Here is a 70,755-nt window from a genome sequence, read left to right on the forward strand (position 1 = left end):
TCTATGTCTTTGTTTTCAGATAATTTTAGAAGCTAAATTTATATGTGTTTATTTACCTTCATAAACCAATCAGAACAGAGCTCCTTTAATAAACTTTATAATTTAATTTATTAGTACCATCCAGATGTAAGACATCTCATACTCACAAAATGAGAGGTAAAGTCCTTTGGAAATAACAGACACATAGACACACAGGCATATGGAGAGTTTATGGCTTTGATTTTACAATTTCAGCCATGGGTCAAGAGTAAATATAGAAACGTAAAACATAAAAATTCACTAGTCTAGATATCAAAGAGTTATTCTTCCCAGTAGACACAGAATTCTTGAACTGAAAATAGACAAATAGAAAAACAAACAAAACCAACAAACCAGATTCTCTGTTGTCTCTCACCCAACAGAAAATAGATCTCTAGGGCTTCCCTGGTGGCGCAGTGGTTGAGAATCTGCCTGCCAATGCAGGGGACACGGGTTCGAGCCCTGGTCTGGGAAGATCCCACATGCCGCGGAGTGACTAGGCCCGTGAGCCACAATTACTGAGCCTGCGCGTCTGGAGCCTGTGCTCCGCAACAAGAGAGGCCGCAATAGTGAGAGGCCCGCGCACCGCGATGAAGAGTGGCCCCCACTTGCCGCAACTAGAGAAAGCCCTTGCACAGAAACGAAGACCCAACACAGCCATAAATAAATAAATAAAAATTAAAAAAAAAAAAAAAAGAAAATAGATCTCTATAAATCATTAGTCCTTTTACAGAGTCCACCAATGGTCAGACCATACAACCAAATTCCTGATCCTTGCTGCCATGAAGGGGAAATAATTTATTGGCCACATATAAGCCCCCAAAAATTAGTGGAGGAGAAAATTTACGTGAGGAAAACAAAGACCTAAAGAATTCTATTGTGCTTCAGATTCACCTCTGGGAGCAAGAAAAGAAGTACCTGGATTTAGCAATCCATGAGGTGTACTTCTCTGGTGGTGAAGTTCAACTGTTTGTCAGATGAATACATTGGGCATCTCAGTGGGAACTGCAAAACTGTTATAGGATGATTCTCAAAAAACAAAGTAAAATCATACTGTTACCCACCAGGGTTTTGGGCCTCCCTAATCAATAGAAATTGATAAGAGGCCAGACAAGAAATTCAAGGCAAGGCTTTATTGGGGCTCCTGCTGCAGCACGAGGGAAAAACAAGCAAAACAAGCAAAAACAAGTAACAGGTTCCCTTGCTTGTTCCCTGAGTAGGGGGGCAAGCTGGTTCCTTATACAGGGTAAGGGTAGGGGTGGGTCCAGGGCTCGGGCCAGAGGGGTGGCTTAGGTGGTCTGTCCACCCCCTTAGTGGTGGACAATCATTTGTCCACCATCAATATTTGCAGTGCTTTTGCAGTCATTCATGGACATGTGCAGAGTGGCAAAAAATTTGGTTGCCTAACGTGCATGTTCCCAGGAGAGGTCTAGGGAAGCAAAGTGCTGCCTTCTTGTTTCAGCTCTCACATCATAAACAAGTGTCCTCTTCACGGTCTATTTAGTGCCACACTTTTCACATTTTTGTGCCTTTTTTCTTAGAGATTTTCTTGTTTAAAATGGCCCCCAGGTAATTCCCTGGTGGTACAGTAGTTAGGACTCCACATTTTCACTGCCAGGGCCTGGGTTCAATCCCTGGTTCAGGAACTAAGATCCCACAGCTGTGGGGTGCAGCCAAGAAAATGAAATGAAATGAAATAAAATAAAAGAAATAAAATAAAATATTTTTTAAATGGCCCCCAAAGGTAGTGCTGAAATGCGGTCTATTGTTCCTAGAGTCCTTGATGTGCCTTATGGAGAAAATACATGCGTTATATATGCTTCACTCAGGTATGAATTAGTGCTATTGGTCATGAATTCAATGTTACTGAATCAAAAATATATAGTAAATAAAGTGTCTTTAAACAAACACATATAGAACAAGGTTATGTATTGATTCAGTGACTAAAATGTTACCAGTGGCTTGGGGGAACCTAACTGTATTTACCTTAGGAGCAATGGTTCAGTAGTTATTAATTCAGTGTTGGCAGTAACTTTGAGACAGGCTGGGACCTGGGACACTTTGCTGCCGTGCTTGCACCTGGACAAACATCTCCTTGAGCAACAAAATACAAAGAAACTCTAAAGGACTAATAATAACTGCGTGCGTGCTTGAGCAGTTGGGGCAAATTATGGACATGATACAAAAAGACCGAAAAAACCCAACCACCACTTCTGAAGAACGGGGAGCAAAAAAGGTGTACTGCACATGCATGCTGCACTCAACACCACCAAAGGGGTGGGTAAACAACCTAAGCCCCTCCAGCCCGACCACTGCACAGATTCCCACCCTCACCCCACAAAAGGAACCAGGTCACCACTGACCTTGGGGAGCAAACAAGGGAAACTGTTACTTGTTTTCGCTCCCCCTTACTGCAGCAGGGGCCCCAATAAAGCCTTGCCTGAATTCCTTATCTGGCCTCTTATCAATTTCTATTGATTGGGAGAAGGCCAAGAAACCCTGGCTGGTATCAACCTTATAGAACATAACTACCACAAATAACGGAAATCAACTATATGTATACGGAGGGAAAAAGTGTTTTTCAAATGCATCTGATTTTCTTATTAACACAAGTGAGGGGAAAAAAAAAGCCTTCCCAAGAAACCGCTCCACTACTCTCCCAAACAGCCTATAAAAGCGGTCATCAGGCTTTCCACTATTCCTTTCCCCCCTCCACTTTGTTCTTCCTCAGTTCTCTCTCTCTCTCTCTGTGTGTCTCTTGAAGGGGCTCTCCACTTAAGTAATGTTTTCCAATAATCTAGAGTCCTAAACTAAATTTGATAGCGATGGACACAGACGACACACACGTACGTTCAAAAGTGAGCTCTGCGGCCGTGTTCCCACAAAATTAATTGAAAAAAACCCGTGGTACCACAATTCTATCAGAACTCAGAGAACGGCATTTCCCCACTTTGGGCATCCACCTTTGGAAATTCCCAAGGACATTATATAAATACACTAATTTTTTTTTTTCTTTTTAACAGTAACTGCAGTGAACCCTCCCACAAGCCTTAATAAAGCTGCTCAGCTCTTAGTTTATTTCCTCTGTTTCTTTAAGACGTAAGTCGGGTGTTTTGCCCTGTTCAGAAATGGCTGCCCCTGCTTCACACGCTCTGCGCATGCTTCTTGAACAGAATTTGGCGTAGAGGCAACTCAGTAACTTACGCGGCGCAAGATGGGGACTTGGCGGCGGGCAAGACTGAACCTCCCAGCATGCTTTGCAGCCCGGCCGAGAGGCCCGACGTCTAGTGATGGGGAACCTTTGGTGCTCTACGCCGCCAAATCGGCTGTAGCGGTTGAGGTTGAGCCCGGGGCCTGGGAATTGGACGCTCGCAGAGGGGGAAAATGGAAGCGTGGCGCTGTGTGAGGAGGGGCTACGGCCGCTGTGCGGTGGGGAGAGGCAGGTCAGTAGGGCTGGGTGGCGGGAGGGAGGAGGGAGGGGCGGGCGGCCTGGGGGCGGGCGGCCAGGGTTAACCGGGGCGGGGCGGGGCGGGGTGGGGAGTGGGGGTTGGACGAGGAAGAGGGCCCGGGCCGCGGTACCGTCAGGACGGACCTCTGGAGACCCTGAGGGATAGGTAAACCCGGCGCGCAGCCGGAGGGCGCTCGGCCCACGGGGTCCGGGGTCCGGGGCCCGGGCGCGGAGCGCGTCGGCCATGGGCCGGGTTCGTGCTTTCCGGACCAGGTTGGCCTCAGAGTCCCGGCCCTTTTCCCCCAACCCAAACCTCCGAGCCAGCCTGAGCCTCCGGGTCCCCAGCCTCCTTCCCAAACCCTGCAGCCCCTTCCGGGAGCTGCCGGTCTGCAGGGAGGGGCTGGTTTGTTGCTGTGTTGGTGCCTCTCGAACTTTAGTCACTGAGATCCCAACCTTTACGATTATTACCAAATTCTCGTTCCACATCTGTATTACTTACTGGCTATTTTTCTTGAAATTGACTCACTTTTTAAAAAAGCACTCCAATAGGTGCTGCACACGTTACCGTCTCCCTAAGCAGTATCCGTGAGATCTTGGGTTTGGTATACTGATTTTTTTTCCTAATACATTTTGAAATGGATACTTAGATATAAAAAAATTTTAAGTTTAAATGTGTACCACGCGAAACCGATTGGTGTACCACACGTGGGAAACACAGCACTCTGTTAGTTTTTACATAAGTTGTGGGGATCTGGTTTTAACTCCTGTAGTCTTGGGACTTGACAGTTCAGTTCAACAGTGTTTCCTGAGTACCAGCTGTGTGTCAGGCACTGTGCTAGGCACTTGGGAAGAGACCCAGATTAAAATGAATAAGAAGGCTCTGGCAGTGAAGGAGCTCATCATTCTAAGAGGAAAAAAAAGTCTGTATAAGTAACTACAGATACAGAGAATGTTTTGTAGTACAAGTATTATATTTCAATACGGTAGCTTATTGGGATAGAAAATGTACGGGCAAGCCCCAAATCTCTATGGCTTTCAGAGTTGTCACAAAGCAGGATACACTACCCTTGTCATGCCTTTAAAGATTTACAATTACATTGAGTTTAGAGAACAGTTTGAAAATGTGTAAACTGCTCGATAAATTTATGTAACAGTTAAACATTTAAATGCTGTTAAAATGAAACAAATATATAAAAGTCAAATAACAGTTAAATACAATTTAAGCAAAATTCTTTTGGTGATAAAAGTGGACATTATTGACACTATCTTGGAAATGTACCTTTAATGAATTCTGGAGGAAAGGATAGAAGTTTTTCTCAGAATCCTAGCATTTTGCCAGAATAGTGTAGTAGAAAGAAGGTGGTGCTTGAGTTGCGTTGTTTCTTAAGAGAGCCTGAGAGCGATATATCTATTCAAAATAATAATAACACTACTTTGGAGACATTTTTCACGCTATAACCTATCATATAATTGGTATCAGATAATTGATGCTGTTGGGTTTGGAGTGTTGGTGAATTTCTAGTAAGTAATTCTCTTTCATTTCCCTCAAGGAGAAGCGTGCTTTAAATTAAAAGAAAAAAAAAGGGAGTAGCATGGGACAATAAATTATCTATCTACTGATTAGCAAGAGAGGTACTTTTAGTGATAGGCTTTTGTTTTGTTAGCTATAAAGATGTTTGGAAAATATAACCTTGGTATAAAAAACATGTTCAGAAACATGTTTTTACTCCAAACCCAGGTTGGAGAGATTCACTTTAATTGTAGTCACCTTATGTGTTCTATATTTGATTTAAGTATTATGTTTGCTGTGGATTTTATTTGTCCTTAAGAGTTTTATTAGATGCTAGAAAGCTACTCTGAATACAGTTTGGTGATTGATTCAACACAGTTGAATTGTGTGGACTTTTAGAAGTGTATCTGGTGTTTTGGGAGGTTGGTGGATTCTATGTTAAGTGTTTAGAATACCATTCATAGTTTTTTAGGGAGAGTATTGAGATATTGCCACTAGTAGTTAAGTAATGGCTGCTTTTCCCCCCATCCTTCACAGATTTAGAAGTCAGATTTCAAATATTAGACATTGCCTTCCCTTGAGGAAACATTTAGATTTTGTGCTGAACAAAAAGTGGTGCCTCAAGGAGTGTATTTATTTCTTTTAGATACCCCATGTTACCCTATCACCAGAAGAGTCTGGGCAGAGACTGGACTGCACCGTGGGAGAATCTGCAAAGGTGTTGCTGGAACAGACATATTTCTAGTTGTATGAGGTGGCCTGGACATTATTCTCGTGCTCCTTACCCATATTTCAGTAGTAGGCATTTTTCACTAAATTGGAGACCACCTTGTTTGTTTGAGTCTAGAACTCAGTTTCAGTACTGGAACTGGAGACCTGACAACCTGAGCCAGACATCTTTGATTCATCTCTCTAGTTACATCATGAACTCTGAGGGAGATGAGCCTTCATCAAAACGAAGAAAACACCAAGGTAAAGGTGACATTTATCCTGGTGCAGAAATAGACATAAGCCATAGAGTAATTGAAACTTTCATATTTAATTCTTAAGAAAACCTGCAGGTTTTAGAGGTGTTGGTGTTTATTTTTAGCCAGTAGTTTTCTGTTACGAAAAAGGAAATTCTTTTTTAAAATTAAGACTTTTAAAAAGAAATCTTCAATTAATTGTGTATTTCTGGCAGTAAAAATAGAAGTGACTCTACATATAGACTAAAGTTGGAAAACAATGGAGGACTAGATTAAAACATTAAGTTTAATTTAAGAATAATTTTCAAATTCAGTGTTTTTGAAACAAAGGTCCTTAGACTTCTTAGAAATTGGTGGATGTATGCTTGGGAGTCCACAGAGCTATTAAAAAAAAATCATGTTTTCATTTTAATGTTAGCTTTATTATATAAGACAAAAGAATTTCCTTAAATAGAAACAATCATAAATGAAAGCTATTTTCTTACAGAATCAGATTTTAGCTTATTAAATTTATATTTCTCATACTGGGGTCTGTAGACATCTCGAGAGTCTGTGGGAAGTTTTATCTTTTAACCACATCTTATTCAACTTTGAGACAATTTTTTCTAGATATCTTGATTATTTCTATTTTTCTCATATTCTTTTTACTCTAAACAATTCACTAGGCTCTCTGTGCTGCCAGCCCAGCCCTACCTCCAAAGTATACATGAGTTGTCTAAGTAAATTTGGAATTGTCTTTCTTACTGAGCTGTGGTTTTCAGTGCAGATCATTCCTCTGAAGAAATGAAAATAGGCTGTGTGAGTGTTAATGTGTAGGAAGCTGATCTAAGTTTGTCAAAGGATGGCATTCACGGTGTCTCACCTGGAAGTCAGAGCTAGATTAGTTAGTGCTCTTTCAAGTCGAACTTCTACTACACATTTAAGTAGAAATTCTAAGCACTCAAAAGTGAAAATCTATTTGTATAGCACTTAACCACCACATGTGTTTATAAACAAAGCTTTGTTTGAATGATTAAAAGGTGTATTTAGAGACATTAAAATTAGGTTCCTAAGGACAACGCATAGTTTATAAATCTAGGGCTGTATGATGACATGAGATAGCTTCTCGTTCACGCATTCATTGTTCATCAGGACGGCACACTCTTCTGTTTAGCCTTTTGTGATAAAGCAGGTGTGCTCTCAGATGGAGCGGTGGTGTAGTGACACAAGCATGGGCTTAGGAACCGCTCTCTGTTCTCATTCTGCTCCACCACTAATTGTGTGGGTTTGGACAGGTCACTGAACCTCTCTGCTCCTTGGTTTCCTAGTGTAAAATAATGCCTACTTTGAAAGCCTGTGGAGGCATGAAGTGAGATATGTCAAAGTGCCTAACACACTGTTGGCTTCATAGTAGGTACTCAGAAAATCCTGGTTGTTGTTGTTTTCCCTTTAATGGATGGGGAATTACATTGACAGACTGATAAACTTTGCAACCTGACTCTTTATATGTCCGTTCTTCCTAGGTATTGTGACTAAGGAAAATGCTCTTCGTTAAGCCATATTTGTGACTTCTGATATTTCACTAATACTACTTTTCAATCAAGAGAACAGCATTGCTAACTTGCCTATCACTTTAAAGTGGTATTTGAAGGATTTGTGTGACACAATTATGACCTTTTAATTAGGCGCCCTAAAAACCCGATCAGGCCTATTGCTTACTTTCTTTGATTCATCTGTCTTCTCTGCTGTGATCACCTTGTTGCTCCTGACATGGAAGGTATATAAGCTTTTGTAGTGTGAATTTATGTTGTGAAGTATGTGAAGGCCAAAGACTATCCACTCTCTCAGTAGTTTTCAAATTGTCTTCCAGGGAGCCCAAGCATTCAAACACATTTCTGTATGTTTATTAAAAGCAAATGTGGTCAGGATAAAATGTGTTTACCCCATCATCCCAGCACCTGTCCCAACGTACCAGGGACTGATGGTCATGACATGAAAAGTAATGCCAAAGGGTTATACAAGCTGTAGAAGTCTGAAAGCCACTGTATTAATTTGATAATCTGATGGTCTCAGTTGTTTAACAAATGGAATTGCAAAAAGGCTTGGTTACAAACTCTTAATTGCCAGGACTATACAAATCTTAATGCTTTTATATGCCTTTACATATACATATTCTACAAGAAAGTATGAATGATTTTTTTAGACTTTCATCTTTCATATTTTAATGCAGTGGTGCCATCAGGGTAGTGCTGTAAGCTTGTGATGGTAGCTTACATTTTGTTTGTATGACTAGAGCCCTTTCCATCTCGTATACATATAAAGACTTAATGATTTGTGGCTAAAACCATAGACAGACCCAAGTTTATAAATGAATTGTGTTCTAGATAATCAGTTCTTAAGAATCAGTTCTGTTTTCCTCATAGAAGCTATGTTATAAAATCTCAGGGTAGTTGTGTGGAGTCAGTATAATTTGCTTTAGTTCTGGCCTTTAGGTGTAGGATTCTCCATTTTCAGTGAAGGATAAGGAAGGGGATAGTTGCCTTCTCTTTCCTGGGCATAGGACAAGCTCTAGGCTAAATTATGTAATAGTTGAACGCTTTTGTTTAGTTTGGTTTTCTTTCCTTCCACCATTTTTTCTTAACCTTTCTCCTCAGGCTCCTAGTACCTTCATGGTATCATAATTCCAACTCCCCTGTTCCACCCAGAACTCACTATTCATAAAAATTACCTTCCTCTTCTGTCCTCTCGTCAAAATTCCTATTCCCTCAGTGCAGCAGATATCAGCATTTAGATTTTGAGGGAAGAAACCTGATTAAAGTCAATTTACCAGAGTATATTTTAAAATTTTTACTTCATTGGCATTTTTATAGAGTGTACTGACACTTTTTTTCTTCCAGTTTTATTGAGATATAATTGACATACCAGCCCTGTATAAGCTTAAGGTGTACAGCATAATGATTTGACTTACATACATCATGAAATGATTATCACAATAAGTTTTGTGAACATCTGTCATTACACAGAGACACAAAAGTAAAGAAATATTCTTCCCTGTGATGAGGACGCTTAGGATTTACTCTCTTAACAGTTTTCCTATAGAACACACTGCAGTGCTCATACATTGATTATGTTGTACATCACATCCCTAGTATTTATTCATCTTATAACTGGAGGCTTGTACCTTTTGACTGCCCTCAACCAGTTCCCCCTCCCCACTAGAGTGTGTTGATATTCTGACTGTAAATATACCGTCATTGTAGAAGATTTGGAAAAATCTACCACAGTCCTTCCTCTCAGAGACAATTACTCTTAAAAACAGGGGTATGTTTCCCTTTAGTCTTTTTTCCCCCATATATAAAATATTTTTCTTCAATTTAATTTTTAATTGGTGAAATTTTAGGGATTGTCATCCAGTGAAGTGAAAACCTTCTTGCAGGAAAAGGGAGATATTCTAGGGCTCAGATTTTTTTCATATCATCTAATCATGCTCAAAAGTCCATCTTCAAATCTTTTTGTTTCCCAAGTTCATCCCATTTCTTGTTTTCCCCTTCTTTTGAGCTTATAGATTCTCTAAAATGTTCCACATTTTTTTTTTCATGGCTTCCATGGCAGTAAGAGTATCCTCTTTAATGGTGGGGTGAGGAAGACAAGATCAAAGGGGGTGTGTGTGTGTCTCTGTATATATACATATATATAAACATATATACTTAGTGGTGTGTGTCTGTATCTATAGTGATACACATATATATATATATTTATTTTTAGTCCTCATTTCTTTTTTTTTTTTTTTTTTTTTAATTTTATTTATTTATTTATTTATGGCTGCGTTTGGTCTTCGTTTCTGTGCGAGGGCTTTCTCCAGTTGCGGCGAGCGGGGGCCACTCTTCATCGCTGTGCGCGGGCCTCTCACTGTCGCGGCCTCTCTCGTTGCGGAGCACAGGCTCCAGACGCGCAGGCTCAGTAGTTGTGGCTCACGGGACTAGTCGCTCCGTGGCATGTGGGATCTTCCCAGAACAGGGCTCGAACCCGTGTCCCCTGCATCGGCAGGCAGATTCTAAACCACTGCGCCACCAGGGAAGCCCAGTCCTCATTTCTAAGTCAAAGACTGCCTATAATTGCAAAATCTCATGCTATTTGATCCTCTTCTCGTCACTTTATCAGGGTACTTGGTGTCTTTGCAGAATATAAACTATCACACATTCCTGGTTGCTGCATGCTAAGTTTGTCAGTCAGGCATTATCATTTACTAGCATTCTGTAGCTGTGTTACATTTAACTTTTGCTTTGGTGTGCATTAAAAATATTTCTTTTGCTTATTTTGTTTGCATTCTTCCAGTAAATACTGCTTCCATTTATTGTCATTATATACCCTTCATTCATGTCTAAACCAGATTTCTCAGATGAATTGTTTCTGGAACTTAGTTAAGCATTTGATGATCTTGTCATCCTAATAGGTGATAAAATACAATGTGAAATCACCTTATTGAAAGGCCAGCTGTGACATACAAATATATTATCATGGTTATGAAGTTGCTGAGCATGTCTGTGGCAGAGCCACTTCGTAACCATGGGGAAGTGGGAAACCGTGACCCCAATATAGTCAGTTTTATTAACACACACTCTCAGCCTCCAAAATGACTTGCTAGACCCTTTTAAACTGTTTTGTACCTCTTGGTCAGTCAGTGTATCATTTTACTGCCTTTGTAATCAACTTGATGACAACTTCTAGTTATTAAGTACTACATTGCCATTGCCTAGGGGAAATCATGCTATTCATTGCCTATAGGAATGTTTAAAAGGCAAGAAAATACTTATATACAGGAAAAATATGATCCCATTTTTTATTAATTCTTTGTATTTTATCTAATATATTTTAACAGGCACAATAAAACGGCATTGGGAAGACGTATGTAACCATAACAAAGAAGAAACGAAGATCCTAGGAGACAAAAATGATGACCCCATATGTGAAGACAGTGAGAACAAGTTTGACTTTTCAGTGATGTCCTATAATATACTTTCTCAAGATTTATTGGAAGACAATTCACACCTTTATAAACACTGCCGGCGGCCAGTATTACACTGGAGTTTTAGGTTTCCCAATATTCTGAAAGAAATTAAACACTTTGATGCAGACGTAAGTACAAAATATCATCAAAATTCTTCACATAAGGAAGAGTTGGATTCATTTCTGAACTAAATGGTTTTATCCCTTTTGTTTGTAGGGTAAGAAGGGAAGACATTAAATATAGTGATGAGGGAATACCCTGGCGGTCCAGTGGTTAGGACTCTGCACTTTCACTGCCGAGCGCCTGGTCGGGGAACTAAGATCCCACAAGCCACAGCGTGGCCCAAAAATAAATAAATAAATAATAAATAAATATAGTGATGGAACAGTTTTTAACAAGGTATCATAACTTTGGAGGAATAACTTGCTAATGGTTGTTGATATAAATAATTATATAATGTTTCAAATAAGATCCAAAAAGTTTTAAGTGTCGATCAGTTTTGAGACAGGGACTGGCACCATATTAAGTATTCAGTAAATATTTCCTTTGATTCAAAATTTAAATAATTCATGCAAAAATTTATTTAGATGATAGCGTTCAAAAAATTATCTCTTAAGAAAGTCCTAGGGGCTTCCCTGGTGGCGAATCTGCCTGCCAATGGATTAAGAATCTGCCTGCCAATGCAGGAGACACGGGTTCGAGCCCTGGTCCGGGAAGATCCCACATGCCGCGGAGCAACTTAAGTCCGTGGCCACAACTACTGAGCCTGCGCTCTAGAGCCCGTGCGCCACAACTGCTGAGCCTGCGCTCTAGAGCCCGCGAGCCACAACTACTGAGACCACATGCCACAACTACTGAGCCCATGTGCCACAACTACAGAAGCCTGCACACCTAGAGCCCATGCTCCACAACAAAAGAAGCCACAGCAATAAGCCCGTGCACCACAACGAAGAGTAGCCCCTACTTGCCACAATTAGAGAGAAGCCTGCATGCAGCAATGAAGACCCAGTGCAGCCAAAAATAAATAAAATGAAATAAATTAAAAAAAAAAAAAGGACTAGAAGGATTTAGTACTAATGAACATGTAAATTCAGGAAAAATATTCCAACATATAAATTATAAATATTTCCTTTGGTAAATACCAGTTTTCGATAATAAGAGGGCTTCATGTGATTAAAGGTCAGGGTTTTGGGGACTGATCAAATTTGGAGACATTAATTTGTTAGATCTATACATTACAAGAAAAACAACTTTTTTATTTCAGCTTTCATCAGGTTTTTAGAATTTTAGAAACCTATTTTTAAAGACAAAAGCACCAGAAAATTCATATTTGCATTTTTTTGTTTTAATTCAAGCCATTTTTTTTCTTTTAAGGTACTTTGTTTGCAAGAAGTGCAAGAAGATCATTATGGAACAGAGATAAGGCCAAGTTTGGAATCATTGGGTACAGTGTAACTTTTACTTTAGCCAGATTTACTTAATGGGTTGTTAAAGTATAACTTGCTAATAACAAAGATGTGTGGTGTATTTGGACCAAAAATCTTAATTTTGAAAAAACTAAATATGCATTTCAAAAGGTCAGGAAAAGATTGAGGTATATCAAATGGGACCTTTTGTGTTAATACATAATTTTAATTTGGATGGAAAGGTATGCAAGAATCTCTTAATAGCTTCGTTTCCAGGAGTTGCTTTGCCTACTCCCAGAGCCCTAAGATTCTGAGTTCCGTGAGATCAGGGACCGTCGTGTCTAGTTCATCATCATATAATACCAGTGTCCACCGTGTGTAATGGATAGAAGCTGAAAATCTGTTTAGTGAGTGAATACCTCTAGAAACAGGTTGTCTGTTTGAGAAATGCTGCCTACTTTGCATTCATTCAAGCAGCAAATATTGATATTTTTTGAGTGCCTACTATACACCATGCACTGTTCTAGGCAGTGGGGATACAGCGGTGAGCAAAACAGGCAACAGTCTCTGCCCTTGGGGAGCATACATTCTAGTGTATATCTAGAATATCTCAAGAATAAACTGAACAAACAAGTAAATAGTGCCTTAGGTAATGGTAGTTTTCTGGAGAAAAGCAAATGGGTCAGGTTTCAGTTTTAAACAAAATGATCAGAGAAGGTAACGTTTGAGTAAAGATGAAGGAGATGAAGGAACAAGCCATGGCTAGAGCTTTCCAGGTAGTGGAGATAGCAAAGGAAAGGCTCTGAGGTTGGAGTGCCTTAAGGCAAGTAAAGCTGCTGTGTGTGGAGTGGAGCAAGCGGGGAAGAATTAGAGTCAAAAAGGTGAGAGATATGGGGTTGGGGGGTGAGGGGGCAGATTACTATAAGGCCTCACTGTCTTTGTCATGACTCTGACTTTTGTTAGGATGGAAATGAGAATGTGATAATGTACACGTATGTAACCCTGAAGTCTGCCAGTAAAAAAATCTATTTGACCCAGTCTCAGACTTTTTTGATTCTAACACTTACTAACATCCTACATTACTAATGTTTTGCAGAATACACTTTGGTAAACATTGTTCAAAAAATTAGGAGAACTATGTTTTGCCATATATATAATTTTTTGTGTGTGTGGCAAAACACAGTTCTTCTAATACTTATATATATAAAAAACCAGCCATCTTCGTTTAAAAGTTTTTTCTTTCCTCTAGGTTATCACTGTGAATACAAGATGCGGACAGGAAGGAAACCTGATGGCTGTGCCATTTGCTTCAAACATTCCAAATTTTCCCTCTTATCAGTGAACCCAGTGGAATTCTACCGCCGTGATGTTCCTCTACTGGACAGAGACAATGTTGGATTAGTGTTACTCTTGCAGCCCAAAATCCCAAGTGCTGCCTCCCCTGCGATCTGTGTGGCTAACACACATCTGTTGTATAACCCAAGGCGAGGTGATATTAAACTGACCCAGTTGGCAATGCTTCTGGCAGAGATTTCCAGTGTTGCCCATCAGAAAGATGGCAGCTTCTGCCCCATTGTTATGTGTGGTGACTTTAATTCTGTTCCTGGTTCTCCACTCTATAGTTTTATAAAGGAAGGGAAATTGAATTATGAAGGACTTGCCATAGGAAAGGTACGTGCTCGCTTCCTCATTATTAGGAGGTGGACTTAGTCTCTCTCTTCATTGTAAAGGGAGGATAGTCATCACAGGGCTGTTTGAAAACCTTGATGAGTCAGTACCCTCACTTTACCAACCTGTGATGATGATCTACAGCTACAGATAAGTAGTTACTTGATTGAATTTCACCTTTTCCATCTATTTGTGGCAACATTCTGCTTGGAGGAATTGACAGGCAGTAGAAAATTCAGAATGGGGGAGGAGAAGAAAAATAAAAGCATTGACAGACATGAGTACTGCATAAATAAGGAACTACTTACAAGGTGGCAGAATAGAATTTTGAATGCTGGATGTGGGCAATATAGTTGGCAAAACAGTAATTTAGTATTTATTTATTATATGATAAATATTTTAATTCTTTAGCTGAGTGTAATTTAGCCCATGTTTTTATTTTCATTGTACTTTCTTTTGCTTACTTTAGATCATTTCATCTTTGGTATATTTAACCAAAATAAACTCTCCACCACTGAGTTTTGAATGATAGTTTAAAATTTTGTAAGAGTTGATCGATCTCAGTATTTTATGTAACAGGAAATATATTGCAGGTAGTAAAAAAGGAGGAGCAGTATTAGTCCAAAACTATAGATCGTTTAGATTTCCAAATTAGACAAAAACATACATAGGAAAAGATTGCCATTTACATGTAAATAATAAGTGCTTTCTGAACTGTATTTGAACAAGATTTTATAAGCACAAATAATCAATGTAATGAATAAAGGGTAATATTTACCATTCTTGGATTCCCTTTTATCTAAGAAATAAACTTTTCAGTACACAAACTATCTAAAATCTATTCACCTAAGATACCTGTTGAAATTTTGTTTAGGTATCTGGCCAGGAACAATCTTCACGGGGACAAAGAATTTTATCTATTCCAATTTGGCCCCCAAACCTAGGTATCTCACAGAACTGTGTGTATGAGGTACAGCAGGTACCAAAAGTAGAAAAGACAGGTAAGTGTTTGCAATACATTTTGGCAGTCTTCTTGATAATAGTGTTCCATTTGAAGACATAGAACTAAATTTTTAAAGGGATAACATCTCAGGGATGAATATTCATATATAAAAGCATATAGTTGTTTGCTTATTCTTTTTTTTTTAAGAGCTCTAAATTTACCTTTTTAAAATTCAGCTTCCAAAATTATCTTTGCATGAATTACTTGCATGTTGCTTTGGAAATGTTTGTGTTTTATTTTTGCTAATTCTGGAGATCATCAAAACATAGATACCAGAATGAACCATTTAACTAGGCATCTATCTAAATTAGATATGTCTTAAATATTGTTCCTAGAGTAAAAGGACTATACTAAGGCAAGCTAGAACAAAACAATACATTGATAGTATTAATATATTTCTCTTTGTTCTTACAGACAGTGATCTGACACAAACACAGCTGGACAAAACAGAGGTCCTAGTAACAGCTGAAAAGTGAGTTTTGGAAAGCAACAATAGACATTTGCTGACTTTAGTTGAGTAAAGAAATCATGTCTCAAAAATCACTTGGATGAAAAATGAAGTTGATGATATTTTATGCTGGTGAAGAATGCTGGCTCTTAAGTCAAATAGACCTGAGTTCCAACCTTGACTTTGCTCCTTTTTAGCTGTGTGATTTTTGAGCAAGAAATTTAACATCTCTAAGGTTCAGTTTCTTTATCTATAATTTGGGTTGTTGTGAAGATTAGATGAGACAAAGCATGTAAAACTCAGTGTTTGACATATAGTAAGTGCTTAAGCAGTGCTGTTTATAGAAGCAGCTTGTCCATGGACCTGAACAGGCTAGTAAATTTATTATCTTTGAAATTTATTGCTATTACATATTTAAACAAAGGTCAAGATCACAGAAAAATATCTTTCAGATTTCAAGAGGACCTTTAGCCCCCTTTGACTTACTGGATCTTGAAACAAATCTATAGGAGAATTGATCCAAAAAAAGAATATGTCTGTAGAAAAGACAATTATTTATACGTAACTCTTAAACTACAGGAGAAGGTCATCAAAGGTAGCTGGGTGAAGATGCCTGGATTTCTTTTTATTAAAGAATCATGAATGTTTAGGGCTGTGGTTGAGAAACAGATGTATATTAATACAACAGGATGGAGACTTAAATCTTGTCTCTTGGGAGATTCTTGAAATGTCTTGATTGTTTCATATTGTGGCTCTTTTATAGCTTTGACTTTCGTTTAACATTTAAATTTCGGGACCACCTCTCATTCTTTTTATCTGCTTTCTCCTCAGTCTTATTTTATTTTGTATATCTTGTTTTGGGAAAATATCTCATATATAAGAATTAGTAAGAAAGCAATTTTTTTGAATTTTTGAAACAGAATATATAAAAATCTGTGATTAAAACTTTCAAAGTAAAAACTTCCCTGAGTAAGATTAATAAAAAGGCTACTCTTACTAACAAATACTTAGTTTTGAGTAATTCTAAAATCTTTTTATAACAAAATGGGGTATAAGAAAAGATATTTTTAAGTATCTATATAAATACAGTGTGTTTATACGCATAGCTTATATCTGTAAACTGAAATGTTGGTAGTAAGATAACAATTTGCAGGAGACCTATTTTACATTTAAAAATATTGTAAATGTAAGTCTTTAGACATAAAAAGTTGCTAAAACTTGGAAGTAGAGCATCTTGAAGCAATTACCTTTGCTTATTGACATATGAGCTCTTTAAAAGCAGAGCAACATCTTTATTTGTGTATTCTCAGCACATAAGATGAGATAGTGCCTGGGACTTAGTACATGCTTGGTAAATGTTTGTTGGGTGAATTAAAAAAAAAGGTTTTTTAAAACTTTGTTTTCTTTTGTGACATAAAAGATCCTTAAAATTCATGATGTGTTAATAGGAAATGATTTTTAAACATTTTACCCATAACATTATGTGTATTTGTAGTGTGGGGTAAACGTAAACCATTATAGAAGCTGTTTTAAGATACAGAATGAGGGAATTCCCTGGCGGTCCAGTGGTTAGGACTCCACGCTCTCAGAGGGCCCAGGTTCAATCCCTGGTCAGGGAACTAAGATCCCACAAGCTGTGCAGTGCAGCCAAAAAAAAAAAAACAAAACAGATGCAGTACAAAATTATCTCATATACCATACCAAGAACAGTCATGGTAAAATATAACCCCTCTGACATCAGAAGTCTGTTAGTTCTAAATAGCATTCCTAAAGGCCACTTTAATTTTCCTTCTTAAAAACAACAAAAAACTTATAAATTGTTTAAGAATATGTGTTCATTCGCAAGTGAAGGCTCTCAAATATGTTATAATTAATTTAAAAAGTCACATTAGTCGGTTAAGTATTGAGCTCCCCACTCCCACCCCACCCCATGTATCACAGCTCTGTTAATGGGTTTTGGATATCACTGCATGAATAAAGGAATGCAAAATTGTGATATGGTCTATTTAAATAAAGATTGTCCTAATGTCTGGTTTTGTCTGGAAATTAAGTGAAAAAGTGGTTTAAATAGGAGGAATTATAAAAATCATGAAGAACTTGATGGATGCGAAATACTTTTTCTTTTCAATTTAGATTATCTTCAAAGTTACAGCACCATTTCAGCTTGTCATCTGTTTATTCACATTATTTTCCTGACACTGGAGTTCCAGAAGTGACCACCTGTCATTCCCGAAGTGCCATAACTGTGGATTATATTTTCTATTCTGCTGAAAAGGAAGGCGTTGCTGGGCGGCCAGGTAAAGAATGCACGTAATCTTAAATTCTGCTTGAGAACACAGTAACTAAAACTTCAGGGCTGAAGTTGAGAAAGCTAGCTAAACATCTAGATGTTTAGATTTAGAAATTAGAAATATTTTTAAATTGGTAATATATTTGGCAGATTGGTGATATATTTGAGTAAATCAGTTTATCACCTGCAAAAGTTGGAGGCAGTGGAACACCTCAAAGCAAATTACTACCCAAGAATTACATCCTCAGCTCTACCCTCCCGTCCCAGTCAGCTTCTGAGGTAGAGCACAGATCTTTCATAGTGCCCTTTGGTTTTACTCTCCATACATTTATGTTCTTCTTGTGACAGCAACATCATACAGTTTTGTACTTAAATTTTACTGAAGTATGCTGCCTTCATTGTAGGGCCTTGCTTGTACTGCCAACAATTGACAGTTGTGTCCTGTTGAGCCTGGAATATTGGTTCTTCCTGGAAAGAGAAGTCTATAATACATGTGTTTTCAAAAAGCAAAGGTGATAACACACTCTTCTTGTATGAGTCAATGAAAACAGGATTTTAAATGCTAATCAAGGGACTTAACATGGAGAAGAAAGTGCCATTTAAAGTAACTGGAAGTCAAAAATATATTCAGAAAACTGAAAATCCTAAATGTGGGCAGCTATTTTGTTTTTCCCGATTTTCTCCTTTTTTCTTTTCCTTTTTCTTTTTTCAGTGCTACTTTTCTTTTCCCATCTCTTTGTTTGTTTTCTCCTTCACAAGGATAACCTTACTAGTAACATTCAGGAGGTGGTTTACTCCTCTCTGCTAGATCAACTCCGCAAAATAAGCTTGCTTTGAATTTGTAATAAGGTTCTGGTAGTTGTCATACTGAAGAACACTCACTAGGTGGCGGAAGTGTGCCATGAACCAGCATCGCTAATGTTAACATTAAGAGCACATCCTCTTTTACTCTACTTCCATGGGTACTGAGTCTCTGGGACCAAACTATACTAATTTATTCTGCAGTCACCTCATAAACGTCCTACTCAGATGTGGCTTGGTCTGTCTGATTTTATACAACTACAGAAAGGTTGATGGGTGAATTTCTTAGGTAGTTGTCAATCTCAAATTATTCTTAACATCTTATGTGTTGCATTGATATGTTCTTCTAAAGATTATTTGCAGAAGTTGAAATAGAAAAAAAAATCTGAAATAGAAAAAAACAAGGATCTGAAACTTCTGTTTGTTAGAGAATTATAATTAGGTTATATCGCAATAAAAATTTAACCATATTCTAAAAACTGTTTCATATTAGACTTCCAGAAGGGTGTCAAGCTATATATCGTTGTTTTAAAGGAAAAAAAATATTTGTATGATTTACAGTAACCTGTTGTTTCACTAAATATGTATATGTTTCTTTAATGTAGGAGCCGAAGTTGCTTTGGTTGGTGGCTTGAAACTTCTAGCTAGACTGTCACTTCTTACAGAACAAGACTTATGGACTGTTAATGGACTTCCAAACGAAAATAACTCTTCGGATCATCTGCCTTTATTGGCTAAATTCAGACTTGAGCTCTGACTCTTCTTTGATTACATATATACTGTGCTTTCCCATTTATGTTCTTTTTCAAAGAATGTAAAGTTGTACTTAAGAGTTTGCATGTTACTTATTTTTACGCTATGGAATTTCTGAAGAGGTTATGTTAAATGCTTGAAACAGGTAGCAGAAGAAACAAGTTTACAACAATTTTTTTTGATAATGAAAAAATATTTTCCTGACAAGTGAGATCTAAACGCTCTTTATTGTAAAAGAGTTGTAAATATTTATTCTAAATTCCAGTAAAATTGACAGTGATTTTTAAATATAGTGCAGTTTCTTTAGTCCTCTTAGTAAAGAATTTCATGTTTTTGGCAAGCTTTACAGTGGATCCAAAATATCTTTGAGTTCTTACAAACCACAACTCATTTCCCTTGCAGAGGCCCGATTTCATCATGAGGATCATGTTTGTTGAGTCCTAAGTAGTTCATCTCAGAAATCATCGGGTTCACAAGTGTCCAACCAACCCTTGTAGTTTGTTTTTGAGGGGGCTCAGTAATGCTTTTTAAAATTGTACAAATTGCTTAATCCATCTTATTACTATCCTGAGCCATGTAATATGCCTGCATTTTATTGGGGAAATATAGGTCACCATAACTAGTAGGATGAAGGGCTTTACACAAGCCCGCTTTCCATCCTGTCAGACCATTGCAGGATACCTAGGAGAGGCAGAGATTGGGGTTATGCCTTGTGTTTCCCTAGTAATTTTTTTTTTTCTATTCAGTTTCAAGAAAAGATCCCTGGATTGGGAAAGATATTTTATTTTACTTAACTAATCCTGTAGAAATTTATTTTATTAGGAAACTTATATTTGGAACAAAGTGGCAGCTATAAGGTTATTTTTATTTTGCCTTAGAAATAAGAGGAAGCCAGCAAAACTCTAGAGAGATATCAACTTGGAGACCTAATGCTTGTAAGTAGTAACTTTAACTGTTTTGTTTTGTTGTGGTTTAACTGTTGGGGTTTTGTTTCTAAAATGTTTTATCATGATGCAGCAGTGTGAGATGATGCTGATTTTTTTTTATAAAGTGGTGAAGAGCAGGCCTAAAAAATCCTGTAGTTGGCTCTGTGTGTTTGAATCAAAAATTTTTAAATGTAAGTGAAAATTTCCTCTTTTTTAGACATTGGGATCAAAGAATTATGTACATTTTTACTAAGTAGTAATTTTATATTATACTGAATTATACAAGTTTTTACAGTGGGTTTTCTTAATAGAATACTTCATCTTAAATTGGAAAGCAGCAGCTACTTTATAGTCTTGGACTTTAAATGTTTTCCTACTAAAGTATTTACTACAATTTTTAAAAAATAAACCAGATAAATACCCCCAAAAGGCATGTGGGTTACAAGGATTTGCCTAGTAAAAATTATAGCGATAAGCAAGTACTTTTAACTGTTTAATATCTCACTTTCTCTTACAGTATTAACTATAGTTCTAGGATTTTTCATTTCACAGTAACAGTTTTCAGAAAATTGTATGTTCTAATTAGCAGATATTGTCATCATTAAATAATAACAGCACATAGTATATTTATCCCCTTTTAGTATTGGGGAAAGAAAAATGAAGATTCATTGATTACTACTTTGTGTTGTGTGAATTTATTAACTAACTTTATATATAGGTATTGTTGATAAACATCCCTGAAAACCTCTATGAAAATTTAATTTTTTGTATCCTGATTAATATATTGTGATTTTAGGCCCTTTTCATGTGCTTCACTTCAATAGAGTTAATCCATAAAATTGCTTTCTACTTTAGCTTATAGAATGAAGTATTATTTTGTGTACAGGAGGCCAAAGGGTCCATGTAACATCATAGCTTTTTAAAGCTCCACTAGGGACTTCTCTGGTAGTGCAGTGGTTAAGAATCCACTTGCCAATGCAGGGGACATGGGTTCAGTCCCTGGTCCGGGAAGATCCCACATGCCGCGGAGCACCTAGGCCCATGTGCCACAACTACTGAGCGTGCGAGCCACAACTACTGAAGCCTGTGCGCCTAGAGCCCGTGCTCCTCAACGAGAAGCCACTGCAATGAGAAGCCTGCGCACTGCAACGAAGAGTAGCCCCCACTTGCTGCAACTAGAGACAGCCTGTGCGCAGCAACGAAGACCCAGTGCAGCCAAAAATAAAATAAATTTATTAAAAAAAAAAGCTCCACTAAAATTAACGTCCATTTGTCTTTACTTTTTTTGGTCAGAAGAGTTAATAACTCTGTTGGATCCTTGTATTTATCTGCCAAAATTAAATTAAATTTGGTTAACTGCTGAAACCAAATCTCCCAGTCTCAAGCGCTATGCTGTCCAGGTGTGTGTGTGTGTGTGTGTGTGTGTGGTTTTTTGTTTTTGTTTTTTTTTTTTAGTTCCCTGACCAGGGATTGAACCCTGACTAGGGATTGAACCTGGGCCATGGCAGTGAAAGCACTGAGTCCTAACCCCTGGACCTCCAGGGAATTCCCTATGCTATTTAAGTTTTAAATAGAAAGGGATATTTTGTGGAGTAATGAAATTTTGGCTTTACTGTAGCTTTTGCTATCAGTATGTGTGTTTGAAATCATCTTTTTTGGAATTTAGCAGCTGTCTGCTTTTAACCCTTTGCTTTCATAAAAAAACTAAGATCCAGAGTTCAAGGGGTTGGAGAAACATTCACGTCAAGTCATTTGCACTTTTTCCCTACGAGTTACCTAATAAATTATTGTACTAATACATCTGTGCCTGAAGATTTTGTGGTAGATGTACTAAGCTGTGTAACTGACTTGTTGCCTCTTCTAAACTGTTTCATTACCCTTTTCAGCCTTTATTACTTAGGGTGATACCAAAATATAAGTGAATTAAGATACACCAAAATAGAGTGATGTTTAACACAGAGTCTGAAAATTGTGGACGACAACAAGGGTGAGAGAGTGATAAATTAGTTTACTAGGACAAGTATGTAATAAGAGGAATAAGAAAAAAAATCACACCATTTATATTTTTAGAAGGAAAACAATCCTTGAGTTTCCAGGATGGTTTTATTAAAGTCCCATGCTGTGTATAAACATACAAGTGATGAGAAAAACATTAACTTGAAACATGCACTTATCTGGCATTCTCTAAAATACCATTATACAAGTTTTCATTTACTTAGAAAAATACCCACTAAAACAATCACAGTTTTTCTTAAAAGATTTAAAAAAAATGTGTCGGCCAGAACAAAGTCCAAAGAATAAACAAGATTCTGAATTGCATGTCAAAAAATCTGTACAAGGTTGTACATAAAACTATAGCTTACAAAAGCCTCGGGTATAGTAAGAATACTGAATTAAGATTTCCAAAGTTCTATTTACCAATATCTATTAATAAAATCCTTATGAAATAATTGACTTAGAAAAAGTGAAATGCTCATGATTTCAGAGTATATAGAAAATACTAAATATCACTTTCTGAAATAAAGTGTACTCAAAACAGCACAACATGTAGTCTAGAATCAAAATTTCTGTCATTCATTTAAACTTTGCATGTATTGCCATAATGGCTTAAGCATAAAATTTCTCTTGCATTAATAACTTTAAAAACTAGATTTCAGATCACTTCATAGTTTTGTTTTTTATCTTTTGAATTATAGCCAGTTTTAAAATCAGTTCTAGGGGGTAAATCATGTCTTTTTTTTTTTTCTTGCCTTATCAATTAAATTACTTCACTAGAATGTAGGAGTTTGGTGCCTTTCTCATATCTTTTAGAAATTAACATACTCTATAGGCAATAAAAATAGAATAACAACAACCAAGAACATTTTAATTTTCATGTTTCTGTGACTAACTCTTGCTTTGGGGAAATGAATCTTAAAATCAAGAAATGAGTGTGGAATAAATCAGGTTACTAATTGAATCATCAAGCCAGTTGGCAGTTTTAAGGCTTATACATCAGCATATTAGAAACAGGTTGTATTCCTATTCCTTTCCCCTTTTCTGTGGGAAACAAGAGGCTATGCAACTACTGGCATTCCATATTTTAGATTGGACAGTACTTAATACTTGGAAAATCCTATTCCAAGCTCTTAGAATGATTGCAATGTTATAAGTAGTCTACTTATTGGATATAATATTTTCAGATTGATAAACAGATGATGGTATTTCATCTAGAGAGAGAGCTAAGTCAGTATTGTTTTAGAATGAGAATGAAATGATTCACTGGCGACTGCAAACATCTAAATACATGTGGCCATGAGGCTGCAAATGGGTTCATCTTGTGAAGATTAAAGATAACTCATTTTAAACTCTGCTAACTGATAGTACTATTCTTGAGGAAAGTGGTTAAGTTCCGAATGTTTAACTTAGGCTGTATTTTAATCTAATTGAGATGTACACTTCAGTCAAAGAAAACCAGAGGGGGAAGCACTGAGACTGAAATAACACTTTTGTTGACTAGCAGACTTCACTTAAATATGCCTTTTGGTCTCATGAGTTGGCATGGTTGATCAAACAAATGAAACGTAAGCTGTACTCTTGATAACATAGAGACTTGGTATGCTGTTAGAGTTATTCTGTGTGGTCTGCAGCCAGAAGTTACACTGTAACTACCATATGCAGGCCGGATATTCGTACTGTGCTCTGTGGACTAAATCACACTGTAAGGTGTAACACTGTACCTGAAGACTTTTCCATTAAAAAAAAAGGTTCTGCTTCTCTAATTCATTGTATTTTCCAATACCAGTTCCTAAGCATCATGAAGTGGTACCTAAAAGCAAGGTACTGGAAAATAATCACATCGTGTTGTATTTGGTCTTAATATAAGACATCAGAACACATCTCTAACAACAGTGGGTCCTTCAGAATCGAGGCCTGACTTAGAGTTTCGAAATCAGGTGAAATGGGATCAGCAAGGTTAGCTGGTTCTCAAGACCTACTGATCTACTCCTGGCCTGTGCCTTTCTGAGTGTGTTACTGTCAGAGGTAATTGCAATACTGCTAAATTTGTGTAACAGTTCATGACCCTGTGCATGACCCTGTGTGCTTTTTGCTGGACTCTGCAAAGTTTAAATGTTAGTGACAGAACATAGACTAGCTTCTGAACGTGCTTTTCTTGTTTTGTTTTGAAAGAACAAAAACTGTTGTCAGTGAATGCTTTAAGAAAGATTTAAGAAAGAAGTAACTCCAAGGTCCTGAAAGTGGTTTCCCGTATTGCCAGAAGAATTTCAGTGCTTTTTTAGTAAAACACTTGCATATAATACCTTAAATTTCATCGCATGTGTGCACCAGGAAAAAAATTCCAAACCTTGTGGAGATCCCCATGGAAAATATTGGGGAAACAATACAAATAGAATATAAAAAAACAAAACACCATTAAATTTGCATATCTGATGTCAAGATGCTGAGGTAATATTGACTGCTTAAAAAAAAAAACACCAATCTTTGCCGCTGTTATTGCTGAAAAAGATATTAATACTGATTGAGTTACCTTACTATATCAAAAGTGGGAGAGAGGGTTTCATGAACATTTACTACTGCTGTTTAAAACAAAAGAATGTAGGTAAATGGGAAAATATAAAACTACAGTTATGGTCTTATCCTTTCTATCTGGAGTGAGGGAGACAGTCTGACCCCAGTGGGGTTTATTACTTAGCCTTTTCGTGGTTGTCCCTTCGTGAATTTTTTTAAAGTAAATTGTTACCACCCACTCAGAGTCTATTCCAAGTGAACCCTTACAAATAAAATTCACAAGTTCTTAATAAATAGTTGCAGTTCCTCCTGAAGATGCTGGGTAAAGTGCAGACAGAAGCACCATAGAAGCCCTGTTGCCGGCTGTACGGCTGGCCTAAATTCGTATTTGATAGCCCACTTCATTCAGAGTGCTGAGATCAGCCACCTTCTTTTCAGGCAGTGCAGGCCTAAGGGTAAAAGACGGTAGGCGAGAGGGGAAGGGATACAGAAAGATCATTTAGTATTGTCAGGGACCTCTACCCTTTTGGTATTTGCCCCCCCCCCTTACACACACACACCAGCCTTAGCTCCCAACTCCACCTCTTGTTTCTGAAGTCCACCTTTATAGGTTTTAAGGAACCTTTTAATAGGCTTTCAATGTAGAGTTCAAAAAAAAATTTACAGGTTGCTGAATGAGTTTGTTCAACTTTAAGCCTGAATTTGGTCACACTGTAACTTCTGAAACCTAGTTTCTGTAAACCTTGCAAGTGTCTAAAAAAGTCTGACTACAGTAGAACTGAACATCTGAACCAAATTCTCCTAGAAACCTTGGCCGCCTCGTGTTGGTGCCCTGGGGAAGCCCAGCACCTACAAAATGTCTCAGGTGACTCAGGTTCTTGTGGAGATTCTCAGTCACTATTGCAGGATTGAGGGTATAAAATCAGGATGAATCTTTTAGAATTCATCTGTAAAAGCAGGTCAATGTGGAAAATCATTCAGTGGCAAATCACCTCTCTTCCCTAAATACATTTTCTCAAGCACTTTCCAATATGACAGTACACCCAAGCATTTATAGGAAGTCGTAAGAAAGTACTTCAAGGTGGGGAAAGAAATCATTCAGTAGCACATCATCTGTCTTCATTAAAGATACTTCCTAGGTGACTTCCCAGTATAAAATCATACCTAAGTGTTCTCATGATTTATCTCACAATTTTTTCCATTTTTAAAATGAGCCTCCTCCTCACCTTCTCTGGTAAGACATAACCCAGATTGTAAACCAGTATGTCTGAGTTCTAATCGAAAAGTTTCATGTTTTTACAAGAAGATCAAAGACATTTTTAGGTTACACTTGAACCTTGTCTTAAGTGTTAAAAAAAGAAGAGACCAAAATGAAAATATAATTGTTTAAAAGTTTCTTGGTTTATACCTTTGAAAGATTTCCTAGCAGTAAATTTGTTTTTCCCCTGGCATGAATGTGGTCCAACTCATTTAGTGTTGCTAGAACGAGAAATCAACAGCTAGCTTCTACATAGGGTGCTGCTCGATACAGGACACCAGGCTTAGTTTCGGCAACAAATTCTACCACCCCTCACATTCTCATTCTCATTCTCTCTCTCCTTGGCCCTCCTTCTCCCCTCTTTCCTCCCTCTCTCCCTTCCTTTCTTGTTTTCAGAGATGTCCCATTTCTGAATAGTCATTAACAGTCTATGATCATTCCCTCTGAAACTAGATTATCCAAAGTGGTCCAGAAACCTTCCCTGACCTGCTACTTGGCACTACTAAAATAACTTGTAACCTTTCTTGTCTCCGTTGCACGGGGCTTACTTCTCAGCTGGACCACGTGCCCTGCTTTATTGGTCAGGAATCATGCCTCTCATTCCTTTGTGTATCTTCTCATGGTGCCCAGGATACACAGATGATGCTGATAAATATGGTCGACTGTGGGTAGAAATCCCAATACTTCCTTGCCCTACACCCCTCATTGTATCAAAGAGCCTAAGGCTTCTGACCTTCAGGGCAATGGTGTCCTCCAGCGCATACATGCCCTAGAGATTAGCCATTCCCTATAAACAGAGCCACTGCCTCAGGCCTGGTAGAGTGGCTCCCACGGACCACTGCAAGAGCCATTCTTGAGTTGACGGCTAAAGGGAGCACGCTTTTGCTTGAGGATTCAAACTTAAACTTATATTTCTGCCCTAGTCCTTGGCCAACTAACGTGGGGAGAACTAGGGTTTTTGCAGACAAGCCAGGTTCACAGTCCGTATGTATCAATATCTTGTTCATTTTGTCATAAAGCCTGAAAGAAGTTTGTTTTGTCTCCTTGCCTGGCGTGGTGCTGTCTTTACAAATAGCTAATATGGGACTTTCTCCCTCAAGTGGACTCCCCTTAAGTTAGCATCAGCCTAAGGCAAATGTCCTTAGAAAGGTAAATTACTCCCCCCTCCGCAGTGTGCCCCACTTTTAGAAAATTCAGTAGTCAGAAATCCACTGGCCGGGCTTCCCTGCTGGCGCAGTGGTTAAGAATCCGCCTGCGAATGCGGGGGACCACGGGTTCGAGCCCTGGTCCGGGAAGATCCCGTATGCTGCGGAGCAGCTAAGCCCATGCGCCACAACTGCTGAGTCTGCGCTCTAGAGCCCACGAGCCACAACTACTGAGCCCACGTGCTGCAACTACTGAAGCCCACACGCCTAGAGCCCATGCTCCGCAACAAGAGAAGCCAGTGCAGTGAGAAGCCTGCGCACTGCAATGAAGAGTAGCCCCCGCTCGCCGCAACTAGAGAAAAGTCCACGCGCAGCAACAAAGACCCAATGCAGCCAAAAATAAATAAAATAAATTTAAAAAAAAAAATCCACTGGCCAAAGGATAAGCTTGAAGTACCCATGTGCATTCCTTGCTTTAGAAAAGGATTCAGTAGGGATCATTTCCTATAGCAATTGAAATAATTTTCCACCATGGCAGCTCTTTAGACCTCCCATTGCCTCTGAAAGTTTAGCAATCCCTTGTGCTTAACAAGAGAATCCCTTGCTCCATGGTCCTTGCAGCACCTACCAATTAGCTCACCCCAGTTTCCGAACCTTTCTCGCACATGCTTTCTTCCTGGCCTGGCATCTTCCTCAACAGTAAGTCACACCTCTCCTCCTTCTAAGATTCTAAAGGTGCTGCCCTTCATATATGAGAATGATGCTAGTAAGACCCTAGCTTCGTATCATTTCTCAGGTGTTGGGATAAATCTGCACTGACCTATTTTCTCTCCCTCGGTCCTCTGACCAACAGCATCTGCTAGAAAGTCAGTGGCAGGACAGGTGACAGGGTAGGTCAAGGAGAGAACAAACCCCACCCACTCAGCCCTGTAACGAGGGATTCCCTGGGGTCACTGCAGCGACAGGCCACAGGCACAAACCACACGCTTGCCACCTCCTCAGAAGCCACTTTTTGGCCACTCTCCTGGCTTCCTCGTTTTGGAGCCCCTCAGCCCTGAGGAACAGAATTTTCATATTTTTTGAACTTTCTGTGCCCTGAAAATTTCTCCCTTTACCTTTCCCATGTTCTGCTCTCAGCACCCTTGAAAACAGATGCGCTTTAATGAGGGGCTCTTATGGGAATTCCCTGGCATCCCAGGGGTTAGGACTCAGCACTCTCACTGCCAGGGGCCCGGGTTTGATCCCTGGTCAGGGAACTAAGATCCCATGAGCCGTGCCCAAAAATAAATAAATAAATAAATAATTTGGGGCTCTTTGGCCTCCTTTTTCTAAACCTTTCCTTATCACTTCCACCAGTTCCCCGCGCCTTCCAGGTGCTGAGAAATCACCGTTATAAATAGCTTTTATTTATTAGGCACTTACTCTGTGCCAGGCATTGTTCTAAGCAGTTTACATGGGTGAATTCATTCTCACCATAATGTTATGGCGCTGATAGCCTTACGACCCATTTTACAAAGAAAGAAAGGGAGGCACTAAAAGTTAGGAAGCTTGCTCAAAGCAAAGTCGTGTGGTTAGCAAGTGGTGGAAACCAGAGTTCTTCCCCAGAATCTAGAGCCCATGCGCTTGACCAAGATGCAAACTGGCCCCCATCCTCCCGCTCCCCACGCAAAGTATCCTCCCAAGCATCTGAAGATGACATCAGGCCACTCCTGCCTCTGCACCTTGGCTTTTGGAATGCCTCCCACATGTCTTCTTGTCATCCTTTCAAGAACCAACCCAGATGCCACTTCTCCCCTGCAGTATTTTCTGACTTCCTCTCCCCACAGCACACTGCTCCTTGCTCTGTATGCGCTGGTGTTTCCTCTTGTACATCTGCTAAAGAATCTCGAAGGTTCATAATCCTTGTGCCTGCCTCAGAGACTGCAAACAACTTCAGAGCGGGGATCAAGTAAATTCATCTGTGAATCCCCACTGTTGCACCTGTACCTCTCGATAAATTTTGGTCTAGTTCTGACTAACGTGTAAACGGCTGATAGGACTTCATTCTGTTACGTTTGTCATGGGATATTTTTATTTTAACAAAGTCCTAAGCCAGGAATTCAAGCCACCGTGACACCATTTGAAGAATTAACAAGTAGGAAGAATTTTTTTTTTCTGTGTAAGAGAGGCTTTACCTTATCTCCGAAAGCTATTTGGGGAACCTGCCTACTTGTACAGCTGAATGTGGTTCTGCAACGACAGACAGCTTGGGGGCTTCCAATGGAAAGGGACTAAGCTGTCTCCTTCCTCTGTATCTCCACCCCTCCCACCTTCCCCCAAGAGCCCAGAACCCAGAAGAGGAAAAAAAAAAAGGTTAACACTGGCAGAAAATGAGTTAAACTGAGATTCCTGATGACCTATCCGTAAGGTGAAACCCTTTTCTTTCTCAGCAACACTGGCTACAATTTCCTGGCCTGGCGAAGGGCAGAAGTGGGTTATCACAGCATGGCACCTGCCCGTGGACCTAGCCAGAAATACTGTTCAGTCCTTGCCAGCTCGTCTCAGGGCCAGAGCTGGGGGAGCTATTGTGTGTGGAGAGGCCTCTTCCAAGTGCTCCCCTGGCTATAATTAGAATATTGCAAGGGGGTTTATTTTTAAGAAACACAAGCACCAGGATGATGATTCAGCCGGGTCTGCGCTTGCCCAGAACCTCGCATCAGATCCAGGGTTATTATTTTAGAACAATATATTTCTCCAAACCCCTCCCCAGTCCAAACAAGGAAAAGAAATCAAAGATTCTCCTTTGGAAAGCTCTCGGGCACCTTCTATTTTAGGGGAAGCGGGGTAGGGACTTCAGGTTTCCTTTGATGCACTTTGTGGATGGAAAAGGGGGCGCTCCTCTCCGAGCACAAATGGAAAATCCCAGCCTCACCTGTATCCAGGGTGAACCAGGGTGACGGCTGGATGGCCTGGTCCCAGGTCCACCCTCAGCCCCACCCTCAGGCCTGCATCCCAGGAGTCAGCCGCAGCGGAGCTATGCAGAGGGGGAGGTGGGCGGCGGAGGACAGGGCAACTGTTCCACGGAGAAGGTATTCTGTGAGACGTGCCACTGCTATTCACCACACCCCCTCGTGTTCGCTAACTACACCTTGACAGTTCGGGGAGAGTGAACCATCTACAGGTGGCACATCGTGTCTTTCACAAACCCTGAGGCAGCCTCAGGGAGGAGGAAGAGCTCGGCTAAATTGGATGTTGGTGTTGAAGCCGCAAGAAGCATCAGAACCAGAAAGTGATGGCAGCATGCTGGGGACAGAAGCGGGGACAACATCATATCCTGGGGCTGAACAACAAGTTGGCGTGTAGTCTGTGTGACACTGGCTCTCGGGAAAGAGGCAGTAAGTGGAGGAAAAGCCTACAGGGTTTTCCCTAAAACCACGCAGTGCCCTTTCTGTCGCTCTGACTAAGGGCTGTGTCTGGGGCATCTCCTCTCCTCACGTCTCAACTCCCCAGCCCCCAAGCCGTCACTGGGCAGGATGGGTCAGAGGGCCTGAGTGGCAGCCAGACAGCAGGGCTCCTGAAACTTGCTTGCTACTTATTCATTCACAACAATTTATTAAGCAGCACTTTGTGCCAAGCACCTTGCAAGTCTCGGGGTTACCAAGACAAACGGCAGCTCAGTGGAGCCAGAATCCGTTCCCCTTTCTTCCAGTGGAAATTTACCTCTTGCTTCTCCCCTATGAGTGTGAGATACTGATTCAGGGACAGGGCCCAGCTCTGTCCAGTTCAGGGCCGCCTGATGGGGACGCACAGACCATCAGTCAGGCTGCTCACGCTTCTTGCTCCTGTTTCCCCTGAGGTCACAACCCCTCAGGGTGCGGGGTGCATGTGCCCGTGTTCACACGCACCGTCCCCACACACCACACGCTCGCAAGGACCAGTTTAGCTGTGATCCTTGTGGTCTCTGGATTTGAGAAAGGGATATATGGTAAAGGAGCAATGTTAATCTCTCGGTCCTCAGTGCTAAGGGTGTGGAATGGACTAAATCAGGGATGGTGTTGGCCCAGCATTCACAAGTTCAGGGAGACCCCAGGCCCTCCTCTCTGGTCTAGTCTGGCAGCAGTCAGGTCAGGCCAGGCCCTGATTTAGGACTCATGGCCTATGTGGGTACGCCTCAGGGACGAACACTGGGATGGCGGGGTGGTTCCCTCCCACCTGTCACCTTCATTCAAAGCCAGTCCTGCGCCTCGCTCACATTCCTTACTTCCCAGGACCGCAGGCACCACTGCTGGCAGCTGACAGGGCAGACAGCTGAGGCTGCTATGTGAACAGACAGGCTTGAGCCAAGAGAGACGTGGCTCTGAAGAGATCCTCCAGCCCTCTGCCCTTTCTTTCAAGCCCTCCCCAGGCAGGAGCTCTGGCCAGAGACCAAGAGCCATCTTGGCTCACTCTGCCAGAGGCAGTCTTTCCTGATGAGGCCCATCACTCCATCTTGGTTTCTTCAAGCATCCCCGGGGACCCTGGACCGTATGAAATCCCCTGGGGAACGAAGCAGGGCAGGCTGCTGAGTTGGAGACTACCTTCTCTGGGCTCCTGGAAAGAAACCCCACATCATCGTGGAGGTTTTACTTCTCCCTCCATAACCTTCCTAGTTTTCTCTCCCTCTTTGTGCCCCTGTTACGTTCCATGTGAAGGCAATTTTCCCCTTCCCCCCCCCCCTTGGGGAGATTTTCTCATTTGGGGTCTATAGAGAATGACTTCTTGGGCCCCATTCAAAATATCTTCGATGTGATTAGATCATAGAACCAAACTGCTTCTCCTATGACTACATCATGACTTCATTTAGAAATGACTTGAGGGCCTCGCTCAACCAGCTGCCTGGAGGCGTCTTCATGAGCCTGGTGATAGCACGGAGCAGGAATTCCCTCATCCAGCTGCGGCCCAGCAGTGACAGGAGACCGTTCACCGGGCTGAGTAACCTCTGCGACCCTGAGGGTCTCCAGCAGGGTGAGTAAAGCCCACTGGAGGCACGAAGTGCCCTCGAGATAGACGACAAAGAAGGGAAATCAAAGAGAAGGAAAAAAAAAAAAATCGTGAACAGCAAAGAAGAGAGCAGAGACAGAGGGGGAAAAAAGGAGCCAGACGGGGAGAGATGACAAAGATGGTCTCGTGGGTCCCGAGGGACTCTCGCCCCAGTTCAGAAGAATGCTCCTCGGGGTCACTCCAGTTGGTAGGAGCTGCTTTCATGCGAACACAGGCAGCCCAGCCAGAAAACCACTGTCCATTCACCCCCACGCCCCCGGGGTTCAGGCTACAGTCAGCAGGCCAAGAGCTGTGGACTGTCAGAGATGGAAAGGACCCCAGGGAGCATCGGGGGTTCTCAGTGGAAGCATTTTAGGTGGAATGGTTCTTTACGGGGGAGGATGGTCGTCCCTAGCTTTGCAGGGCATTTACCATCTTGGCTCCCAGGCCCTAATGGGGGGCGTTACCACTGTGATACGCAAAACCCTCCCCTCCCACTGCACTTCTAACCCTTCTCCCCCAGGCGGCGCCCTGGCTCCTGTCGAGAACCTCTGTGAACACCCCCCAGTGAAGAGCTAAGTGGGGACTGAGGCCCAGAGTTGTAGAGGAGTTGGTTCAAGTTCAGTAAAGGCCTTTTACACCTAGATCTCAACCTCCATCTCCCTGACTCTGTAAGAACTTCAGGAAACAGCCTGACTGTTCTGTGCGGACGGTTCTCTAAACACTCCTAGAGGAGCAGCGAGTACGTACGAGAAAGGACTCGTGGGTGGAGGGGTGGAGGAGTCCCTGTTTCTCTCTCGAAACTTTGTCTCAGCTGACACTAACGTAGTCACTGCTACTTGCCCTCCTCCCACTCAGCTGACTCTCCGGCAACCCAGTGACACCGATCCTCCTTCCTAGAAGGATTATTCAGACATGTGCAAAAATGGAGAGGAATGCAGGGCTGGAAGTAGCTCCAGCTGCAGGGAGGTGGTGGCTGGGGATATAAAGCCACTAAAATTATCCACACACAGACAGGGGCTGGGGCCCCACAGCTGATGGGCCTCTTGCCTGTTATGGTAATTTTCCACCCTTTGGGCCACTCCCCGGCTTCCCTGTGGCACCCAACACATTTAGAAATGACTTGATGGCCTTAGGTAATGCTGAAATAATAACACAGTGAGAATCGCCAAACCCTTCCTAGTCCTGACCATGCTACAGATGCCCAGAGTTTGATGGAGTTATTGGGTCATAGTCAAATCTGTCACCTTCTCGTTTCCTAGCCAAAAGCAAGATTACCTGGAGAAAAGCCTGCTTGGTGAAGGCCATGGGTAGAAGCTGAGAAGCTGCTTTTCTCCAGACACACCTCTAGGAACCAGGCTGTCCTGGATTCTAGTCTGTTGCAATGGCGGAGGCTGGGAGCTGGAGAGGGATGGAGGGGCTTGGTGCTCAGTTCTTCCCGTGGTCCCCACCTCTCACAGCCTTCCTTTTACTCTCACCTCCTGCATCTCTCTTCCCTCTCTTCCTACATGGTGGCCCCTGCCATCCCTCACCCAGCCCTGCAACCCAGAAGTCAGGGTTTAGGAGGAACCGGGGAGAGACTCTTCCCTCCTTGTAACTCCTCCATCCACTGTGAAACTTCAGCCAAGATATTTGCCCTCTAGATTCCTCTCCTGACCTCCAGACACTAGGAGAAAAGAAGCGGCAGGGGCTTCCACCACCAAGAATAACCGTGGTCTTACTGGATTTGCTCACATCAAATTGTCCATAAGAACCCACAGGCCACCTGGGTTCCCTTGATGGGCAAACAACCAAGGCCACCTGGCCCTAATTGTGAAAAAACAAATCCCCATATTCTGACCCTTGGGAGGAGTTTATGAAGGAAGACTCCTGGGAACCAGTGCTCTGCCCAGAAGAAGGGGCTGCGGAGAAGGGTCATGAGTCCAAGGGATTCAGAGGCTGGCTGCAGCCACTCTTCACCATTTCGGAAAAGTTTACATTTTCACGGAACCATGAGCCGCCACCTGTGTGCTCCTGGGGCCTGCTCGACTACAGCTGGGACCAATTCAGGGCACGAAGGAGGCTGATGGAATTGAATCTCGTCTCCCTGCACGTCTTCCTTCCTGACCCCTCGGGGACTACCGCCCTCTCCGGAGTCTTTCTCCCCCTTCCCAGGCCCACTCCCACGCCTCGGGAGGGTGGGCCCTGACACTAGAGAGTGGCTTTGCACTCACATCGTAGGCAGTCTAACAGCCGTCCTCTGCAGGCACCGGCGTGCTTGCGTGCCTTGGCTGCACGACAAAGTAGCTGCAGATTAGAGCAGGGGCATGGCCTGGGGGATGACTGAGAACACGACTTCTCTATCTGGCCCACAGGAGAAAGACCAGTTGGGTTCCTCCCAGAGTGACTTCAGTGGGGCCCAACCACGCGGCCAGACCCTGGCCACACCCTCTAACCTCACCCCAGCAACCTCATTATCCAGAGGCCCAGGCAGGACCAGGCAGGGCTGAGCCCCTGAACCACACTCAATGGCCTCATCCGCCCCTCTCAGCAGACGTAGGACCTTCATCTTGACGTTCCGTTTTTTTTTAAAGTCACGCCCCAAATCAGTTCTCCCACATTGACTGATCAAACGGTGGCTCTCCAGGTGTGGTCCCTGGGCCGGCAGCATCACCAGGGAACTTGTGAGAAGGGCACCTTCTCAGGCCCCACCCAGATCTGCTGAATCAGGAAGGCTGGGGGCAGGGCCCGGAAACCTGTTTGAACAAGCCCTCCGGGGGGGTTCTAGGTTTGCTCAAGCTTGAGAACAGGGTTATAGGATCCTTCCGTCTCTCCTCAGATGGGCCCTGTGTGCAGCCCTTTTTTTCACCCTGTACTGATAACCCACCTCCTCACTCCCACCAGATGACCAGGCCTCCTTCCCCAGCAGGATCAAAGCCATCTGATGTACGGTCATCAACTTCTACCTCCTCATCCCCCTTAAACCCTCCCTCTTCCCCACCGTTTTCTGCGGGCACAGGCGTACGCCTCCACACCCCTGATCCTTTCTCTCGCCCTCTGTTTCTTCCACATCTACTACGCTGGGTCTTCTTCCTCTGGCCCACTCAGGACCTTAACATCACTTCTTTTTCTCTTTTCTCTCCCTTCTTTCCTTGCAAATTGATCCAGCTGTTGTTTCAAATGTCACTTCTGAGGAGATGGCTCTAAAAGCATGATCTCTTATTTCCCAACATACTCCAACTCCAGATCTGCATTTTCAGCTACAACAAACACCCCGCTCCCTGGGTGCCTAAGAAGCACCTCAGAGTCCACAGTCCAAACTCAAATTCACCTTCTTACCCCACTCAAACCACCACCAATACCACCACCATCACCAGCAGCTTGTCATCCTGACTTTTGTCTCTACAACCAGTTTCTAAGATCTTATTGGCTTTACCATCCCTGGGCAATCACAGTAACTTTTTCTGGTTAAAAACTTAGTATATTTTGGACTGCAAAGTTCCTGTGGATCCAAGTGAAATGACTCGGACAGGAATCGCCTTAAAAACCAACGGCTGCCATTCTGTGCATAAATCCGTCAGGTAGAATGCCTAGGGTTTCCTGTACCCTGGACGCCAGAGTCTCAAGGGGAGAGAAAGACTTTATGGACTGCTCAACGTTTGCTGAAGAGTGGGAGCCCCTCAGGAAAGGACTCAGGCTTCCACGGGCAGAAAGGATACTCAATCAGATTAAAGGGCCCCCTCCCCTGCTTCAGGAGCCACCAGATTCCCATTTCTGGGTCACTCACTCTATGCCAAATGACCCTCTGGGAAGGGCTGACATGTCCATAGTCCTGTGAGACAACTGCTACTTTGTTCAGGGACAGCAATGAACGGATGTTAGAATCAGAGAGGAGGACAGACAGGGTTAGGGTCAAGGTCAAGGGTGCTCGTCAGCATCAGGGGCAGGAACAGGGTCAGAGGCCATGTATGAAAGGCTTGAAGCCATCTTGCTCCCTAGAAAGACACACCTATGTTGAAACCACCCTGACTGACCTTCAGCTACAGGAGCACCTGACCCTCCTGCTTCGTCATTCCTCCCCTTTCAAACCCTGGATTCCAGTCATTTTGCCCAAGACCTTCCTGGCTGTAGATGCTGAAGCCTGGGATTGGCAGTGGGAGGTGGAGGGGCGATGAACAGGAAACCTTCCTCAGAACTGACAATACTTGGTCCTGTCCTATTCTTCCAAAAACAGAACCAATGCTCCCCTCCCCCGCCACCTTCCCAGAGTCAAGAGACCTGGGTTCTGGCCCCAGTGCCATCACTGGCCAGCTACACGACACAGCAAAAGATGACAAACCTTTTCTGTGCTCTGCTTTCTTCATCTAAAAAGGAAAACCGTACAACTCTCCCTTCTCCCTCTACAGAACTGATGTGACAATGATATGCTTGCGTACAGCAGTTCACCATTAACAAATCGCTCTCATTACGTCTTCTAACTTGATCCTCACAGTACCCTGTGATATAGGCAAGGAAAGCATTTTTATCCTCTTTGACGGATGAGGAAACTCAGGCTCCCGAGGGATTTGCCCAGGCTGCAAGGTTAATAGGCAGCAGAGCCGGGGCCCAAGCTTGACCTCTGTGCCCTGTACCACTCGGTCCCCTGCACGGTGAGAACCCATGTGACAGACACAGCATGCTGCTGGTATTAAAGTAGTAGTTTTTCCCAGTGTAATTATGACCCACATATTTGCCAGGGGATTATCACTGGTTACCTTGGGTAGCCTCAGCATCTCCAATCCATCATTTCTTAAGTGGGTCATTTTGAACTAAGATGCAGGTGTGAAATCACTAGCTTCAGGGCTAAAACAGGGGAGGATACAGTCAAGCAGGGAAGAGGATGAGCCTAGTGGTATTTCTGACGCCACCATCCATGGAGGGCGATTGCACTTTCTGCTGGGCACAGAAGGCTAAGGTTTTAGGCAAGTTCATCATTTCTAACAATCTCATTTTTGGGGTGAGAGAACTTGAGCCCGGAAAGGTTGCATGACATGCCTAAGACCCCATAGCTCCTTAAGCAGCTGAGCTGGCTCCAGACATGGGTTTCCTAATTCTAAGGCCAATGCTCCTTCCATGATGTCAGGACTTCGCACTGTTCTCCGTCTCACACTATCTGGGGCTTATCCCTCCAACTGTGTCTACAGCTGACAGTCAGAAGGGTAAGAGCACTGGGGGTGATGTGCATGGTGGATCCTTTTGCATAAGAGATGTCCACCGAATGAGGGGCAGATCTCTTGGAGATCACCATTTGGTTCAAATGCCGAGCCCAGGACACAACTTCATCCCCAAGGGCCAGGACAACCTCACAAACGTGTGTGCTAGGCCTTAATTTGGGGAAGAGGAAATACTACTCACGACTTGTCTCGCCTGCCGAGCCGTCTTGGGGGGCTTGCCTGCCTCCTTCGGGGGGACAGTGATTTTCCCCGGCTTCTCACTTGGGTTGGAGAGTGGGCACTTGCAGGTTTCAGGATCTGGAGGAGATACAAGGAGTTACCAGGCTGGTTCCGAACAGACCCGCCCTCGTGCCTTCCTACAGCCCAGCATCTCAACCCCTGCCCGTTCATGATCCCAGGGTTTAGAAGGCCCTGAGCTGGAGGCCTCCTCCTGACACACAGATGTGCTCCTCTCATGCTGCACTGACAAGAAGCAGAGGTACCACTTCCCAGAGGATGACAGGATTACATTGTGCCCCTTTCCCCACGGCAGAGAGAGAGGCAGAGCCCAATGTCTCAGCCTCCTGGGGCTGTTTGGTTGCTCAGAAAATTCCCCTCTCGCGAAGGCCAAGTCCCATCCACGTTGCCCCAGAAGCCAACTTGTTCCTTTTCTGACCCGCCCACCCCACACGCATGCGCAGAGTGGGTCTAGCTGATCCAGAATCTCCATTACAGGTGCTGCCGAGTGAAGTCCCCAGGTGCTAAACACAACCAAGCCTGAATTCAGCATAATCTCCTGCCCCTGCGGGTCTCAGCATACACACAGGCTTTCTCTCTCAGTGACTCCACGAGCTCTGGAGGAGCAGGGACAAACAGGCATCCTGTCACCTTGGAAGTGACATGGGAGAAGGAAGAAGGGCTTATGAGTGTAGTTTATATAAAGCCAGCAGAGCGCATGCTCCTTCGTTTGCTTTTGTGACTCCAGGTCAAAATTTTATGCCAAAGGGCTTTGCAACTTACAAAGCAAAGCAGAGATAAAACACGACTCTGAAATATATTATAACAGCAGGGTGACCCACTCATGCTGGCTTGCCTGAGACTTTCTTGGCTTTAAGTACTGAAAATCTCATGTCCTCAGAAACCCCTCAGCTTCAGGGAAACTGAGATGACTGGCCACTCCTACCATAAAGACAAAACAGAATAAAACAAAACTAGAGGCTTAGTATAAAATGACTAACATTTTAGATTGACTCATAGAAGGAACTGCAGGCCAAGACTCTGCTTCAGCTACAACACCTGAATTGAGCTTAGCTCTAGTTTTTAAAGTAGTAAATGCAAAGAGACTTAAATTGTCCATGTCAAAAATTGAATGATTTTTTTTTTTAACAGGGTGCCTACTAAGCAAGATAACCTCAAGAAAATTTTGACCATCTCAGAAACACAGGGCACGTGGCAAAAGAGAAAGAGAGAGAGGGAGGGAGAGAGAGAGAGAGAGAGAATGAGGAAAGAACTCTCTTGCATTGCTCATTTGCCTCCCCTGCACCTACCTTCATTCTCATGTCCCTGGCATATTTCTCCAGCTCCTTCCTTATGTCAGCCCTCAACATCTTTGAGACATTGAGGACCAGCTGCTTCCACTCGATGGGCTGGAAGCTATGAGGCTCATGGGGGACATACAACCCAATCTTGACCTTCTTGACTGTGTGCAGGTATTTCTTGTAGGAGTCTTCAAAGTCAAAGATGAGGTCACTCAGAGTCCGAAAGGTCAATGGCTTGTCCATCAGCTCAGCCCTTCGGCTCATGCCCAGTGAGCCATAGCGGCCGTTGCAGTAAATCCCCAGCACAACATGGTGAAAGTAGTTTCCTGAGAAGTAGGTTTTAAAGCTGATGGGGAATCGCTCGATGGAAGGCTGTCCATTGGTTAAGTATCTTAGAGAATCTGAGTCAAGGAAGAGAAAGGAGGCCTTGAAGATACCAGAACTTGGACTCCCAGGAAAGGAAAGTAGCCCATACGGTCAGTGGGTCCACCCCTCTGCCTCTGAGCAGGCCCAGACCTAACCTTTCCAGACCGATCCTCTTATAAAGGATTCACTGGATATGTTTGAGTACCTGCTACATGGTGCGTACCAAACCAAATTAATATGGGACAAAGAGGGAAGATCTGCCAACTTCTTTAGTAAATAAATAAATGTAAACAAAACCGTAACAACGTACTTTATCCTCCCTCGGTGCTCTACAGGGGATGGTAAGCTATTAAAAGTTGGTTTCTGCCATTGGAATGATGTTCTCAGTCGTTAATTCTGGCTGGAGTATGTGGGACAGACCAGGAATTGAAGGTCTCTGCAATGGTGCAGGGAGAAATGACAACCAGAGCCAAGGCAAGGCAGTGGAGATGTAAAAGACACAGACCAACTGACAGGATGGGAAGGGACAGAATGGTGTCAGAATGGGTCATATCTGCGCCTTGTCTGCTCCTCTCATTGGCCCCAGCACACCCATGCCAGTAGCCTTGGGTACCACAGAGAGCTGCCTGCAGCATCCGAACCTCAGGCTCCCTTCAGTCCCCAACCCAGCTGGTGTCACAGCTCAGCTCTCTCCACGGGTTGGCCCGTCTGGATTGAGCCACCCAGCCTCTTACCATTAACTCGGTTTGGGCCCAGCAACCCCACATGGTGCAGCTTCAAGTAACCACCCCCACTGACTCCACACGCTGCAACGACGGACAAGAGGCACCACATCCTCAAGTCCACCTCAAAGTCTCTGGACAGCCCTGGCGTGGCCGTGGAGACTCAAAGACCCAACTCTTCTGGAGAGGGATACTGGAAATTCAAATACACTCTGCTGAAGACCGTTGGTGTCTCCAGACCTTTTCTAAGGGAGGTAACAATCCAGGCTCTTAACATGGTGGCTTGTGCACGGTGAATGCTCAGTAAGTGGGTACCATTCTCCGCTCTCTGAGAACTTGTCTTCACCGTTTCTTGCCCCTGCTCCAATTTACCTTCCACACAGTGGCCAGAATGATCTATTGAAGCCAAAATTTGGTACATGTCCCTCTTCTGCTTAAGTTTTCAGTGTCTCTCATCTTCTCCAGGACTTGGTCCACATCCCTCAGCAAAGTCCTGCCATGATTCAGCCCCTGCTCACCATTCCTTGTACCGTCTCATTTCCCCCGCACTCTGGGCTCACACACTGACCTACAGTTGACCCGTGACATTTTTTTTTTTTTTTGCCTGCAGTGCAGCTTGCAGGATCTTAGTTCCCCAACCAGGAATTGAACCCGCACCCTCAGCAGTGAAAGCGCAGAGTCCTAACCACTAGACCTCCAGGGAACTCCCGACCTGTGACATTTTTGAAGGATACACCCTGAGACCATAAAGAACCCAAAGGTCTGTGCCTATTGCCCTCAGCACATACTCCCCCAGAATATGAAGTCAAATATAACTGAAAATTTTAAATGACCTTTACATTACAAAGCCATGAGACCAAAGTGACCTATGAAACTTTCAAAAATAAGCTACTGAACCCACTGTACACGACCTCATGTCTGCATCGTAGTATAACTTCTTTTATGGCTTCACTCACACATCAGTCTTATATTGTGGGGGATTTAAACCTGGCAGAGATCTTTGGGGTCTCCTAAGAATCAAGAGTGATAAGGATGTTATTGGGGGTTTCCCTGGTGGTGCAGTGGTTAAGAATCCGCCTGCCAATGCAGGGGACACGGGTTCAAGCCCTGGTCCGGGAAGATCCCACATGCCGCAGAGCAACTAAACCCATGCGTCACAACTACTGAGCCTGTGTGTCACAACTACTGAAGCCCGCGTGCCTAGAGCCCGTGCTCCGCAACAAGAGAAGCCACCACAATGAGAAGCCTGCGCACCGCAACAAAGAGTAGCCCCCGTGTGCCGCAACTAGAGAAAGCCCGTGCACAGCAACAAAGACCCAACGCAGCCAAAAGTAAATAAATTAATTTATTTTTAAAAAAATGATGTTATTGGGCTTTCTCTCTTTACACAGGCTGCACCCTGACTGGAACAGCCTCACTTCCTGAGTGTGATACCTTCCCTGACCATCCTCAGTGTGGGTTAAGTCTCCCACACCCCCTGCAAGAACTCCCACAGCACTTGGTGCTTATTCATCCTGCTTTGTGTGTGTGTGTGTATGCGCGCACACGTGTGTGCGTCTGTATCTTGTAATGGCAGGAATTATGCTTTGCATCCTTGTGTCCCCAGGCATCGCACAGGCCTGGCACACAGAAGTACCTGGTTAGTGCTTGCTGAAAGGATGAATCTTAGATTGTGAGGATACATTTCCTTGCGCTTAAAAAGACTGTACTCGACAGAGAAAGACAAACACTGTATGATATCACTTACATGTAGAATCTAAAAAAATACAACAAACTAGTGAATATAACACAAAAGAAGCAGACTCACAGATATAGAGAAGAAACTAGTGGTTACGAGTGGGGGGAAGGGGCAACATAGGGATGGGGGAGTGGGAGGTACAAACTGTTGGGTGTAAGATAGGCTCAAGGGTACCCTGTACAACATGGGGAATATAGCCAATATTTTGTAATAACTGTAAATGGAAAGTAACCTTTAAAAATTATATTAAAATTTCTTTTAAGTAAAAATAAATTTTTTTAAAAAAGGTCTGCACTGGGTGTGGGGCTAATCCAGTACCCTTAAGAGAAAGAAGCCTTGTCCTCTACCCTCAATTAAATCACAGATGGCTCCTCTCTATAAAAATGGTTACCTGCTTTCTCTTCACTTTATCATGTGAGATAAACTGGCAGTAAGGGAGTGAAATCACAACCTTCTGAGTCCTCTTACGTAAATTCTTACTTACTTTCTGGGGCGAGTTCTCTGGGGCTGGAACAAGGGCATTCCTCAGTTAAGTCAGTGTAACAAACACTGGGTGAGTGTTTCCTGTGCCAGACAGACTGCTAGGTAGGGCTGCAGAGCCGAAGATGAAGACTCCCTGCAAGTCTGATAGGGAGACAGACTCAAAGTGGACACAATACCATCAGTATGGAGGTTCCTCAAGCAAACTAAACATAGAATTACCATATGACCCAGCAATTGTACTTCAGGCACTTCAGGTATATACCCAAGAGAACTGAAAGCAAAGACACACCAATGTTCACAGCAGCATTATTCACAATTGCCAAAAGGTGGAAATAACCAAAGCGTCCATCAAGGGATGAATGGATAAACAATGTGTGGTATATACATACAATGGAATATTATTCAGTCTTAAAAAGGAAGGAAATTCTGCAATATGCTACAACATGAATAAACCTTGAGGATATTACGCTAAGTGAAATGAGCCAGTCACAAAAGGACAAATACTGTTATGATTCAACTTTATGAGGTACCTGGAGTGGTCGAATTCATAGAAACAGAAAGTAGAATGGTGGTTGCCAGGGACTGGGGACCCTGTGTTTAATGGGCTTAGCATTTCAGTTGGGGAAGAGGAAGTTTAGAGATGAATGGTGGTGATGGTTGCACAACTGCGTGAATGTCCTCAATGCCACTCAATCGTACACTTAAAAATAGTTAAAATGGTAAATTTGTGTTATGAATATTTTACTGCAATTCTTAGAAACCCTGCATTCGCAATGTATGTGTCAAGTCATTATGCTGTACACCTTAAACTTACGCGGTGCCCTAAGTCAATTTTATCTCAAAGAAAAAAACCCACCCCAACGTGACGTGTTGTGAGACAGGCATCCCTGCCACCTCAGGAAGAGCAGAGAAGAGGCCTCAGGACCAGAACGAGTCCCACAGGACAGGTGGAGTCAGCCAAGGGGAGAAGAGTGAGTGGGGAGGGGAGTGGAGGGGCCTCCAGTCGATCCTGTGACAAGTCACCAATCACTCGGATTTGCTCCATCACTACAGCAATCAGTAAAGCCTTGGGACCTGGAGCCTCTGTGAACACAGAGGGAGGGGACTAACGGGTACGGATGAGGGCTGGGAAGTAGCCTGAGCTTTTCTAGGGAAAAGGAAGCAGCAGTGCCCCAAGCTTGGGGAAGATCTGCCCAGTACCCAGCCTGCTGGGGCTATGCCTCCCTTGCCTCTAATTATACACCTGTTATTGAATAAACCATAGCACTTCAGCACCATGATTAAGCCCCACCAGGGCCAGTGAGGCCCCCTAAAGAGCTGCCATGATTCAGAAAATAATTGGGAACCAAAAGTCTCTCTCTCCAGCATGATCAAAAAAGCAAGATCAAAAGAAGTGGCCCGGGCTTCCCTGGTGGCGCAGTGGTTGAGAATCTGCCTGCCAATGCAGGGAACACGGGTTCGTGCCCCGGTCTGGGAAGATCCCACATGCCGCAGAGTGGCTGGGCCCGTGAGCCACAATTGCTGAGCCTGCGCGTCTGGAGCCTGTGCTCCGCAACAAGAGAGGCCGCGATAGTGAGAGGCCTGCGCACCGCGATGAAGAGTGGTCCCCACTTGCCACAACTAGAGAAAGCCCTTGCACAGAAATGAAGACCCAACACAACCAAAATAAATTAAAAAATAAATTAATTAATAAAAAAAAAAAAAAAAAAAAAAAAAGAAGTGGCCCTTCGCGAATGAATCCTGAACTCGGAGCTCATGTCAAACAAGAGAAAACAAGGACAAGCCCATGGACACAAGCTTCCAAGCAGCAGCCAAGCCGACCTGTTTCAGAGTTGTCAACACACCGCTTGTCCCCTAGGACCTGTGGAAGGGCCCATGGGAGGCCGACCGATGACCCAAGTCCGTCCTTCACTGTGCCTGGGAGAAAAGCAGGCCACAGGGCTGCTGACACAGAGCAAAGACAAAGAGGCCGTAACTTTTAGAATTCAGCTGTGTTTCTTGTCTGTGCAAGAGTCACATTTCCCTGAGTTCAGCTGTATTTCTCCACCCTCCCTCCACTTTTCTGAAATGACACACCGGTTAGAACAAAGGAGAACCCAGAGCACACTACCCTCTGATTCGGACAGGCCCAGAGGCTGGCCACAGGTCCATCCCCCCAACCCCAAAGAGTTTTATAGGTAACTCCAGTAACCTAAGCTAATTTCTGCTTGGATTGATATAATTGCTCGGGGACAAGACAACTGTGTACGGGACTGCCGTGTGAAGCAAGATGACCTCCATCCAGGGGCCCTGCGACCTCTGTCAGCACAGGGTCTGAAGGCAGCTGGTGCCCGTGGTAATGGGCTCCCTCACCCATCACCAGCAAATCCCCGACAATTGTTCCCCCCATTAAACTTGCAGGAGGCTCTGCCCAACAGCTGTGCTGACTCCTGCCTCCAAAGGGTGGGGCCCAGAGCCATCTGCTGCCCCCCCCAGCCCCCATCCTGCCCTCCTGCTGGTCTCCCAGACGTGGTCCATCTCCTTGGTGGGGAACAGGGAGGAGGTATGATTGGAGGGCTGGGCAAAGGCCTCCACAAAGCTCAAGTTTCCATTTTTCAGACGTCAGCCTGGGCACCTGCGGACAGTCCTGTTTCAGATCCGGCCAGCCAGCGCTCTGCAGACTAGAGGGGCGGAAATTCCCCTCCCCACGAAGATGTCCAGGGGGCCTGGAGAACAGACAAGACCCAGCCTACTGTCCCCAGTCCGATTCTGAGTCACCAGTCCTCCCACTGACTTCTGTATCTGCTCTCTCTCCTGGTTTTCCTTCTACCTCTCTGGCCTCCAAGTCCTGTAAATTCTATCTCCTCGGGATCTCTTGAAACGGTCCCCTCAAATCCATTCCCATTGCCAAAACCATGGTTCAAGCATCACCATTGCCCTCATGTAGCAGCTCCTAACTGGCCTTGCAGATGCAGCCCCACCTTCTCCAGTTGCCCTGCAATTGGCCCCAAGAAGTACCTCTCTAAAGTGCACACCTCATCATGTCCTGTCTCCGCTCCAGAGATTTCGGCTGGGCTGCCCATTGCCTTTGGAAAAAGTTACCCTTCTCAGAATGGCATTCAAGGACCTACCTGTCCTAACCTGAGATCACCTCTCGAGCTCATGTCTTACTGAGTTCCCTTGGCCGGTTCACCCCAGCCGTCCGCCCCAGGACTGGGAGTTTCTTTGCTATTCTACCAGATCATATTCTACTGCCACCACCACTAATAAGTCAGTGCCATCACAGTTATTCTGGACCATATTCCCCCTCAGGCTGAGGATCCAGGAGTCTGGTGGAAAACGGAGCAGGAAGTGTGGAGAGACCAGACCCTTGTTTCAGCTTTATGTCCTGTAGGGTCAGGACACTACACCATTGGTGGTCTCTGCAATCCACTCATAGAACTTTCCCTGGAGATGGCTTTGGATAATCCCATTTTCCTTGGAGTGTCTTTACTGTTGCAATGCCAGATTAATGCAAAAAATAATGATACACACTCTCTCCCTAGTCCCTTGAAGCTAGAATTCTCCTCGTGACTAATGCGTCTGGCCTGGGAGCTGGCCTTGATGCAAGCTTCAGCTCACAGGTTACACTGATGACGGTCCAAGCTCTGATTTGGTTCAACTCCAGATGGTGAAAGTTCAAGAGAAGCACCAGGAGGGCTTGACACTTTCCTCCAAGGAGACAACAGGCATCACCTCTGTGGATCTAGGATCCACAAACAGCCCCACAGTGAAGCCATCATCTATGGAGTAAATTTAAGCTTACATCACTCAAAGGATACATGCCCAGGATGACAGCTTCAAGGCATTTGATAGGCAAGGACTCCCGAGTCATTTCTTTCGCTGTTTCCATTAACCTGTAGGGTAGAGCACAGCAAAGGATCTCAGACTTATTTAATTACGCAGTCGGTCTGTGTGCCAATCCACCAGCATGCCCATCGCCACACTAGGCAGCATGCAGGAGTACAGAGAGAAAGGGCAGAACTTGCCTCACAGGAGGCTCGCAAAGCGCATCCGCACCTGGTGGAACTAAATTCCTAAATTCTCCACTCCTCTCTGCAAGACGTAGTTCCGGGAGATTAGTTTTTGTACTACCCAGCACCCTCCCACTAACCCAGGACACGGGTGTTACAATGGAGCAAGTGAAAAAGGCCACATAAAACAAATTTCACAGGTCTGCCCCGCCCCTGAGTTAGTCTCCACCACTGAGCTTAGCTCAGCCCCACCTCCAACCTGGCCCGGGGCACCCCTAACCCCTTACAGACCAGAATATTTGAGCACTGGGATGAAGGAGAGAGAGTGGGAGAGAAAGATGGCAGCTCTCAGATAGGAGCATGGTCACCTGGCCCACAGATCATGCACCACTTACCCACTCAGCGGTCTCATTTTCCTAATTTCAAAGAACTGGGTCCCTGTATGATTGTATCTGTGTGAAGTATGTAAAGGGAAAGTGACAGAAAACTCCAAAGGTCCCAGTAATCCAGCAGAGGGATTTCTCAAAGGGATGAGGAACTGGGGGCTTTCCAGAAGGTGGCCTGTAGCCAGAAGATCGCCAACAGTATCTTCCCTCCTCTCTGTCCTGCCCTAGAAATCTACTTTCTAACTTAGGCCCCAAAGCACCTTGGATCTATACAATAGCTATTTTCAATCTGCTCTGTATTTTGTTTAGTTGACTACATGTCTTAATTCACCTACTAGACTACAAGCCCTTTGAGAGTTGGGACCATTTATCATCTTTTGTGCCACCCATAAAGCCTGGCACAAGCCCAACATATTCCATTTAGCAAGTATTATTAAATAAATGAGGAATAAGTGAATGGATGGGTGGATGGAAGGAAGGATGGAATTGATAGAAGAGTGGATGGATGGATTAATGGACAGATAGAAAGGTAGGTTGATGGATGGGTGAAAGGAAGGATGGAAGGGTTACGGATGGAAGGTGGATAGGTGGTAGTAGGGTTTCTCAAGAGCGCAGACTCTGCAGCAGAGCTTACTGTGGAGATAGTACTTTCCTTTCGTGCCTGGACTGATATTTGACATTACTAGATCCGAGAAGACGACAGCATTATCCACAAACTGGGATTTAGCTGGTTGCCCACAACGTCTCAGAGACTGGCAAGCCTGCACCAGCTCATTCTGAAGGAGACTGGAGATTCTCAGACACTGGGCTCTCTGAGACTGGATCTTGATTTTTTTCTGAGCCTGAAGAAAAGTTGTTTTACATGTTTCTCTTTCCTGCCTCAAACAAAATCGTATAGAAAAAGTGCATATTGGGAAGGTGCTAATGAAGCATGAACCTGTAGCCCAGGCAGAAAGTATGAGGTTCGATGTGTGCCCCTACAGTGGTATGGGCAGCTGCAGAAAGTTGCAATGATCACCTCAAGGCACTGCACACCCTCCCGACAAGGGTTGGGATTCCTCTCCAGGCAAAGATGTGCTTGGCCGCTAAGACACAAACATATGTAACGATCACCTGGAGAGTTTGTTATAAGCAGATTCTGGGCTCCATCCTTAAGAGATTCTGATTTCAGGCCATGGTCTTAGCCCCTGATGTCAGAGTCGCCCCACCTGGGACTGTCGAATTGGAATTCCAGTTCTAGGGTGAGGGCCAGGGGATGATTTTAACAAGCTCACCGTTTGGAAATTACCAGCATGAGCCGTAAGAATAACCAATAACAATACAGGCTTGCCCAGATTTTAAAAAATACAATATACAAAACCCTAGAGATACGAGAGAAAAATGAAGGGCTACGTAGCCTCATTGTGAAATGATTTTTCACTTTACCAAAGATTTCATTCAAATAGTGAGATTCCTTGTATATTTAAAGTAGCATGCAATTGGCAAAAGTTCTATTTATATGCCCAATTTTCCCTCTGTTCATATATCTAGTTTATACATCTAGTGCATAGAGTGAGACAAACCTCTAATAAAATAATAATAAACTACCTGACCATTCTTTCTCCGTTCCTTACAGTTATGGGCCCCTGAGAGTGAGCTGGGGAGGAGAGCCTCCTGTAAACGCTGCCTGGAGAGAGAGACTTCACCCTCTGCTCGCTACACAGCAGAGCTCGGGGGTGGGGACTTCTCTTTCCAGAACCCAGTGCAAGGTCAGCACTCCTGCTGGCCAACGCTGTGAGGCTGTCAGAAGGGAAGGCAGGATTTGTCCTTTCCCGTCCCCAGCTGAGGACATCTGTGGTCAGGGCTGGCCCCAATCGGTCCCCATACCCTAGCATCAGTCACTGCATCCAGGAAAAAGCAGTAGGAAGGCCCAAGGAACGAAATAAAAGGCTGGTCAGGAGGTAGAACAAAGAGGTTACTCCAATGGCCAGATGACCTGGAGCCTGATCCCAGCAGCATGGTGGTGCTTTCCCTTCTCCAGCCCTCTCTGCAGTCAGTGAACCAGCTCAGTGACCATCACAATGGGTCAGTGAAGGGAAAAATGAAAAAGCAGATCCTTCAGGACTGAGAATGGGCTGCAGCCTTTACGGGAGAATGAGCCAATGATATGTAAAGCACATGCAAATTTGCCCCATCAGTGCATTCCCAGCGGCCAGGCTTGTCCTCTTTAATCTCCAGCCAGATGATCCTTGTGAAGACCATGTCCTAAATAGAAGGGGGGGGAGCCATGCTAATTTCTGTCACCTTCTGAAACGTTCTGTGAGGAGTCGATCACATCCAGGAAGGCTCAGCTTTTGGGGTCCAGGTCGACTCCGGCAGGAGTTTATGCCTCTGGGCCACATGGAATTCCCCACGTGGGGTCCCAGTTCAGCGATCAGCACCGACATCAGCCTTCCGTGGGCTAGAACTGTCCGCCTGACCCCTGGAGGCTGGTGTTATCTTCTCTAATATCGCTTCAGGATTCTATGAGGAAGATGCCATGCAGGGGAGTTCACAGTCCGTGAAGTGGGAACTGAGAGGCTAATCAAGTAATCTGCCCACCCAAACGAGAGGCAGTTCTCATCTGGTAGGACCCTTACCTTCAGGGAAAACACAAAAGTCCACAGGAAAGCTTCTTGCCTATAGCACAGAGAGGGGAGGCCTCTTCCCAGGCATGTGGGACATGTGTGCAGCGTCCCGTGAAATCCTTTCTGCTAAGTTCTATGCCTTTAGGGAGGAAGGACAGAGGTCAGCAGACCTCCTGAACAATGTGCTGGGGGCTAGGATGGCGGCAGCTGCCTCGGCAGGGGGTCCGATGCTGGCTTAGCTGAGATGCTCACTGACTCGCTTGGGCAAACGGCCTGTCCCACTCACATACACCTCCTCTGTTGGCCCGGCTCCCGTCTGACTCCCATCCCTGATAAACCACCAGCCGTGGCGAGGGGACCATCTGACCCTGCCCCTTGGTTCTTACAACGTAGCTCATATGGGCGCTCAGAACAGATGTAATCCTGACTGCGAACACTTGAGGAGAAAAGGGGCCACAGGCTGCCTGGTCTGCACACAGCCTGGACCCACAGGACTTCTCAGCTCTTCTTCAAACTCACATGAGGGGAGAGGGCCCCCAGCCCAGGGCCCCATTCACTCATGCAGAATGGACCAAGGGCACCAGGCGCCAAAGGCAACGCCAGGTGGGCCTCTTGTAGATGATGAGCGGTCAGGATCAGGCCAAAAAGTGAAAGGAAAGAAAAGGAACAGAAGACTAGGAGGGGGGCTTCCCTGGCGGTCCAGTGGTTGAGAATCCGCCTTCTAGCGCAGGGGACTTGGGTTCGACCCCTGGTCTGGGAACTAAGATCCCACATGCCACGGAGCAACTAAGCCTGCGCGCCGCAACTACTGAGCCCACGCGCCCTGGAGCCCATGCACCACAACTAGAGAGGGAAAACCTGCACGCCACAACAAAGAGCACATGCTGCAACGAAAGATCCCGCACGCCTCAACGAAGACCCCGTGTGCCGCAACTAAGACCCGACGCAGCCATAAATAAATAAATAAACAGATATACTAAAAAAAAAAAAAAAAAAAAAAAAAGACTAGGAAGGAAGAGGGAGAAAGAAAGCTGGTACAGGAGGAGAGATGGAGGGAGCCAAGGATAACCAAGGAGGAGGAGGTGGAGAAAGAGGAGTAGATGGAAGGAAGAGGGGCGTGTGCTGCCCACCGCCGCTTCGCTGCCCTTTGCCGTCCTGGCCCACACCCTGCTTAAACGGACAGGGTCTGATCACTGCGATGACGTCCTCCAGTGTCACTTCTTCTAGACTGTCACATCGAGGCATCCCTCCGTGCCCGGCCTCGCCAACCTCAGACAGCATTTGCTGACCAGATGGGGACAGAGCCGCCACCAGGCGTGCGATCATCACGCCTGTCCCCGGGCTGGGCCTGCTCAGACCCTGGTCGGAAGGATACTGTAGTGTCTTCATGTAGTTCTGGATTGCCTGGAGCCAGTCTGGGATCGTCATCGACAGCCTGTAGTTGGGAACCTGGGGTACTGAAGGCTGCAGGGAAGTAGAGAGAGATCATTTTATCAAGGAGATGCAGAGCTACTCCTGAGGGCAGATGGCCACGCTGGCCTGGGCACCCGTTCAACTGGTGCCTCCTGGACAAGGTCTCCCAAGACCGGCCAGTCCTCTCTCTGCGTTCCCTTGGTACACACTCCGCCCTGGGTCGCAGCGGCTCTCCATGGCCCTTTGTGTGTTGCGGTGTGAACACCGCCTGCCTCCCCATGAGAGCCTCAGCCCTTCTTGAGGCCAAGGACCATGTCCTATAGTGTCCCCCCCCTCCCCAGGCCTGGTCCAGGAGGGTTCAGAGGTGCTCCATTAACCCTCACACTTCTACTGCACGACTACACTTTTGCTGCGTGTCTGGTGTCACCATTGTATGTGCCCACTCCAGGGCACCACTGAACACAAGATGTATGGCGCCCCGAAGGAATGCAACATGGTGCCACACATGCCATTTCTCTTCACCACCACCCCCTGCAATGCCCATCACATCCATTCCCTGAGTCCAGCCCCAAGTGCATTAGGAAAGATTCCCTTCTTGCCTCGAATCTTCCCAGGTAAGTGCAGCTCCTCTCACTCGTGAGCCATCTTACCCTCTGACCCCATCCAGCTGCCCAGTCTGCCTGGGCATCTCCTAGTCTGCCTCTTGGTCAACATTCACCAGCGGAGGGTATGACGTCCTAACCCCCGCTGGGAAGGGAAGGGAGCGACGGCGGGCCAGGACTGAAAAGGGGGACGTAAGTCCCTCTTCTCGGGAATTTAGAGCTGAGGCACCACCCAGCTCTGAGCAACCCTGCCGACCAGGCCAAGAGCAAGAACAAGCAGGGGCTTCCAATCCAGTCACTCCTGGGAAGCAAGGCGGCAGTTTCTGCTTTATTTCTTCTCTATGTTACCCAGTCCCTTAACCTCAGCCTCTCCGATGGGTGGAGGGAGGGGCGCTGGTGACAGAGACACTCAGCCCATGTGGGTCTGTAGCTCCGGCAGGAAGGAGAGGAGGACTAAGCCGCTTAGGGAGGGGCACAAGGGGCCACAGGACAGATTAGTTCCACCCTCTAAGAAAACAGGGAAAGGAAGGCCCTGGGGATTTAGTACTTAGCTGATGGAAGGTGAAGCCACTGGTGAACAGACTTAGGGACAGCACAGGGCAGTCTGGCTGGGCACCAGAGCCAGACGCTGCCCACGGACGGTCCCCAGTTCTGTCCCCAGCTCTGCAAGCTCAGGCCCCACAGCCAAGCTGGAGGGCGAGGGGGTCCCCGGGGCCTGAAGCAGGAGGCTCTTCATACTTCTGCATCTTCCACTGCTTTTACTTAAAATAGAAGGGAACTAGTCACACATCCTATTTCACAGCCAAGGTGCAGAGCGTGTGTGTGTGTGTGTGTGTGTGTGTGCATGACTGCATGTGTGAAAGACAGAGAATGTGAGACTGTGTGCACACACTCACAGCTGTTCTGCAAACATTTTGTTTACAACATATCAACTCAAATCACATTCCTGTCTTGGAGAGTCATTTTTGGGAGCAAAACGTTCCCATCTGAACATCTGCTTATAGGGCCATTCCCACAACACCCCCGCCCAGCCCAGAGTCAAAATACGATGCGCGTCCTGGTGTTTCCGACCTAGCAAATGTGAGGACGCTTGTCCCTGCTTTTGGCAGTAACATCCACTGATCTACCCACACCTGAAATTCTGCATAAGAATGTGCCAGAGCTTTCACAGAGAAGTGAGGAAGCAGGGGAGACGAGAACAACCATTTCTTTCGCACCTCCAGTGGTCCAAGCTCTAGGCCAGGTACAAGAGGGAGGTGGCAAACGACAGAGTTTATGAAGGCAGGAGCATACCTCTACCCAGGCAAGCATTGGGACAATGCCCCGGAGAATCACCAGCCACCCGAGGGATCCCCAGAGGGATGTCCCTTGGCCAAAGCCCTGAGGAAGCCGGAGTGACCTTGCTCTGAGTCGGCTTTGGGGGCCAACCACCAAGTTATTTCAACTCCCCCAAGCCCAGCGGAGCCCACAAGAGCCAGATGATGGGGGGAGTCAGGCAGCAGCCGGTCCTCAGAATAGCAGCCCAGTGGCGCCCAAGGGCTTTTAAAAACAGCTGTCTGGTTACCTCAGCCCCAGCTAAGAGTGAGTGCAGGAGCTGCAGTCACGTTCCCCAGACCCCAGCTGGGGAGCCGGCTGTGGTGGGAGAGAAGCCGAGACTGCTGAGGGGATGATGTCATCTGGCTACAGCCCACCCTGCCGTCTGGGACAGCTGGAGGGGGCTCAGGCTGGGGCTCAGGCTGGGGCAGCTCCCAGGCAGCACTTCGGGCTGCCAAGGCCCCACAGGATGATGGACTATAAACCAGGCAGGCTCCTTGGGGTGTAATCATGAGTCCTTGCTTTGTCACCTACTCCTGTGGACCCTGGGCAAGCTGCACGGCCTCTCTAAGCCTCCGGTTCCTTCCTGATAAAATAGGAGAGGATATCACCTACTTCAAACCTTCTGAGCTAGTTGTGAGGATTATATGACCTAATGTATAAAGCAGGCAACTTGGGGCTTGGCACTCGGTGTTTTTAAGTGTTAGCTGTGTTATCATTATTCATCAACAGTGTGCTTTCAGAGGTCTAGCTAGGGGAGCCTGAATGGTCTCCACTTTTCAGTAACTGGAAAACAGAATCAGCAGGGCCTGAGCCCCCAGACACTCAACTCAGGAGCGTCACCAAGATGCCTTCTCAGCCTGATGGAAGAGGATGGAAACACCCACTTCCCCTGTGGACACGTGGTGACCATGAGTTAATATCCTTAATTCATGAAGAGTTCATACAAAGTGATAAGAAAACTCTCTAGGCCTCAATGAAAAGAAAATGGCCCCAGAAGGTGGAAGCAACCCAAGTGTCCATCAACAGATAAATGGATAAACAAAATGTAGCATATATGCAATGGGATATTATTCAGCCTTAAAAAGGAGGGACATTCTGACACATGCTATACATGCCAGAACGTTGAAGACCTTATGCTAAGTGAAATAATCCAGTCACAAAAGGACAAATATTGGACGATTTCTCTTATGTGAGATTCCTATAGCAGTCAAATTCATAGAGACAGAAAGTAAAAGGGTGGTTGCCAGGGGCTGAGGGGAGGGAGAAATGGGAACTCAGTGTTTAATGGGTACAAAGTTTTAGTCAGGGAAGAAGAAAAATTTCTGGAGACGGAAGGTGGTGATGGTTGCACAACAATGTGAATATATTTAATTCACAGAACTGTACACTTCAAATGGTTAAAATGGTAAATTATACGTTACCACAATTTTTTAAATGGCCATGAAAAGACAATTCACAAAAGAAGAAATGCACATAGTGAATAAATATTTTTTAAAAATGTTCCAGCACACTAACAATTTAAGAACTGCAAATTAAAGCCACTGCAAAATGTCATTTTTTGCCTCTCCAATTAGCAGAGATATTCTGAAATGTGGATACTCAGTGCTAGGGACGATGCTCTCATACGGCATGATGGGAAAATTAATTGGTACAAACTTTTATGAAAAGACCAGGGCACACTCCTTTTTCTTTTCCTCCTCTCTGACTGGGGTCCTGAGAGTCTCTCCTGTTATTTTCCTGCCCCCTTTCAGCTGAGACTCCAACCTAGAATTCCCCTGGCCCTGTCCCTCTAGATTCCCTCCTACCGCCTGCATCCAGCCATCTCAAGCCACAGCCCAGCTGATGAAGGCAGAATCTAGAGGGCACAGATCAAAACCACCCTCTCCACACAGGCACTGTGCCTACAGTTAGGGGGTAGGGTCCCTGAGGGTAGGGAATAGGGGGAAGGAGGGGAGTGGACAGGAATATGGTTGTTCAAGAAGAAAAATGAAACAAACCACAGGCAAGCTTTTGTGGACAGGCTCTCTTTCACTCCATTCTTGCCAAATGCAATGCCCTGTCAGAAGAATGCAAGAAGGGATGTGGAAGGACACGAGGTGTGTATCATCACCATGCATCACCATGTGGAAAGAAGGGAGAAGCCAGGAAAGGAGCCAGGGAGGCATCGAGAGCCCCAGACACCAAGAGTCTTTAACAAGAAAGTACAAGGAGAAAGTGAAGCCTTTTGCCGTCCCTGCTCTGAATATGTATTATATACACTGTGCAGGTGCCAGGCAGAAGAATTTTCTCTGGCAACCTTGGGCGGCGGTGGTGGGGGGAGCATGGAACATCACTCTTGGGCCAAGGATGGGCCCCAGGCCCCTGCATCAGGAGCAGCCAGGAATCTGTTGATGGTGACCTGGTCCAGCGGTCACAACCTTGGACTGAGCAGGAAGGTAGGACGGATGGATGGTTTTGAACGCAGGACAGGGGAGAAAGTGCATTGCCTGTGTGAGCCAGCAGGGGGCAGGAGAGGAGCCCTGACCACAGCAAAGTCTGGCCCCAAAGCCCTCACACTTCTTCACTGACGCAAAGCTGAGTCCTCTAAATGTGAATTATTTCCCAATTTGGGATCAGCGTGAGAATGAGGCACAAAAACGTGGTGTCTGCAAGAAATGGCTTGGTGTTTCCTGCTGAATCCATCTGGCTGTCTGCCCCAGGACAGTCGGGCTCCAGCCAGTCGAGAAGCAGGAGGTGTTGTTTCCTAGTCGGCCCAGCTGTTTTTTCTGGGCCAGCCATCCTCCCTGCCCCTCCCTTCCCAACCTCTACTATCCTCCAATTGACCCGTGCTGCTTTCTTGCACTATCCCTGGAAAACCCTGGCTTTCACCTAGTCAATTGTTAACTTCAGACCCAGTCACCACCAGGGGAGAGGCCTGCAGTCACAAATTTAGGATTGCAGAGCAGGTGACACCTGTCCCCCTTTCCCCAGTGGGGGCACCTGGATCTTTGGGCAGAAATTACCACGGCTGCTAACAAAATGTCCTGTGGTCAAAGAAAGTGTCATTCAGTTCTCCTCTCACGCCTTTGACACCTTCCCCTGGCCACTTCTTTTGCTTCTCAGTCCACAATTCAATTGCCAAAAAAAGGTTCACCTCCCTGAAACTCTCCAACCCTTCCACCACCACTCCACCACCACCCCCCTTCTGTACAAATTCCTCAGCAAGACACTGATCTGATTAAAGGAGAAAAGGACTTGGCCCCAGAGGAAAAAGTCTGCTGAGCTGAGTGCAGGAACAGCCCTCAAATCAGAGAGGAGTGGCTCCTGGAAACAGGAACTTTCAAAGCTGTTCCCATCCCAGGGCCTGCACAGGGGTCAGGGTTTGGGGAATGCCAGGACCAGGGAGAGACGGGATACTGTGATGGGCATTGAGGATGGAGAACCAAGCATTATGATGCAGTGTAAGAGAGAGAAATGTGAAGCTCTTTATTTAGGTTCAAAAAGCCGATGCCCATGTTCAGCCTGGGGTTGCCCTGGCTTGGCAGTTCTCATGCGACCTTCCGGTTACTACGAAAGTACAATATGATATGGCCACTATATTCAAAAAAAAAGAAAGAAAGAAAGCTCATTTTTTAAGAACGCAGAATTCAGCCACAATAACGGAAGTATCAAGTACAGGTCTCAGGAAGTAGTAATTTATGTTCTAAGCTGCTCAGACAACATTTAGAATATTGTGTTTCTTACTGTGCTCATGTTTTCGGGGACTGACTGATGACAAACTAGCAATTGTCTTAGAAAGAGGAGGAGGAAAGTGAGCTGATCTGAGAACTATGACACATAAGAAAAGGTGAAAGGAACTACCTGTGGACAAAGACGATTAAAGGAAGATGCAGAATAATCCAGTGCACCTCTAGTGTCACACAGATGACTAGAAACCTGAAGACTAATGGGTCATAACACCATGGGATTTGAGAGTTGGAAAGAACTTTACATGAAATCTGATCTACTCACATTTTATAGGTCAGAAAACTAAGGCCGGAGATTTTAAGTGAGTGACCTAGGCCACAAAGCTAGAGGTAGCACAACCAGATCCAGAATTCAATCCCTTGATTTTTTCGCTCCAAGTCCTTTCCTTACTCCATGAGAACCATCTCGTAACATTCGAGGGAGCTATGAGTAGCACAGGAACTCGACGTGTGCCGCCCTTTGGTTCTTGAGCACAAGAATCAGTGGTGACATGTGACCGAGAAGGGGAGGAGGAGGAGCTCTGTTCAGTGTCAGAGAAGAGTTTCCCAGTGACCAAATCTGGCCAGGCCTGGGAGCTGCCCTGTGAGGCGACAAGCCCCCCATTCCCAGGAGGCCTTTAGAAAGAGGAAGGGATTCTGCTGAGAGGTACAGGATTGGTCTCTACCAACACTGACATTGTCTGATTCCCACAGAGAAAGGGGGTCCCCACCGACAATGTTGGGAGAAAGATGAAGCCACAATCAGAAGCCACAATCAGGTGCTAAGGGTGCTAAATGAGAAAGGCTCACTTAAGGGAGGACAGACTCCGAAGTCAGAACTGCACTCCAGTATCAGGGTTGTTCTCAGGCTCTGAGTCCTCAAGGAGGACTCAGCAAGGGTAATTATAGCTGACACAAAAGCAGGCAAGATTCTCGCTGGGCATGATGAAGATCTCATTGACCAGCAGGGTAATAAAACACCATAACCAACTACAGCAGGCAGCTTACAGGCTCTGTTACTTTTCCCAAGGGCACACACAGCTTTCTGGCCTGCAGGCTCAGATGCTCAGGTCACCAGATGCTCCAGGTTGGGGGCTCAACCAGATGGCTTTCCAGGTCTCAGGTCTGGCATTCCTAGACCTGTCCAGGAATCTTCTTGGCCATACCAGTGTCCCCAGGATAGATGGGAAACCATCTGCCATGCTACAACCCCCAGGCTCTGCAGCATTTCTCCTCCAGTTTGCATTTTCGTGCTTCATACAGCGACCACTGCACATCTTCCTCCATCTTACTAACATTATCTTTGGCCACCAAACCCAGTTGGCTCACTGGCTTCTCTCCAAGGTAGAAAGAGTTTCACTCCTGAGCTTCTTTCTCTATCCAGTGAGATTCATTCATCATGTGTACTGGAAAGTCCCTTTTAAGCCATACTTAAAACTCTTTTTTCTCAGAGCCCAGATAAGCTGGGAAAAGAGAGAGCTGACTGCTTTGCAAGTTTCAGAGGTGAAAGTCACTGTCATAAAAAAAAAAAAAAATTTGGCAAAAAGTCTAGGAATGATTCACGCTGAGAAGTCTGACTGGTTGATTGTAAAATCATTCATAGTCTAATAAATCATTTACCAGGAGGGGACAGAGGAGGACCAAGAAACTCCAAAGAGGATAAGCGGGGTGGGATCCCCAGGGGGCCCATGCATTCTTGGCATCACTGGTGCTACTTGGTGGCTACAGTCTTCGTTGAAGCAGGATGTACACGGAGCTAAGTAAATTAGACAGAGTCTGGCTCCAGATTCAAAGAAACCTTGGCACAAGCCGACCACACAGTCCCAGGACAACAAGCCCCCTTTCTCTCCCTCCCCCATTTCTAAGACGTCCAAGGCAAACATCTCAATTAAGCAAAGGGGTTGGAGGCTGTTGGGAAAAATGAGGAGGGGAAGGGAGTTTGCAGCAGGACCAGGAAAATGGAAATTGCTACGTACAGGCAAAATGGTCCCATCACTGCCCACACCACCCCCTTCCTTCGGAGCCACTAACCTTTGCTAAGAAGGTGGCGTTCCTGATGGCGCCCACCATTTCTCCCCCTTTGGGGTGCACTTTGGCCACGTGCATCCACATGCGCTCCCAGGTGTGGCTGTCGATGGGGAAGCCGCTCTTGTTAACGTGAAACAGCACCCCGCCGTCTTTGTCCTCCTCCTCCGAGCCCCCGCTAGTAGCGAGGCTCACGGGCCGCGCGTGGCTGCTCCGGGACCGGGTGCCTTTGGCGCCTTTGGGGTGGGGGCAGCGGTGAGTGTCGGCCGCCGAGCCGGTCATGGTGGGGCAGGGGCGGGGAGGGCGGCAGGGGGCGTGTGAGCGGGGGCGCGGCGCGGGGATCAGCGCCCCGCGGAGGCGGCCTTCTCCATGCTTCTGGCTGCAGCAGGACGCGCGAAGGGGGAGCGGCGGCTGGAACTCCGCTTACGGGCCGTGCCTGAAATCAGTGAGACCCAGCACATACCAAGGGTAAGTGGACACCCGGAGGAACCAAGGAGGGGGCCGTGGCTTCGAAGTGTCCCCACTTCCCTATCCGCTCCCCCCGCGCGCGGACAGGACGCCCACCCACCCACCAGGGAATTGCACACGAGCTTCCAGCCCTGCAATTACCTAGAAAGGCGACTTGAATTTTGCCACAAAGCTTCACACCCACCTAAACCGCGGGAGGGAAAGACAAGGAGCGTGAAGGCTGCGGAGTGGACGGGGTAGGGAGAAGAAAGACAGCTCATGCAGCGGGATGGAACAGGAGGTCCCCGCAAGGCTCCACACGTCCCTTGGTCGCCAGATGTGGCCGAGCGCCGAGCCGAGCCAGAACGTGCCGGCACGTGAGCGCCCGGGGCTGCCGCGAGAGCCCAGCGACATCCTCGGCTTGCAAAAGCGGCCGCGTTTCTTACAAGAAGCCCTCCCGAGGCTGGGCGGACGAGGGGCGGCCCCGGCCCCCAGGCTCCTGTGGCAGTGGCTCCACCCGCCCCCTTCCCTGAGTTCCAGCGCCAGGCACCCCGGGGAAATGGCTGCAGGCGGGGCGCAGGAAGGGCGCACCGCAGCTCCCGGACCCTACCTCTGGACGGTCGGCCTCATGGCTGCACGGCTTCTCCGGGCGGCGGGGGTGGCGGGAGCTGCTGGGGCTGCTGTGGCCGTCGCCTCATTCCATGTCCCATCCTCTAATGTTATTCTGTGACATATAACCGAGTCACCCGGGCAGCCGCCGATGTTCCGACTGCGTCCATTGGCCACCGCAACAAAGAGGGGCGGGTCCCGGGCGCGGGACTCTACAACCCGGAGCTCCGCGACGCTCTGATTGGCTCCCGGGGTTCCCGGGCGGGAGGGGTGAGGAGTAGGGGAAGCTGGGCCGCCGCGCGAAATCCGATCGCTGTCGTGTCCTGCGAGCGCCGCGGGGCTGGAGCGTTTATCCCTGGGACTTAAGACAGAGTTTCCCCAGGGGTCGTGGCACTGCGGGGGAAGCAACTATGGGAAGCAGAGGAGAATTAAAGCCACCCAAGAAGTGGCCCTGAGGTAGAGGAGGGCTTGTCATAGGACAGCATTCCCTGAAGAAAGCTGGGCACACAGTCACCTGCCGCTACCGGGCAGTGATGGATGGTTCAGGCAGGCATGTAAACATGACGGCACCATATTAAATCTTTTTTTTTTTTAATCCTACATTACAAATTCCCCAAAACTAACAAGGGGACACAGCCATATACCCTCTGACATTAGTCATGATTAATAAAGTCCCTTTAAACCCAAGCTGATATGCGACACTAAAACCGGGGACGTCAGCCAGGTCCCCACTGTTCTGTCACAGCTACTGAGTTCGGAGAGGGTGGAGAGATGCTTCAGAGCCACGGTGAAGTGGAGACCCTCCCACACTCTCCAGGGAAACACCTTTTCCTTAAAGGCATCTTCTTCTTCTTCTTCTTTTTATTTCTTAAAAGAAGAGCAAGGTGAGGAGGAGCCCCAGACTACTGACCTGAGGTCTGGCCCTAAGTCCAGGTTTATCACTTGGCAAAGCTGTGTGATCCAGGACAAGCCATTTGCCTGTTCTGGGCCTTAGCCTCTTTATGAAAAGAGGAGAGCAGACCCTTCACTCTCCAAGGCCTGTTCTGGCTCTAAGATTCTGTGATCCTCTGACTTCCTCTTTTATGGACACTTGGGAACCTGGCCATAATATGCTTTCCCTTTAAACTCCAGGCCAGCCTGCCAGCTTTGAGGGAAGTGAACCAGCTGTGACAGCAATGCTGAGTTAACCTCGAATTAAGAATGCAGTCATCAAAGACCACTGATGACAGATCTCTATCTGGATGCTTAACCCTGGAACTTCTCTTTCAGAGGAGGGCGTGGTGAGGGGCGGGTGCTGGAGGGTAGCTGAGAGCCAGGTGTTGGGTGAGGAGACCTGGATTCTGGACCAGTCCTGCACAGCTGCAGACAGAGCCCATGCCCAGGACTTTATAGATTCCATAAGGAGACAAACTTAGGTCTGGATAGACAGAGGAAATGGACCTAATAATAATATTCAGGAAATTATCTGAATAATTCAAGTGGAACAAGCACACTTGAAGAAAAAATTAGGGAATTGAAAGAGAATTATCCTCTCAATATATAATTGCCTCAGTTTTCATTTCCTGATTAGGAGAAAACATGCCTCAGAGAGTGAGCTGTTTTCTCATCTCGAACATTCTTCCTCCCTTCTTTTCTCACTCATCTCTCAAATCTGTCCCCTTCTCCTCGCTTCCCCAGGGGTTTCAAGTCCCAGGAGACTAGGATTTCAGGATGCAGATCTCTATGCAGAGGATGAGAATATGGCCTAACCACCCCTCAGGAGAAAACTGAGCTCTCAAAGCTCAAGTGATCAGACCACTTGGTGAACATCGAAGAATGTCTGGCATGTGTCACTGTCCTTGGCATCGATTCCCAGTGTCCCGACTCAGGCCAAATCCAAACAACTACAATGTCCCTGTCAAACCAGGGCCTGGTTCCTGCTTTACCTGAATCAAAATCCTAGGGACCGGAGAGGATTATCGGTTCATCTTCCCGCCCCAGGCACCTCAGGACTCCCTGACAGTTGAGGGAAACGCTTTTGTTTTTCATCTCCAGTATCCAACTATCTGTTCTCTTTTCCCCAGGAGATGGGGTGCAGTGGGGAGGCAAGTGAAATGGTTTATGAAGAGAGCTGTGAGATTTGGCTAATTCTCCAAAGAGGTGGTAAGAAGGCTTCTGAAGTGAGCTGCAGTGTCCCATTGAAAGGACTGGAAAGCAGAAGGACCCTTTTGTTCAGAATTCTTTTGCATTTGAGAATTGTGCTAATTGTGTGGGCCAGCCAACTCTGTTCTTCATTTCTTTGTGTATTTTGTGTTATGTGACACTCAAGTGAACACAGGCCAGACAGATTATGGGTTTTGGGGTTTTGCTGTTGTTGTTTTCTGCTTGTTTTTAATTTTTTTAATTGAACTATAGTTGATTTACAATGTTGTGTTAGTTTCAGGTGTACAGCAAAGTGATTCAGTTATATATATATACATATATATTCTTTTATGTATACAAATATATATGTATATTCTTTTTCAGATTCTTTTCCCTTATAGATCGTTACAAAATATTGAGTATAGGTCCTTGTTGGTTACCTATTTTATATATAGTGGTGTATATATGTTAATCCCAAACTCCTAATTTATCCCCCCACCCTTTCCCTTTGGTAACCATAGCTCAGATGGTTAGTAAGAATGACATAGCACACAGTGGGGCAGGGCCTACTTGCAACTTGAACAGGGACACGTGATGACTAGCTGCCCAACCTCTGAGGGCATGGTCACGTCCATTCAATGGCATAACAACTGGTATAGCAGAGACATGTAGTGGGAAGGTTTGGAACAAGAAAAACTGGGTTCAGATGGTACCTTATTATTCAAGTGCCAGTCGCTGGGGTCTCAAAGATAAATAAGACAAAAACCTAACCCGATGATCGTATTTCTAGCTCTACCACCTGTTGATGTTAATAGCCTATTGATGGATGTATCAGACGCACCTTATGAGCCTAGTCGCACCGGCTAGACCTTGCCTTTCTCCTGCCTCCGCAGCTCCCTGCACAGCCAACCAAATCTGTGTAGTTCAGCCACCTAGGACTGACAGTCACTTGCCCAGGCTGCTGTTGCACAGCCAAGCTGGCTGACCACATGTCCGGAGCCCGTGACTCTTCCACTACTTCTGGATCAGAAGAAATGCCACACTGCAGGATGCGGCTTCTAAGCAGCCGTCAGAGGGGAATCCGAGGGAATTAATTCCCTCTAGGGAACATTTTGACCAATGAGAAACAAGAGATGAGAGGGAGCTGGGCAAATAAACTCTCCTTCCTTCCTGCCTCCTGTGGACTGTTCCGAGTCATGATTTTCTAACACAGCCTGTCTGGAGATGTCCTGCATGGCTGAGCAGATATACCTCCTGAGTAACCTGCCGGGGCTCTTTGCGGTGGGTGGTGAAGCAGTTACCTGCGTGATAACACACCGTCTTGCACCGCTTCTCATCCTAGCCCACCTCATTCCCCTTTTCGCTCGCTCGCTCTTACTGCCTTCTCAGTCAGATTTAGTCTTTGCTTCAGATCCGTTTTCTAGAGAAACAGAGCTGAGACAGTTGGTTCCACAAGTGGTTCAAGAAAGCAAGTCCTCAGGATGGATTCTGGGGTTGTATCTCCTAGCTGTCTGAAATCAATAGAGTCCTTTGCTGGTGATAAGAGAGATGGCAATAGCTTCGAAATGCGATCGCACCCAAGCTTTCACTTGGTTAACTGGGGTGAACTGGGTGGAGAGCGAGACACTGGGAGAGCAAGCGGCTGTGGTAGTCAGTTTGGAAACAGTGCTAACGACAGGTACCAGAGACCTTGGAAACAGAAAATGACAGGCTCAGAGCAGTTAATTACCAACTCATGGAATGCTCTGAAAGCCAGAGAGCCGCTATGGCTTTAAGGGAAAGTCTTATTTCCTGAAACTGTGGGAGAGACTCATAAAATCAAGCCCAAGATCTGATCACAGGGTAGCAGAACTGCAAAAAAAAGACTAAATGCATGGCCTTGATCGGCATGCATGTCAAAGCAGAGTCCTGATAGGGAAAGACTGGAACCCTGAGAGCTGGGATGGGCATATCTCGGTGGATGAGCATCTTAACCCTTCAGATCCCCTGAATGTTCCTGCCCAAACCAGGTCCCATTCTCCATGGCTGCTTCTTCTCAAGACCTGCACCCACCGCTTACTGCCTCTGCCAAAACCCAGAGTCAAGTTGCAGCACAGCCCACACTGGCATGAAAAAGTCCTCTTCCAGGGAGAAAAAGCATACCTGCCAAAGATCTTGCGGGACTTGGCTAACATGTACTAGCAGGAACTGTAGAAATATGTGTGGGAGTGGATCTCGAAGATGTTATATTTGGGGGTGAAACAGGAAGCTCAGTTGGGAGGATCCACTAATTCGGGGATACTCACACAGAACGCGAGATTTAATGTTTTCCCAAGGATGCTCGGAGTTTGTCCCGATAGTCTGCTGGGATGGCTCTTTGAAGCCTGGTCTCAACGATGGCCTATAGTAAGCAAAGTGGAGAAGCCAGACTTCCTCGTGTCGTGTCGAGGAAGGGGTCAGAAGACTCAGGAAGGAAGGAATATTAGAAGCATTTATTATACGTGGCTCAAGAACCCACCACCTGACTAGTTCCCTGGGCCAGCCCAGAGGACACTCCCTTCACTAAAGCAATAAAGAGTGTACTAGCAAGGAGGTTTTTTGTTTTTTTTTAAAAAAACACTTTTATTATTTATTTATTTATTTATTTATTTATTGGCTGTGTTGGGTCTTCGTTTCTGTGCAAGGGCTTTCTCTAGTTGTGGCAAGCGGGGGCCACTCTCTTCATCGCGGTGCGCGGGTCTCTCACTATCGCGGCCTCTCTTGTTGCGGAGCACAGGCTCCAGTCGCGCAGGCTCAGTAGTTGTGGCTCACGGGCCTAGTCGCTCCGCGGCATGTGGGATCTTCCCAGACCAGGGCTCGAACCCGTGTGCCCTGCATTGGCAGGCAGATTCTCAACCACTGCGCCACCAGGGAAGCCCACAAGGAGGTTTTCTGAACACCTGGTAGTGGCTATCCTTGTAGTCCAGGGTCGATGGGAGGGAGAAAGTGTCTGTGGAACTGAGCTCCGTACTTTCAGTGGAGATGATAAAAATCACAGAATTGCAAAGCACTTAATCATAAAGGACAAGGTGGAATGCTTACCACAATGGACAGCAAGGAGGAGGGAAGATCAGGGTGACTAGATCTGCAGGGACTCCTGGTGTTTGGATAATAAGTCATGGTGTTCCTCGGGGGAGGGTATTCATGGAATTTGTTGTCTAAATTGAGCCACTTTTAAGAGTGAAAAGGGTCCTCGTAATAATTACATGGGGAACATAGGTATACACCAGAACCATCCCAGTCAAACTGATACCCATGGTCACCCTACCAGGGGTGAGATAGGTGAGCAGCCAATTCGAGTGTTGCATGATTTGTATCATCAGACAGAACAGAGAGCTGTGAGCAGGAGGCCAACTTCAGTCACCATAGTGAAAAATCATAGGGGCTTCCCTGGTGGCGCAGTGGTTGAGAATCTGCCTGCCAATGCAGGGGACACGGGTTCGAGCCCTGGTCTGGGAAGATCCCACATGCCGCGGAGCGACTGGGCCCGTGAGCCACAATTACTGAGCCTGCACGTCTGGAGCCTGTGCTCCGCAACAAGAGAGGCCGCGATAGTGAGAGGCCCGCGCACCGCGATGAAGAGCGGCCCCCGCTTGCCACAACTAGAGAAAGCCCTCGCACAGAAACGAAGACCCAACACAGCCATGAATAAAGTAAATAAATAAATTAAAAAATTAAAAACAAACAAACAAAGAAAAACATTGTTAAAAAAAATCATAGACCCTTCTTCATTTCCAAATCTAAACCAGATCTGGCCCAAAGCGATTGCTCTTGCTGAGGAGCCCAACTGGCCAACAGAAAACACTGATGCTGAGCCCTCAATATAGCAGCATTCCTCAGCGGAGCCATATAGCCACCTGGTGGCAGGTAAATTTATATTGGACCTTCCACCTTGGAAGCTGGCTTTAAGGGGCTCCCATTAGTCAAATCTGGGACAGTCTGAGCACAAAATAATTAACTACAGTAATGAAATAGAAACCACTGGAAAAATAGGAATCCATGAGTCTATATTGATTATAAATAGATAAATAAATAAGTGGGGAAGAAGGGAAGACTTGCTTAGAGAAGAATATAAATGTGAAAGGAGTACTAGAGTTAGAAAATCATCATTCTGCAATCATCACAGTAAAGATTATTTCAGGCGAGAGTCATAAATGCATGCTAGGGGGACATTTTGATGAGGAGCAGCATATCTGCGTGGTCTTAGGTGTCTTACTCCAGATTGCTCATAAGTTTCAAGAGAAAGGTAATTATCCGGTGGAGTAATGACACAGCACCTTGACCAGGGGATCAATGTTAATATCACCAATTATGGGCAGATGGACATCACGGGTGTCCAGATGTGATATCCAGAGGACACAATATCCCCTTTACACTATTCTGGCTAGAATCCTTAACATGAATCTAGTCATGAAGAAACATCATACCAATCCAAAATAAGAAAAGTTCCATTCAAAAAACTATATTTTTAAAACTGTCAATGTAATAAAAGACAAAGAAAATCTGTGGAAATGTTCCAGATTAAGGAAGACTAAAAAAAAAAAAAAAACATGATGATTGGGACTTCCCCGGTGGTCCAGTGGTTAAGTCTCCACGCTTCCACTTCAAGGGGCACGGGTTCGATCCCTGGTCGGGGAATTAACATCCCGCATGCTGCACGGCCAAAAAAAAGAAAAAAGAAAAAAAAACATGATGACTAAATGTGATATCTGATTATAAACTAGATCTTGACCTATAGGGGACAAAATGGTGTAAATGATATTATTGGGTCAATTGACAAAATTGGAATCTAGGTGTTCAATTAGGTAGAAGTATTGTGTCTATGTTAACTTCACGGAAGTTAATAATTGTACTATCGTGATGTGAGAGAATATCCTGATTCCTTTTCTTAGAAAATATACATTGAGGTATACAGGGCAAAGGGCCATTATATGTATAACTTACTCTCAAGTTGTTCAGAAAAAACCCCACTGTGTGTGTGTGTGTGTGTGTGTGTGTGTGTGTGTGTGTGTATACAGAGAGAGAAAATGATAAAAGAAATAAGGTAAAATGTTAACGGTTGATAAATCTGGGTAAAAGAGTATGTGGACATTTTTTGCACTATTCTTATTCTTGCCACTTTTCTGTGAGTTTGAAATTATTTCAAAGTAAAAGGTTAAAAAAGGGGGGAGACTGAATAATCCCTGTAAACATAATAACTGTCTATCATACTAGCCCTGTGAGGCAGGTATTATTATTTTCATTTTACAAAGGAAGTAACTGAGGTTTAATAGGTTAGGTAACTTGCATAAGATGATACAATTAGTGAGTGTCAGAACTAGAAATTAAGGACTTCCCTGGTGGTCCAGTGGTAAAGAATCCGACTTCCAATGCAGGGAACGCGGGTTCGATCCCTGGTCGGGGAACTAAGATCCCACATGCTGCTGGGCAACTGAGCCCACGCACCACAACTAGAGAGCCTGGGTGCCGCAAACTGCAGAGCCCACGTGCTCTGGAGCCCGCGCCCTGGAGCCCACATGCCACAACTAGAGAGAGAAAACCCGCACGCCACAACTAGAGAGAAGCCCGCGTGCCACGACAAAGGATCCCGCAGGCACAACTAAGGCCCGATGCAGCCAAAATAAATAAATAAATAAAAGAACTAGATTCTCTTAATCCAACTCTTTTCTTTTTTTTCTTTTTTTTAAATAGTAGGAGGAACATGGATGTAAATGCTTATCACAGATAAGTCCCAGGCGTCTTTATGATCAAAAAGTTTTACTGTCCTGATGCTTCAAACTTTTGCCTCCTAGGGAAGTCCCTTGAATTTCAGGTTCATTAAGTTTTCTAACCTATCCCCTGGAGAGGGGACGCCAGAGAAGGGGGAGCAGAGAGGAGAATTAGAAACAAAATTACTAAGACCAGGGGAGCCGCCAGGGAAAGAACCACACTGGAATGATCCACTGGCAGCAACGGGCCCTGGACAGTAGTCCTCCCTGCCAGGTTTAGAGTGCTAAGGTGCTTTGAGGACATTTGGCTAGAGGGAGCAGAAATTTAAGACTTTCTTGGATTACAGCTACTTTTTGCCCAGAGAGGAAGAGGATCATCTGCAGTAAATTTACAGTGGCAGCCTTCAGAGGAGAAACCTGTTGTCACTTCTGGACACTGCAGTCAGAGGCTCTGTGCTCGCCCCTTCACAAAAAGACCATAGACTGCATGACATAAACAATGAACATTAATTTCTCACAGTTCCAGAGGCTGGGAAGTCCAAGATCAAGGTGCTGGCAGATTCAAGGCTCTGGTGAGGACCCACTTCCTGGTTCATACACAGCCGGCTTCTCACTGTGTCCTCACTTGGTGGAAGGGACAAGGGAGCTCTCCAGGGCCTCTTTTACAAGGACACTAATCCCATTCATGAAGTCTCCATCCTTTTGACCTAATCACTGCCCAAAGTTCCCATCTCCTAATACCACTGCATTGGGGATTAGGATTTAACATATGAATTTTGGAGGGACACAAAAATTCAGTCTCTAATAGCAACCATCTTGCAAAAACTTGTATTTGGCCTTTGTGGGCTTCCTGAGATTCACGCAGAGCGGATGCCTTGGGACAGCTGGGGTTATGTGAGGAAGCTCCCCTTTTGGCTCTCTGGCACTTTAGGAAGACTAAAATATGAAGCAAGTTAACAAGATAGCATCTGTTTCCCAAAGGAAAATGGGAACACAGTGACCCAGGCCTGCCCCATCTGATGAATGAGACCTAAGGCAGTTGCTATGGAGACACATGATTGGGGTCCATACAGGAGCTACAGTTGAGAGTTTCTGAAGGTGCAGGAACCCATGTGATATGAAGGGCACTCCATCTACCAATCTTAGCTCTGCCTGCAACATCCCGGCTGAGGCAGGTAGCCATCTCTAGGTATTTGGTGAATGCCACAGGATGTGTATTTGGAATATTCATGGAAATTGGAGTAGGACAGTCATCCCTGAGCAGGATGAGTGCGTGACCCATCACCCCAGCCACTGAGCAGTTTTTCTGGGTTCAGATCTCTCTACTGTCCCCTGAAAATCTATGTACAGATCAGGTTCCTCCTATATGAGTCAGCGGTCAAGCGCAAAACAGGTGGGACTCTCAAAAAAGGTTTAAGTGAAAGATATTTTTTGAAGGCCTTGTTGACAGAGGCATAGGCGGGATGAAGGGGACCACCAGGGATGGTGCGGAACCCAGAAGCTGTTACCTGCCTGAGGCCTGAGCAGGTGAGGGCAGGAGACGGGAGCCCAGGCCACCGAGGGTGGCCTCCTGCATAGAGAGCAGAGCAGAAAGTGGGCTGGGGGGCAAACAAAGATGACTAGTACACCTTGATCTTCAGGGCATGGGCGCAGGCCCAGTGCCTTCCGGGGACTCTCACACACCTGGAGATGAAAGGGAAAGACAGATAAGATGGAACGAGGACTTAGCACAGGAGGGAAAACAAGGCATTCGTGTATCCAGACCACGAGCTAAGCACATTCAGAGGCTGACTGTCTTCCGGGGGATACTGAATAGGGAATGTGAGCCCAAGTTACGTAGGGAGGTGTTCAACCTTCCCTGAGGAGAGGACCAAGGGGCCTCTTGTTGACAGTCTCCCTGGATACTCCCTGACTGTCCAATTTGAGGAAAGAGTCAGCATTAGAAATGTGCCAACATTTTTAATTTTTTTTATTTTAACATTTTCCTCGACCTTATCAAAAACAACAGCTGTTTGGGAAGCAGGTGGGTGCCCATGACAAACATCTCTTTCGGTAGAGGAAGTGCTACTGAAAGCTAAAGAGGAAGTCCACACCCTGAATGTTATTATCACGTTACTGCTACCATTTACTGAGAACATACGATGTGCCAGACACTGAGTGCTCTTCCTGCATGGACTCAGTCCAACCTCACACAGCAACCCTAGGAAATGGGCACCATTATGGACTGAATTGCGTCCCCCTGCCCCGATTTGTATGTTGAAGCCCTAACCCCACAGTGTGACTGTATTTGGAGATGGGGACCCTAAGGAAAGAATTCAGGTTAAATGAGGTCATAGGGTAGGGCCCTGACCCCATAGGGTTAGTGTCCTTATAAGAAGAGACACCAGATAGCTTGCCCTTCCCCCGAGCACATGCAGTGAGGAAAGGCCACATGAGGACATACCAAGAAGGTGGCCGTCTACAAGCCAGGAAGAGAGCTCTCACCAGAAACCAAATTTACCGACGCCTTGATCATGGACTTTCCAGCTTCCAGATCTGTAAGCAAATAAATGTCTGTTGTTTAAGCTATCCAGTCTGTGGTATTTTGTTACATCAGCCCGAGCCAAGACAAGCACTATCAATATTTCCATCTTATAGATGAGGAAACTGCAGCATAGGGAAGGTGAGTGGTTTTCTCAGGTCACCCCGTTTGCCTGTGACTTTGATCTTGTCACCTCACAGGGTCCTGCATTTCTTATAGGAAGGGGGTAGGAGGAAATAAGTCAGGGGCCATAAACTCAATTGTCAACAGAGGTCATGCAGGTAACAGAAACAGGTGAAGCTGGCTGAGTGGGGACCCTGGCACACTGGAGACCACTGCCCTCTCTAAAGAGGAGGGAAGCCCTAGTCTGCTTCCACCAATGGTTGGCCAAGTGGTTACAGTTTTTCAAGACAAACTTAGAAGTCTGGATCTTTTGGGGAAATGTTCTGGTTTTTCAAATATTGGCAACAAATTACATCATAAAAGAGTGTGCAGGCCAATGAAAACATGTCTGCAGGCCATGTCTGGTGTACTATGTCCCCTCTGGACTCGGTGATTTTTTTACCCTCCCTTCTCTTCCTTCCTCTCCACTTGGCCATGATTCTCTGCCTTCTGAGATATTCCTGTGGTGTCTCTAAGTCCCTTGTCTTCAGGAAAATGATCACCATCATGATCCAGAAGTGTTTCCAAGCAGAGTCCATGCAAAGAACGATGTGCAGACTTGGCTGAGCCATGTAACCCTGAGCCCATTTCCTCTTCTGAAAATTGGTCCAATGACACCCACCTGGCAGTTCTGGAAGGATTAAATAAGACAGTGCAGGAGGAAGCAACTGGCAGCTGATGAGTTAGCTGCGTGTGGAGCCCCTGCTGGGTTCAGAGGCACGGTGCTCAGCCTTCCCATACATCATCAGGCGTCTCAGAGTTAGGTGTGTGAGCTCCTTACCCACAGGGTACTGTTGGCTGTAACATGCTTGAAAGAGAAACGATCCGCCAAGTTCTACAACTCAGCAGAGGGTGATCTGGAGAGCCCAGGGGCCTGGCTGGGAAGTGGAGAAATTGTCAGGAATGAGAGAGCAGTGATTTCACCCCCCAGAAGACAGGAACCAAGCAGCCTCCTCTGCCCGGGAGGGCTTGG

At 45.4% G+C, this 70,755-nt stretch overlaps 2 protein-coding genes across 9 annotated transcripts; one reads left to right on the forward strand and one right to left on the reverse strand.

The window, feature by feature from the left end:
• Positions 1-3,209: 3,209 nt before the first annotated feature.
• ANGEL2 (angel homolog 2) lies at positions 3,210-20,856 on the forward strand. Of its 6 annotated transcripts, XR_009505683.1 has the most exons (10): positions 3,210-3,461; positions 5,623-5,948; positions 10,800-11,056; positions 12,303-12,372; positions 13,584-14,005; positions 14,877-15,003; positions 15,420-15,477; positions 17,587-17,750; positions 18,148-18,255; positions 19,150-19,237. XR_009505683.1 is itself a non-coding variant. In XM_059938230.1 (9 exons), the coding sequence occupies exons 1-9, from the start codon at positions 3,403-3,405 to the stop codon at positions 19,299-19,301; spliced, it is 1,635 nt and encodes a 544-aa protein (XP_059794213.1). In that variant the 5' UTR covers positions 3,210-3,402; the 3' UTR covers positions 19,302-20,855. The 6 variants fall into 6 exon arrangements, 5 of the variants coding, with proteins under 5 accessions (XP_059794213.1, XP_059794254.1, XP_059794233.1 ...); XM_059938230.1 differs by lacking the exon at positions 18,148-18,255 and having other exon boundaries at positions 19,150-20,855; XM_059938250.1 differs by lacking the exons at positions 3,210-3,461; positions 18,148-18,255 and adding an exon at positions 3,570-3,632 and having other exon boundaries at positions 19,150-20,855.
• Positions 20,857-22,307: 1,451 nt separating this feature from the next.
• VASH2 (vasohibin 2) lies at positions 22,308-59,350 on the reverse strand. Of its 3 annotated transcripts, XM_059938285.1 has the most exons (9): positions 59,254-59,350; positions 58,806-58,848; positions 58,203-58,632; positions 50,511-50,599; positions 46,539-46,595; positions 45,952-46,026; positions 38,852-39,233; positions 37,507-37,622; positions 22,308-25,181 (listed from the first exon to the last, which is right to left on the reverse strand). In XM_059938285.1, the coding sequence occupies exons 3-9, from the start codon at positions 58,476-58,478 to the stop codon at positions 25,109-25,111; spliced, it is 1,068 nt and encodes a 355-aa protein (XP_059794268.1). In that variant the 5' UTR covers positions 58,479-58,632; positions 58,806-58,848; positions 59,254-59,350; the 3' UTR covers positions 22,308-25,108. The 3 variants fall into 3 exon arrangements, with proteins under 3 accessions (XP_059794268.1, XP_059794277.1, XP_059794286.1); XM_059938294.1 differs by lacking the exon at positions 58,806-58,848; XM_059938303.1 differs by lacking the exons at positions 45,952-46,026; positions 46,539-46,595.
• Between the last annotated feature and the right edge of the window lie 11,405 nt (positions 59,351-70,755).

This window comes from Balaenoptera ricei, chromosome 1 (assembly GCF_028023285.1).
Source record: "Balaenoptera ricei isolate mBalRic1 chromosome 1, mBalRic1.hap2, whole genome shotgun sequence".
In the NCBI taxonomy this organism is placed as follows: Eukaryota; Metazoa; Chordata; class Mammalia; order Artiodactyla; family Balaenopteridae; genus Balaenoptera; species Balaenoptera ricei.

Excerpts from the sequence above, each read along its gene's own strand:
- ANGEL2 (XM_059938230.1), top strand. The coding sequence starts at position 3,403 with ATGGAAGCGTGGCGCTGTGTGAGGAGGGGCTACGGCCGCTGTGCGGTG. Across the intron at positions 14,006-14,876 it reads AAGGACTTGCCATAGGAAAG|GTATCTGGCCAGGAACAATC; the intron begins GTACGTGCTCGC and ends AATTTTGTTTAG. Across the intron at positions 15,478-17,586 it reads GTCCTAGTAACAGCTGAAAA|ATTATCTTCAAAGTTACAGC; the intron begins GTGAGTTTTGGA and ends TTTTCAATTTAG.
- VASH2 (XM_059938294.1), bottom strand. The coding sequence starts at position 58,478 with ATGACCGGCTCGGCGGCCGACACTCACCGCTGCCCCCACCCCAAAGGC. Across the intron at positions 46,596-50,510 it reads AACTACATGAAGACACTACA|ATACAATCATACAGGGACCC; the intron begins GTATCCTTCCGA and ends TACTTCACACAG. Across the intron at positions 39,234-45,951 it reads GAAGCTGTCATCCTGGGCAT|ATACTTAACCAATGGACAGC; the intron begins GTATCCTTTGAG and ends AGATTCTCTAAG.